Raw genomic sequence first — 72,089 nt, forward strand, 5'->3', positions numbered from 1 at the left:
AGTTGTCCTGTTTGTCTCACACTTTACCGATTGTATCACTAGGTGTTCTCAACAAGTACCAGAAAATATTATGTATCGGAGTTTTCGTGATAGAAAATAGGCGGCAATCTACCCTGGGCTTCACTTTATTGGACACAATGTGGACCCGTGGATCGTTTTGTTATTATGTTGTTCTTGTTCGTAGTACAACAACAACATAATAACAAAACGATCTATATGTACATTTCGTGTCGAATAAATTTGGCACTGCCAAATCTTGAAGGTGAAATGATTTTTTTATGATGTCATAAAACATCATTATTATATTTCGCGCTGTAGATTTTTATTAATGAACAACAGACTCATAAACCGCAAATACGTGCTCGGTGAATTTTGATTTCTACTTTGTCCATTTTTTTATCATAAACACGTTAATCATAAAAAAAATAATAAATAACATCTCGTAATATGATGACATGAAATTACTTACACTGAGCACGCAAACAACGCAATCTTTCGTAATTTCCGGTGCGTCGTATCGTTGCTTGGACACGATCTGCAGCTTGCGGCATCGCCTCTGAAGTTTTGCACTTGCTTGCAGAGGCCTGTTGTTCCGGTAATCTTGTTCACTCAAAGGGTGGTTAACGACTTTACCGAAATGGAGAGGTGAGTGGCTTTCAAGTTTGACTTTTTATTCCATTGAGTGAATAGTTGCTAAATCTGTAAATTGACTGCAGTTCAGCGATGAAAAGCGTACGGATTCTGCAGACATGAATTTTAATGGGGGTGGTCGAAAATATGGTCTAACTTACTTTCCTGCTTTCTGACTTTAGTCAGACTGGGGTGACGAAGTACAGATGTAGTTCATGTCATATTTTTTCGTAGATTCCTAAAACATGATACCAGTAAATGTCTGAATGTGCAGAAGGTTCAGCATTATTTTGGTGGGCAGGCACCTGATATTTCTCATGTTTTAAACTTCTTTAAATGTTTTTCTTGCTTTTCAGAATTCTCCATTTTTAATTTAATTCTTAAAAATAAATGATTGATTGATTTGTGTGTATTATGGAGTTTTCAAAATAAACTATCACTCTATTACTGTATTATTCATTGTCATATATCTATTTTATGTAAAAATGGAATTACGGTATTTTATTTATCTCCTCATCCCAAGCAGCTTTGGAACAATATGCTGATGTAAAATATCATGTTTCTTGTATTTATCTATTCTGTTAATGTTTATCAAGTGCTCATGTGCATGCAAACATATGTTTATACAAAGTTTCAATGTTTTTGTTTCTACTGTTCTAATGATTCGTATTAATTTTTTTTTCCCAGAGCAACTAAATGTATTCCAATTCCAACTGCAAAACGGTTTGTTAAGCAATGTATTGTTGCTGGTGGTGCAAAAGAAGTTCATGCACAAGCAATGGCAGATACATTGATAGCCGCAGATCATAGAGGGCATTTCAGTCATGGCTTGAACAGACTGGGTACACAGTGTTATACATCTTACTTTGGGTCTTGTTTAGATATATTATAGTATATACAATATCGATTGAGTTATAGAGGTGCATTTGGCAGTTTGGTATCATAATAGCAATAAGAAATATATCCTTTTATTAGCAATAGAAATTTGATAAATTAAATATTGAGTCAAATAAACTAGATTACCTGCAAGATCGTTGTACTGCTTTAAATTTGAAGAATAAATTTTATATTGGCTTATATACTTTATGGAAGCATAAATTTAATAGTATTAATATGACGATGTGCTTAATATTATTAGATGGATCATCTGAGTATCCATAGAGTGTGTCAGTCAAATGCTATTTACCGTAATTAATTATAATCCTCATTTTGATCTATCATTCATGAGTAATATTTTTATGTTCAAAATGTCAAGATAATGATAATGGTGTTAAATCTTTCTAGAGATGTATGTCAAAGATATACAAACTGGAAGTACGGTTGGAGATGGGGAACCAGTTACCTTGAAGGAGTCTGCTGCTACTGCACATGTTGATGGCAAAAATAATCTTGGTCCTGTTGTTGGAAATTATTGCATGAAACTCGCTATTAAGGTATACTGGTATAGTAATTTATGATCTTCCTACTTTGTCAAGCAGGTGAAATGATTAGGATTGATTACCGAATAAGAGGCAAATGATGGCATATTTTTGGTAGTATTTGGGTACTCACGTGGTGTCATTTTATTCAGATTTTCCTTATTTTGGTTTTATTACGAGCTTGGAGACTGTTTGTGTTAGCCAAGTGAATATACCCCCTGCCCATAGGCTTCCATCTCTTTACACAACTTCATGTAAAGGAGGCGAAAAAATTAGTTACCTCCATATTGGTACACACACTCCTGGAGCACCGTATTTCCAATATATGTGCCAGTAGTTTTTATCCAAGGTTCTGCAGCACCCTAGGGTTCCATCAGTATAATCCTGGCCCTGGGGTTCTGCTAGTTTACATTCTAATCCAAGCTCTATTTTGTTTTATGCATATTGTTCAAATATAATCAAATATCTTTAGCAACTTAGGATTGCTGATGTTATCAAACTTGCTGCACTTTATAAGGATCATTTGGTTTTGCCAGTATTAGGTTTGCTTTTATGTAATCATAGTTTATACAATTCAGACAATAAAAGACAAAACTATCGCACAGTGGTTCCTCGAGACTCCCGAATATTTCATTTGGGTTTGGCTTCACCAAGAAGGTTGAAAACCACTGGTTTATACAACAATTCAAAGCAATAAGTAGATAATATTGAAAAATTAATATGCAACCGATTGTATCAGTTTGTATGTGCTAGAAAAGCCTCGTCTGTTCGTTGTAATCCTGTGGCAGATGTGTATATATTTGTGGGATGAATATACTGAGGATAATTTCTTGATGTTTAATCAATTTGTATAGATTTTATCTGTGTTAGGAAAAAAATCGCTTCATTGGCTGCGGTGTGTTCTGCCTGAAGTTTGTGGGTTTTAATCCTGTGGGACATGAACATACATTTCTGGACTGAGATTTACATCACCACTCTCATACCAGTTTTACAGGCCCTCAAGTGGATTACAAATGGAATATTTCAAAATTTCATAGTTGTTGAAAAAATCCAGTTTTCATGTTATTATGGTTGTTTCAGAAAGCAAAAGAATGTGGTGTTGGTTGGGTCGTTGCAAAGGGATCAAATCACTATGGAATAGCTGGATTTTATGCCTTACAAGCAGTAGAAGAAGGACTTGTGGTAAGATGCTGTTGCGTTTATATTCAATGAAATTCTGTCTTCTATAACAAGCTTGGAACTTGGAAAAATCCAATTTTTTGCACTTGTTCAGTTCAACAAACTTCACCATGGAAAATCACAACATAGCCAATTCTACTGTTTTTTTTTATAAAAAATATATACATTTCAACTATAACTGTGTTACAGGTCCAATAAAATTTTCAATGTGAAAATTATAAAATAAAAAAAAATGAGGGACAGATCCAACATAACGTGTTACATGGTAAATAAAGTAGTCCTATGTAAAAAATCTGATGTAAAATTAAAACTATGATTAATATTGTCTGCAGCAACACTTAACATAATAAAAGGTAGAAAATTATGTCATGTTTATTGCTACTGTTCACGCATGTATGTTTTTGTTTTTTGCAGTATTATAAGCTTATTTTATGCCGACAGTTTTGTGCCTGCGGGGTAGTATTATAGGCCTACTTCTAGCTCATGATAATTAATAGCTTTAGGCCGAATAAGTCACTATTTCGAATACATGCAAAATTATTTTTTTTCGAATATGAATATGAAAAAAGAATAATTTGCACTAGCTCAGGATTAAACCTGAATGAATGTGTTTCAATGCAAGCAAGACTCGGGTTGGTAAATAGTCATAAAACAGCACCTCAACTACGACAAATAAAAACGATATTTTCGACATTGTGAATCGTCAAAATTTTGTTTGTCTTCAGCACACAACAGGCTATGTTGAAAAATTTGAAAATATATTTAATAGTGAATAAAGTTGAAACAGTCAATCGTTGTGCTCGCAATGTACCCCCTTATCTATTCATTAGCGTTGGGCCGCTTCCGACCTTTTACCCTCGATTATGATGGATTTTAGCTATTGGCAACCGATGTTAAGCAATTTATTGTTGTACTAAAATAAATAGATTTTCTTGCGATTCTATCGCGAATCTTTTCCATTTGTTTACCGGCGATAACGGCTTCGCGAGATCCAAAAAATTAGAGTCAAAATTAATTATAATGGGGCAGTTCACTACACGTCTTTGTGTCAGCAGGTTGCCGCAATATTTTAGAGTACCACCAATGCTTTTATTTCTTGGTAAGTCGACGCAACCTTGAGTTACAATGACCAGAATTAAATTTATATGGAGAGACAATTTGATTTAAATGCTAGTATCGGTGATGGATTGCATATTTTGCACAGCAGAAATCTTTCTTTGAAAAAGTTGATTCTTTCAACTATTATCTACTTGATTATTTGCCAAAAAGCGGGAAAAAGTAGAATTATCTTTTCCTAAAACAATTTATTGGGTAGCCTATTGTAATAAAGTGCATGGACACAGCTTTCTTCATATCTGACCTTGGTTGGATCTATGCCCGTCGCGTGAACCGAAACCATGTTCAATATCACTCCCCATTATATTGCACAATCGTTTTACCGGTAAATTTTAATTTCACTTTCGTTCACTAAGTGCAGGAGCGATAGTGTTACACGATTGGCTGGAGAAACGCTTTGCCGCCCACTTAATTCTGGCTGTATGAAATTCTCAAATTTTCCAACTTAACTGGAAATGAAGATTTTTCTCAAACGAAACACCCAAAATTAGTCGAAAAAGTATTCCAATATATTCGATTCGTTTTGGACAAACCTGGTCATTGTGTATGATTAATTCATTAGGCTATCCATTTGTCTGTTTTCACATGTGTTGTTGCTTTCATCAAAAGGATGGTATAATCTAATTTTGCTTCTCATTATGTCTGTATTGTATGGTTTACCGTGTTTGTCTAAATAGGGAATGTCCATGACTAATACATCACCGCTGGTTATGGCAAGCAGGGCGAGAACATGCACCTTAGGGACCAATCCAATTGCTTGTGCAGCACCGGCCAAATCGGGTGACAGTCTGGTAGTTGACATGGCAACATCAGCTGTTGCTATTGGAAAAGTTGAATTACATAAAAGGTTAGTCATTATGAATGGCCATTCATTTCAATTAAGCAAGTAAAAAGTGAGAATGCTGGTTTTGAATAATAATAGCATAATATTCTGAAATAAAGTAACTTTTTGTGGTACATAAATTTTTTGCTGTATTGAATTAGACACCAGTAATATCGTGTTAAATTTGCACCTGCTGACCCAAGTTTATTCTAAAATAGACATCTGATTATAGAAAAATTCAAATTTCTAATTTGCATACGAAAGCAGTATCCATTTTTCATATTCTGCATGATCATCAAGTCTCTGCATGACATGGTTCAATTCAGAATAAAATACGAATGTCACAAATCTTATGCACCATATGTTCTCCGTGGTTGTTCGAGTTAACCAGCATGCTTCTTTCTAATTTCTGACGATTTCAAATCCTTTTTGGGTAATATTCATCATCAAAATTATTCACTCAAATTTCTTCAGCTTGATGTGCATTGGTGTTCTATGAGTCTGCAGAATATTCTATTCATTATCTAAATCATAGGTTCTCAAAGTGCTCCGTACGGAGCCCCAGGGCTCCGTGGGAGAAACCTAGGGGCTCCGCGTGCTATTTTATTATATTTCAAAATACTGACTTTGCTAATTTTGTAATTGTTCAAAGAAGCAATAACAGCTTTCGCGATTAAAAAAAAAAATTTCAGTGGATAACGAGGTTTCTGTTGCGTAAAATATTCAATCCATGACTATTGAGAGCAACTTTTAAAATGTCTTGTCATAATAATTTAATTGTGCTTATCGTTACTCACGTTTGATTCGAGATTACTATTAGAATTACTAAAATAAAAGATTACTATTCTAAAATAATATAAAATACGTGATAAACTGCCAACAATGAATAAATTGGAATCGTATTTTTGCGATCCTGGGAATTGTCAAACTTGATTTGTTCTTTCGCACTCGAGATTATTTTTAGGCAAGATATCAGCGTTACAAAAAGCCCTAGGTTGATGTTAAAGCTCAAAAAGTACAATTTACAATCTATGACCGATGCGGGCATATTTAAAATGACTTGTTCATTGGGTTAATTGTATTCAATGTAATAAATCATTACTTATCAAATTACCCCGGCAATCCACGGACATGAAATGAGAAACAAAGTTAAGTGAACGAAGTTCTTGTGGACTACCGTATATTCTGAACAACACTGTTATCATAGGATATTAGAAACAAAGTCATGCTTCCCAAAAAGATAATACCTACTACCGGTGCCTGTAGTTTGAGAAGATATTTGTGCCCTTCCCGAATGATTCATAATCGTAATCCTGGCTGATTGAGTGGCAGTGTGGTAGATTTAGCGAATTTGACAAATTTGAGCCGTTCTTGCAACACTAACTCCCACCGCGCAGGTCTGCCACTCAGATTCTTTGCAAGATATCGCGTTTAAAAAATCACAAGGTCTGGGAAAAATACGAACGATTGAAATTTATGTTATTGCATGCGGCTCCGTCGGTAGTCTCAGAATGGATAAAAGGTACATCGCGCGCATAATTGACTGTGTTTCGATTTCAGTTACTACGATGAATAAGCAAAGAAAATCCAACATAACACCAAATTTTGGGATTTACAATGTCTAAAAAAACTTTAATCTGTCGTGAGTTGTTGAAACAAAACTTAGTGTTTTAAAACCGTTTTAAGTTTTAGTTTTAATCATCCATAATGCCGCTTTTCAATCAAGGAATTTGAGTTGCGGATTTACCTCTTTATTAAATGTTTTAGCCCTCCTCGCCGATCAAGCAATTACTATAATATGGTAACGATGCTTTCACATTGAACTCATAGTTCCCCACGAGAACAAAAGAGCAATTATCGTTATTAGCGAAGTCTTTTAAAAATATCAAAAGGGACAAGATTCGAGTTCGACCCCTAATTTATTAATACGTTTGTCAAATGTCTCAAATTTACAGCCTTTATATATATAATTTATCTGTGAATTTAGATTTATTTATGGCTTGTATTAACCGGTATGTTAGTCGTTGTATTAACCCCATTAAAAAAGGTTTAGCTTTTATATTCGTAAAGTACCTTTAACTTACTCAGGAATATTTATCGGAAAGTAACAATTTTTAAATTTATTCTGGGGCTCCGTGAATAATAGTCAACCTTTTCACGGGCTCCGCAAGACCAAAAGTTTGAGAAACCCTGATCTAAATCATAGAATCAAATCAGTCTCTTCAAATATTAATAATAACATAAAATTCAACCAGCGTCACTAAAATCAAACACACCAAGACCTTCAAATAAATAATTTGCAAACATTTTTTTTTATTTTTTTTCAATACAGTGGGTGTTACGGTTGCCATGTCAATACCAAAATGACAACGATGAGACCCCCAAAGTTAGAAAGAACGCTTGCCTATAATTCAACTGATTTTTAATATGCTGAATTATTTTATAAACTTCAGATCTTGATATTTACCTATATTTTTCTATTTTCTAAAATCCATTATAAAATTATGGCTTCATGTCGAGGCGGGTGGTTTTTGCAGAGAAAGACTTAATTATTAAAACATTTTTTTCTAATACAGGGTGTCTGAAAAGTAAGTATACACTTTGAATTTTGATTTGCTTTTCAGACACTCTTCATAGAGCGTTCATTTCTTTAGAGAACATATTATGGGTAATTGCTGTTTGGCAAGAAGCATATAAATCAGTAAGTTTGCCGTACTGATTTATATACTTCTTGCCAAACAGCAATCTTGCACCTCATTTCTTGGGTTCATCTCCTTGTCATTCTGTGGGTTGATGAAAAATGCAAACAATACCTGAATTTTACTAGTTATCCACACTATGTTTTCTAAAGAAATGAACTCTGTATGATGAGTACGTGAAAAGCAAATCAAAATTAAAAGTGTATACTTACCTTTGAGACACCCTGTATATTCATTCTGGGATAGAATTAAAGTCATCATATAATAAAAGCAAGTCAACACTTTTTCATTTTATCTTCGTACCAGTTCAAAGAATTACTAATTACACTTCACCACAAGATCTTGATTGATCTAATAGAGAAATTTGTTAAACAGGGTTTTTCATTTACAAATTCAACTCCATGCTTGAGAGCTAATCGGTCCAGCAGTTATACATTAGGCTCAAATCCAATATCATGCGCCGCCCCTGCAGTAGCTGATGACGCATTTGTTTTGGATATGGCAACTAGTACTGCAGCGTACGGAAGAGTTGAAATTAATCACAGGTTAGAAGCCATGGCAAATCTTAATCTCTTGGCAAATATTGACTATTCATTCGAAGGATTTATAATTTTCACGCTGTCACTAGGGCTGGGCATTTTCGAATACCTTGTGATTTCAGAATCGAATCGAATAATTTTTTTCGAATCGAATCTCGAATACTTGAAAATATATAATTGTAAGCGACTTTAATATAGTAATTGGTCCTCTCAACAAATGAATTACTGAAGACAGAATAAATCACTCAGATAGATTACTGAGCGTTCACACAGAATAACAAACACGTTTTATCAATACCTCACTACAGAAAATAGTCATATGTTAGAATTTCGTTAAAAAAATATGACTCCAATGAAAAAAAAATTGGGGAATTCACCTCGACCATTAAGCGGAAAGATAAAACAAGATGGCGGCGATTCGAAATTTAGCTCTGAACCGATTCGAATAATTTACTATTCGATTCGATTCGAATATTCGATTCGAAATTCCCAGCCCTAGCTGTCACACAATTTCAGTTCAAATTTGAAGATTTTATAAAATAAGAACTCCATCATTAGGTTAATCATTACACAAAGTAATGCATACAGTTGCAGGCAATTCCAATATTTATATTCCAATAACGCTGGATACTAGTGTGTGCAAATGATTAATAAATGACTGAATTTATTGAAATTATGGTACTCCCATAGTACGTGTACCAGGTTAGGGTTAGGCCATAATTTTATTCAGTTTTTCCTTATTTTAGTCGATTTAGAGTTCAGGGACTCTCTGTGTTATCCAAGTGAATATCCCCCTGCCCATAAATTTCAGTCCCTTCACATAACTTGATGTAAAATAGACTAGCAAAATATTGGTACACATACTTCTGGAACGCCGAATATATTATGCTCATAGTCATCTTATACTGGCAGATGCAGCGCAACAGTGTTGTATCTCTGACCTTTGATCGCAACAAAATGAATTCTATTTAGAATGCTATAATATGTTTATGCATGAAAAATATTTATCATTACATATGTAATCTTGTAACGATAATCAAACAGCCTATTGGAAACACCAAATAATTGCATTTTGAACAAATAATTGTTGATGTGATATAGTAGCAAAATATCAATTTGTAATATTCGTTTGTGAAAAATCAGTGGTGAAATGTATCTAATGAACATTTAATTCAAGTCATAATGCTAGTGCATACATTACATCAATGAAGGATAATTGACCTTTCAGTGATGTGTATACAGTATATCTGTATTGCGTAACACAATTTTTGCTTCTGGCTTTAAATTATTCACACCAAAAAATTAAAGAATACCGACATTAATTTTGGTTTTGTGAACGGATTTCCCGAAAATCTTTGAACAGCATAAAACTTATTTTAAAATAGTCTAGTGCTATTATGTAGTGTTTTTGATATTCCAGACTCAGAGATTCCTTATTTATATTCTATGTTCGAAGTCTTGAAGAAATTAATACAAAACATTTTAGGTTTTTTTGGTTGCCAAAAAGTTATTTAATATGTCTTACAAATGTAACTATGTGATGAAAAATTTTTATGGTGTTTCGTGTCGCCAATTTCTTTCATTCATTGGACAAGGCAGATTTATACGCAGATTTTGATCGCTTCAACTAGCTAGTAAATAACTTACCATCCCATAATTTTTCATCTCAATCATGCAACTTTGTTCAATCTATTTCAGTTTGGAGAAATAAAAGTCCCATTAATCATTTTAATGAATATTGCAATACGATGCATTCATGTCCAACTCCCACTTTACAGTACAAATTTTTGATCAGGGATTTTCATTCACAAACACCACACCATGCGTGAAAGCCAACCGATCATATGACTTTACTCTTGGCACAAATCCTATTGCTTGTGCCGCTCCTGCAATTGATAAAGATGCTTTTGTTTTGGATATGGCAACTAGTACCGTATCATCCGGAAAAGTAGAAATGAATGGAAGGTCAGAGAATATAAATGGTGGTAAAATGGATAAACCATCGGTGCATTTAAAATCTATGGCTACATATTAATAGTTTTAGACTTCCCATGCTTGCACACCATATGTGTATGTATCATACCACTTAGTTAAAGTAAACAACTTTTATGCGCATGCCTGATAACTAATCACTGCCGACTTCTAAAATTTCTGGCTCGATTAGTTTCTTGCTTCCCAAAAACTAGCATACTTTCAAAGTCAAGTTGTCAAATTTTCTCCTGCTGTTGCTTATGAAACTTTTAATCAAAAATGGCCACATATTAAATCATGCATAGCTGCATGTAATATATAAAATTGTATAGAGGTCAAAATGGAAAAATAACCAAACCCTGGTAATGACCACATAATTACTCGTTCAATATTCTTCGTGTTATTACAGTAAATTGTTGGATAAACTTCTATATACTAGAATTATCTTAAGTCAAGTGAAATGAGTTCTATCTTGGAATAGAACTTCTTTAACTGTAAAATTAATGATGAATGGTATGAATAATTCAATAAAATAAATTTACTCATAACACTGTCATTGATGAGCTCCATGGTGACTCCACTAAATAAATCTGGTGGCATATGACAAGCTGCTGACAAATAGATTCGGCCAGTTCGCGTTTATCCTGCGCATTCCGGACAAAGGCATGAATATGTATAATATATTTTCAATTTTGCTTTCATTCATTCGTACCTGTTTGCCTGAATAGGTAATAAAAAAATAGTTTGTTTGATTGCTTTAGTAATTTGCATGATTGAATGTGGGATGCAACAATTTTCACAATATGAACTTAATTTACAAATAATTTCAATAAACAAAATTTAGCCTGGTCTGCAATGCACTGATTTCTAAATTAGGTTAATGCTTGTTAATTTATGAGTGCATTAAAAGTAAAATAGGATGTTCCACAATTGCTTTTTTGTTATTCAAGAAAAGGAATACCGATCCCGAATGGGTGGGGAGCGGATCCAAATGGAAGAGAAACAAATGAGCCCAGTGAAGTGTTGAATGGTGGAGGATTGTTGCCACTAGGAGGAGCAGAGGAGTCTGGAGGATATAAAGGTAATTACTTGCACTAGATTTGAAGTTGAATGTTGACTTTTTTTTGTGAAACTAAGGGATCAAACGATTTGATTTTGTAACACTGAATGGACATTTGTTTCGTTAGGAGCATGATAGCTTATTGTTTTATGGCATTGCTCTTTATATATTGGGACAAAAATTTATCGCTTCTCAGTTCATCATATCGGCTGTGCTTGCCAAATCCACCAGAATATAACAGAATTGTAAATTGTGCTCAGCCACTGAAATTGGTATTCTAATACTAAGTAGATTCTGGAGTATTATTTAAGTATATTGGAAGATGTCGTAATGTCACCAGTCTTAAAATAGTATTGGCTTCTAGTTTGTTGGTTAGACTAAATATTATCAATGATATTTATTCAGGCTACGGATTAGCAATGATGGTGGAAATGTTGTGCGGAATACTTGGAGGTGGAGCATATGGTCCAAATGTTAGGAAATGGGGAACTACTTCAAGAGAAGCTAATTTGGTATTGAAATTTGTGCATTATCATTCTTACTCTTTTTTCTGTCTAATGGTTACATATACTAATTTTTTTAAAATACATTTAATTTATAATAAGACTTTTGAATTGATTAGATTTGTAGCAATGAAAATGATTTTCTATCAATTGTTCCATGTTCATTCTGAAGTATGATACTGTCTCTTGTCTGTCCTGACTACAAAGTTATTTTTTAACATATTTTTTAGGGTCAGTGCTTCATTGCTTTAAATCCTGATATGTTTTGTGACGGTTTTGGAGAAAGAATGCAGGATTTGATGGATTCACAACGTAATTTAACTCCATCAGAAAAGGACAAACCTGTTTTGGTTGCTGGAGATCCTGAAAGAATGCATATTAAAAAATGTGAAGAATTAGGCGGAATTCCTTATCCAACTAATGTGGTTGATCATATGGTGGGTCTTTGATTGGCATGGAATCACAGGAAATTAAAAATGTATTTATAGCCAAAGCATATTAATTTCACTAATCAAGTTTATAAGTGAGATTGAACAGTAATTTGTTTGTTTTATATATTTAGGTAACATGTATATATATACCCTTGAGGCATATTATTTCACTAATCTAATAAACTTGTATACAAAGCTATTCACTATTCAAACTAATAAAAAAAGTGAGACCCAAACTGATCCGGAAAAAGTGCTTGATTGCTCAAATTTTTAATTTCTATTTTCCCACAAAAGGCTAATAAACTGATTTGACTTTTTCATATTTTCTAACAATTTGAAAATAATTGAAACAAGGGAATGTAAATTATAATACCATGTTACATCATACCATGCACACAGGTAGGCGGGCACTCAGTAAATGGCCCCTATATCTTGGTACATCTATTGATTTTGTGTGCTTGTGTTTTTGAAAATGTTGAAATATGCAAACAAAACGATTTGAAGATTTAATTGATGTTTACAATTAAGATATTTGTAACATGCATTAAATCAATTTCTGTTAATTAAAAGGATTGCACTAAAGTGCTGTAATTCTGCCAAACTCCAAAATAGGCTATAAATTTTAGATTTCTGCATAAATGATTTTTTGTTTCAGAATGGACTTGCCAAAGAACTTGGTGTAAAACCTATGTAATCAAAAACATCACATATATGAGCAGGTGCAATATGAATACGAACAAGGTTCAGCATTATGCTTTGTGGAGACAATGACGATAGTTCCTGACATTTTGAATTTTTCAACTAATCATCAATGCATTAAAGTTGCCCTCTTGCTGGCTAATCGCACTTAATATTCTGACTTCTTTTTCTTGTCGCTTTGACCGAAGTCTTATCAGACAATTAGAAATTCTGAAAGGTGATTTGTGGGAAACAGTAAAAATGTATGATTATATACTATTGTAGATCATATCAGGCCTGTCAGTAGTTTTTCAAGACTATCTTAGGCTGAAGAAATATGCAGGGAGTAGGAATACCGAAGGTTTTATTGGGTATGTGACTTTGATGAGGTTTGAATCTGGGTTTGTAGATGTTTTCGATTTGTTTTGAAATGATAGTGTCACTTTCACCAATGATTGGCACGCCTCTGCTTTTCGCGTCAGTTAAAACAGGGGTGCACTCAAATGGGGATACATGTTGAAGTTTTTAAAATAAGTCTTGTCATGTGCCATGCTATGTTCAAATAATTATTTGATCGATAAATAGAAACTACGGTGTTTCGGTTACTACCTTCTGAAAACTGCCACGAGCTAGCGATGTGTGAATAAACGTGGGGATTTAAGTTTATTTTGATATGGACGTGAGTTATTAGGATTTGTTATAAACACAAGAATACCTTTTTAGCATACTGTTCGATTGCCACGTTCAAGCTTATGACGTTCCAAAGTTGGCTCGCGTGCCCTTTGTTGTGAACCTATGAGTGTATATAAACCAACATATATATATATATATATAAGAAAATAGAAATAGCACTTTATTGCAGGCATGTACAAGCATCGACGCCTGTGCAATTAAATTGCAATATTAATATATATGAACCACCCAAGTTTATACTGAGTGGTTCGTTCATCACATCACACATGAACCATTCAATATAGTCGTTTTGTTACATTGTCCTTGGAGTCGGGTTCCTACTAACATCTAGGGCTATAGGCAGGGAGAAAGAAGCAATAGTTCGGATTCGTTTAGACATAGAAAATTAATTAATTGCTCAAATCAGTTAAACAATCCAACCACATGGTAATTCAATCTAATCAGTTTGAAAAGGAATGACAGATTTATTTATTCACATAGCCTATTTGCTATATATATATTATATACCGTAAAAGCAGGTAACTTCGGATGATTTCACTATATTATGAACAATTTCTCCGCCGTTTATTGTTCAATTGAAGCCAAACTTGGAATATAATACATTGAAGCCTTTCTCTTCACGATAAACTCGGTTTCATATCAGTCAATACCTTTTTTCATTCAAATTATTGACTTTATTTGTCTGCAGATCTGTATTCCAAATGTTTCTAACTTCGGATGGCCACTTTTCGCTTTGCGTCACTTCGTCGTGAGAGAGAAACGTCTGCGTGATCAGTGACGCGTTATAACGTCGCTGCGTAGAACTTACGACGCCGTGATCCGTTTTGCGTGTCGCACACTGACGTTCATCTATGACGGCCGTTTCATTTTTTTCCGATTGTTAATTCTTTCGGGTCGGCGGACATTGAAGTTTTATATATCTGGTCAATGACATTAGCAGCATGCTTAATGTCATTGATCTGGTATACCCGTGCGTTTACGTCGGCAACAGCTCTTGAAGACAAGAAGGACTGATTTCATTATCTTATGTGTTGGCTTTGATCTTATCACTGTTTGTATATTATTAATCGTTCGAGTTTAAAGCGACACCGGGATGGAGATATTTATGAAGACGATGATTGACGTTCTTATGCTTTGCACCTGCGATTGCACGAATCCTGAATTTTTATTTATAATAATAATTGAATAAATCGGCCGTTATGCATTTATACTTGTCATAAGGCTTTTGGTCCTAATTATATATAACTATTCCCCTCAAGTTTTAACGTTTTTTTTTTGGACAAAACAATAACCGGACGGTTATTATAGCTAAAATCGTTACCGACCAACTCACAATTTTATCTACGGAATTTGCGAACACAGCACTTTACTCGACGATTTTGACAATGTCACGCCATAATTATTACCGCTAAAATGCTTCAAAATACAAGGCATGTAATAATTTATGATAATTTTGCCCAGCGCTATTTCTGACATTTCGCAAAACTAAACCATTTACTTCTGACTATTCTTAATTTCATGAAAGTGCTAGATGTTGCTAATATGATCGTTTTAATACAAAACAAAAATGAGACAACGTGGGACAAATGAAAATAAAAAAAAACAGACGAATAAACTAAGTCGTAAAAATGGAAGTGGAAAACCAATTTTAATACGAAGCAAAAATGAAACGAATGAAAATAATAATAAAACGAATGATGAATTACGATAGGTAGTAAAAATGGCAGTGGAAATGGAAAACAATATGGAACGGTGTAGCTTGTGGCTCGTGTTCATAATTCAGATATAATGTATTCACAGGCAGATAGACAAAGTCAAATGACATGAAACGGATAAAAACGCCAAATAGAAACTTTGATACTCTTTTCTTCATTTTGCGACCTGCTACTGAGTGCACCTGAGTTTCATGCTCACCTGTGCAACATTCTATTTCTACGCTTAAGATATTATCATCGTAAACATACATACCTTATCATTGTGATAGTATAGATACGCGTAACTGGCTGTTCATTAGCCTTACGTATCAACAACATCTATACGTTCGGAGAATGAATGCAAAAATATTAACGCACAAATTTGATGTGCAATAAACGGATTCACAATGAATAAACAGCATATGACTGGGGCTATGATGAAGTTTTTGTAGGATTTGGTGACTAGGATCAGGTAGGAGCTTTCACTTTATATTTAACTACACGTGGCGCCACATAGTCTGGCGTTCAAATGTCGCAGCGAGCTACGCAATGTGACGTCGGCGTTAAATGGAGCGAAATTGAATCACGTTGTTGACGTCACGTTCAGCGTAAGCCTCGTAACGTCGATATTTTGACGAAATTTTTAAATCAAAATAATATATTTTACTTGAATCGCACACGACATCTCGTGATCACTGTAATTTTCCTTGTACATTGTGTATGCCCTCTAGCGATTGACGGTCTTTTAGAGAAGTTAGCGTCGACAGAATTCGCTATGTTAGCCGCTTAAAAACAAGGTGTCAATTTTTGGATAAAATGTGATTTTTTGTGTCAAAAAATAAATAAGATTAGGCGATTGAATATGATAACAGATTTAGATATATAAGGACTCTCTATAGAAACTGCCAGAAGCAAAATATGACGTAATTTAGTCAAGATATAAACGATTGAAAATTTCATCCGAAGTTACAAACCATCCGAAGTTACCTGCGTTTACGGTACCCTTTCGTTTAACATCTCCTGACTATACTTGTGTACAGAATTCAGCCAAATCTATTACAACCCTCCCACCTAGAATACACGAATTCCGCTTATTGTTGGAGTTCTCCATGTCTAAGTCTACGAATTTCAAAGACATATTAGGCTATTACACTCTTGGATATTGGGCGATAGTTGAACCTCATCAATGATGAATTTGAAAAAACGACACTCTGACACAACCAATCTACTAATAAGACCGTTTCAGTAGTTTTATTCGTAGCGGATAATAATCAAAAGCTTCTGATAGCATGCTTTGGATGAAACGTAAATAGATACGAAAATAATAACATTTTCTTACCTTGATTAATTACGGAAACAAGTTGGGTTTGGGAATGCGAGACATGCTAAAAATCCAACATCGGGAGCACACCGGAATTCTGTCGCATCCTGTTGTCCATGGAGTTAAATTGACATTTTTATCCAACTATTTATGGAATTAAGCTAGAATTGACCCTGAAACAGCGACACCCAAGGTCCAATATCTGATCGAATTTATTATATATATGAACGGCAATTTAGGTTTGGCAGCTAAGCAACAAACTACGTCTAATCAAATTTTATGAGACCACCGTCAAGGGTTTTATTATAATATGCAATGGTGGTACGTTTATGGAAAGGTTGATAACAAAGGACCCAGATAGCACGCATGAATTACTCCGGTTTCCATTTAAAGAACTGCAGAAAGATAAGTGTCAACTTCTACATATTGAAGTCTGCCCTGCAAGTCATCTTTAGAAGGGTATGTACGCCACTTTGAAATTCATAGTAACAAAGTTTGCGCAGGAGTATGCTATGACTATTAGTATTAAAAAGGCCCCTTTAAATCTAAAAAGACGTGTTGAAAAGTGACCTTGTTCATTTGAAAACTTTTGTCGCTTGAGTTTGTTTTCTATCACCTCTATTTTTTTTATTTGTGATAAATAATAAGTTTGCTTTGACTTTTTACGTATGTAAACTGCGATGTTATGGCAATTTTTGTAATGTGCACGTTGATTTAATTAGAGTGTCATGTGATTGATATTCTTCATGCATATATATATATTACTTTTCCCTCTGATGGATGTATGAATACCATTAGTAACCCAGGGTTTAACTCCAGATAGCAATTTCGTTTATACGAGAGCATGTTGTAAGATTTTCAACACCTCGTTGAAGTTTATAGTTGATAATTTTGTCGTCAAAAATCAATTAGGCTCAAGTGCACTGTGGGCGTCACTTCTAAATGTTTCTTCATGTAAATTAGACATGTTTCTTTTTATGCAAAGTTTTACCATGTGGTTAGTTTCATTCAAAAAGGAAAATGATGATTAAACACGAAAATGATCCGATATGTCATGTTGTATAGATATGTATTTTAAAATGAATAACAGTGATTAATTGCGTTTGCGTAAATATGATCAATCGGTGTATGTAATGTTAAGGTTGTTCTTATTTTGTGCCTGAAACCAACGTTCGTTTTCGGCATTAGTGATTTCAACCATCTCACCACCGACATAAGAAATTGCTGCCGTAAAAGTTTCCGGCTTTCCATTGATTTCCATAACCTTCTTTCTTTTAGGTTCTAGCCATATTGTGACGTCAACCATCTCACCTCTCGGCGCTAGAAACATCATAATTATTCTTCTTCTTTTCAGCTTTCAGGCGTCTAGTCATTTTTGAGAAATGGAGTTGGTTCAGCTTTCGATTGGTCTAGACATGGTGCCAAGTCTTTCTCAGAAACAGTTGTTTGTCTCCCATCTGAGTGGCGCACCAGTGCCTATTTGGAATTGGCATTCAGAAGATCAACCACATCGCAAGAGAGGCTCAGTCTTTTTCCGAACCCATTTTCGAAGTAATACTCTACCTCTTGAAATCAGCCAATTAGGGAGCGACTGTCATCGATCGTCGTTGAAAACCAAATAACTACATAGTAGAAGTTATGCAGCGGGTAAAGTCAAAATTAGAATTACCAAAAATGAAACGTATTCGAGACATTGTTTCAGGGGTTACATTATTAATTCCGTCTCGATGAACAACAGAATAACTGTAGCAACTAAGTTCCAATTCCCTCACTGACAATTTAGTATTTTTTAATCTTGCTTTTATGATTCTTTTGGAAAATGAGAGACAGGGCCCGTTGGTCTTTAATAAAGCGAAACTTTATACCGTGTAGGAAATAACTCCATTTTCACACTGCTCCTATAATAAAAGAAGCTTCTTTCCCATTTGACGGGTACTTTATTTCAATTTAAGATAGGGTGCGAGAAGTAAAAGCTACCGGACAGCCACATTGGTTTAAAATAGCAGCTATTGCGTTATTAGACGCATCACATTTAATGGTTAAAAGTCTTGCTGTCATTTACACAGACAGGCATTTAGAAGATCGCTCTTCAAAATTTCAAAACATCTCCTAGCATTGTTTGAAAATGGGGACCCAGAATTTCAGGTTAAAGCATATATTGTTATCAGAAAGTTTAGGAATCTATTTGGAATAGTAAGAAAACATTCAGAGGCAACACTTTAAACTGAACTCTTCGAATCACGATGTGTCTTCATGTCGAGCAATGGTTTGAAATGCTGAGGATCAGGTTTAGTAGAGTTATGTGATATACAGGCCTACTAATAGATGACTCAGTAGTGAAATTTCAGTAGCGGAATAAATGGATTTATCCTGGTTTAAAGTCAACTTACAATCTTTGGAAGCAGAGAGGAATGATTGCAGTCGTCAATCATGTTCTTCCGGCTCGTACCATTAATAGTGACATTGTCCAAGTAAGCCAAAGTTGCATTCAAGTCGTATTTGGCAATAATCGAGTAAATATATCGCTGGAATGCAGCTACACCATAAGTAACACCAAATGGAAGCCCGCCAAATTGATGTATCGAGCCAAAAGCTTCAAATGCGGTTAAAGGTCAATCACTTATTTCTAATACCACTTGACGTCCTTACACGTCCTTCTAGCTACCTCATTTGCGATTTCGTTTATCTTAGGCAATGGGTTAGGCAAACGCATCTAAATAAGTGTATCGGATTATCGTTTGAGAATAATCAAATATACGAGTAGTTTCTTATGCCTGGCATCTTTGGTCACAATAACCTGTTCTCCCCACGGGGATCTTGAAGGCTCTATTATACCTTCCTCAAGGGGACGAGATATTTCGATTTTAATAAATCGCCGATCATCTGAATAATAATTTTTAGAAGGAGATGCTATCGGTTTGCAGTTAGGTTCAATGAACTGAAAAATCTGAATAGGTTCACTAACCTTAGCAGCAGTTAGAACTTTGTATGTTCGAGAATTGATCATCATATCGTCAGTCACAGATCTCAATATAAGAGCTTCGTACTTCTTTGATGCTAGAGAAATTTTAGACATCGGCCCTTCGAGTGAGCCCAAGAGTAGACGGAAATTACTTTCCATGTAAGAGTCCGAGTCGAGAAGGACATCAACTTTTCCTCCAGAGATTACTGCAGAAACAGTAGCGAGTTTTAGAATGCTAGGAACAACAGCGGCTCCCCAAGTTTGGCCATAGCTGTGTCATATGTTGTTAGTTCTTCAATACATATAAACAAACTCATGTAGCCAATAATAATTACAATTTGTCAATCGCAGGCTCTGTTGTTACTGTCGGAGACGAAGATGAGGCTGTAGCTGTTTCTGCGGAATTAAAAAAGCTCTCTAACTTGCAATTACCCTGATTATGTTCTCCAGACTGGTGCCACTTTGGCCACATTAGATACCGCTAAATTCAATTTTATTACAATAAATGTTCAAGCTAGGTTTTTTAAATACAGAGAATATGAATTTTAGTCTTAGTATAAAAAATACTTGGACCTCCTGAAGTATGCGCACCAAGATGGCGCACAACCTGAACTCACGTTGTGTACCAGGTTAAGGTATCGCACAAATTCCACTTCATCCTTCACATTGATGACAATTGAATATAAATAATGCATATTTTTGATATTTAATAAGAAACGTTCATATACATGTCTCATTGTAACAGGCATAAAACACCGGAATAAGAATCGCGGGTGCGTCATTAAGTTAATACAGCCATTGTTTATAGGAAAAAATTAGGGCAGACCGCATGCTACTGGAAAAGTGCATATTTGGCCCCGTAGTGCATAAAGTTAGCCTACCAATGGCCTAGCTAGAACGATCAACGTTTAGCGATATAGGATTATTAGCCTACATTATTTTGATTGTTTTGATGGCACTGGCAGTATCCGGCACCTACGCACCTATCCACAAGTACCGCCGCTCGCTTGTTTATAATGATCAGTATTCGTGATTAAATATTTTTTGTTATATATCAAGTGTAAGAACGCGTAATATAAATATTTTTTATTTAATATTCATACAATTTATTATTTTTTAGCGGAGGCAGCCCATTCGCCAGTGATTTGCGACTCACTTCTCTAGTTCAGTGAGAGAGGGGGAACTATATCTTATGTCATAATTCTTATAGGAATAATACGTCAATTTAGTAATTGGTAACGTCAGCTGTTGTTATAGTTCTTCGTGTTGTTGAAAAATAAAGTTAATATTATTGAGGCACCTAGACAGATATTCAAGCATGGATGTACCTTAATCATAATCAATCAGAATTCAGAAATAAGTCAACAATGACATACCAATTGCAGTTTCCGCAGCCGCCCAGACCAGGGTTTCTCAACCTGGGGTTCGCGAACCCGGGGTGTTCACTGGATTTTCAGGAGTAATTGAATGGCCGTTGAGTTTTCAAGTTTTGTCTGATTCTGGTCAGACGAAACGTTACAGAAATACATTTGTGTTAGTGTGCAGCAGGACTCTTGAATTGTATAGTATGGTAGGTGTTTTATTCATGACACAGCATCCTTGCGTTATATACATACGGACCCACTAGCGCAAATGCATTGAGGGCGGATCCTGAGTGAGTCTCGCACAACCTCTACCGAGAGTTTTCGTGTGTTGCTACTTGTAATATCTTTTACTACCAGAGGAAAATGGAGGCGCAGTTCTTACCACTTCATGGCAGCTCCTGCCACGAACGTACCGCGGCGTCTCTTATCATGGTTTCATCGCGCTATAACCAGTATATATATTTACAAAGTCATGTACAATATTTTAGTTTATCATGCGGAATTATATCTACTCAAACCTAAACCTAATTTCAAACACATCAAAACTGTATTCATAAGAAAAGCGTTCCAACTTACCCAATATTTATCACCATCAGGGGCAGCCCTGCTATTACAGCCGACATGCCGTGGTTACGGCAGCAAAATTGGTTCTTGGTTTGTGGCAGCTAAAAAGTCAGTCGCCGTGGGTTCGGTCATAGCCATTGAGGTTGTATACACTTCAATGGTCATAGCGGCCATGGTTTGGGAATCCCGCCATGGTTTTGCGGCAGCTCTAGACGCCACAAAGTACTTGAAACTGCACTTGGGAAAATGCGGGGACGGACTTAATGTAGGCACTTGCAAATTAGGCACTTAGATAATGAATTAATTGAAAATAGCCAAATTAAATGTTAAACACGCAACGTGCTGCAGATAAACCCAATAACAATATTTAAAACATAGTATTAAAGGGAGTCGCACGCGCTCGGTCACCACATCTGCTAGGCACATATTTAGGCCCTTCGAAAAAAGAAGAAAATGGCAATTATCAATCAATAAAATACCAAGAAATAAAAATATTAGTCACACTAATTAGCCTGGGTAAATATCCAATAGATGCATTTGAGTCTAGTAGTGGTATTTAGGAATAATAAATTGTTACCGGTAGGCACTTTTTAGGCACTTAAAAAAAGATGAAATGGTCGTAGTAACTTCTAAAAAGATAATGAATTAGTTGAAAATAGTCAAAATAAATGTTGAACACGCAAAGTGCAACAGGTAAACCTAATAACAATATTTAAAACGTAGCATTGAAGAGAGTCGCACGCGCTCTGTCACCACATATGTCATGCACATATTTAGGCACAAGTGAAAGGTAATTATCACTAACAAAAAACACAGAAAATAAAAAAATAAGTCAAAATGCTTATTCTAGGTGAATATCCAATAAATGCACTTGAGTCTAGTAGTGGTATTTGAGAGTAATAAATTGTTACCGGTAGGCACTATTTTAGGCACTTTTTAAGCACCTTGGAAAAAAAAGTAAAATAGGTGTAATAACTTCAGGAAACATAATAAATTAGTTAAATTCACTGAATTAGTTAAATCGTAAATATATACTACTACGGTTTAATGCATTACAAAATTCGAATGTTGATCATCTGAAGTACAATGAGTAAACAACCAAGTGAGGTTTGAAATGTAGTATCAGACGCAGTCGCGCTTGATATCCTTAGAAGAAAATGGGATTTATCACCAATAAAATGCCATGAAATAAATATATATTGGTCATAATAGGTATCTGGGGCCACATTTAATGCTGTTTTTTTATGCTGATTGATTATTGTCGGATTAGCCGATTACGAAGACAATATGCATCCATATTCTATGTACACAATTGATTCTAGTAGTTTCAAATAAAAATGTTGAATTGGTACCCGACCTAGTCGCTGACTCTTTTGGAAATAGGGCATACCGTAAACATGAATATATATATAGTTTATAATGTATTTTCCCTCAAAAAATTTAAAAAAAAGTGAGAAACACCTGTGAATCGGATAACTTTAATAATAATGACTGACAAAGAATCAGGCAAATATTTTTGATTGAACATTTTGAAAAAATGAAACCGTCATAAAAACACACTGACACTTTGACTCAGCGTTGCCAATAAAACTATTATATATGACATTAAGTATTTTAATCATAGCATTTATCGAACTCTCATAGCAAACGAACATCTAATAAAGTTTTGTTGTCTGGAAGGTACTTTATTTGGTAAAATAAAGTAGGCTATTTTACCTCTATTGTTTAATATTGATGTCGCTCTATTATATTTTCACTACGATATATCGGCGAAACCTAAGAGCTGTGAAGCACCCGTAATCATACTTTCAGATTCATTTTATAAACTGCAGGATTCAAGAATGAGCGTTAATCAATATTTGTTTTTTGGTTTTATTTTAATGAAATTTTGTATGTAGAAAAAATAGAGATAGATAGAGAAGTTTACTGTCATTTGCATCTAAATCGAATAAGATATTCTAATTTGTGGAACTGAAATTCAACGTTTGCACAATAAGGAAAATTTGGCTTAACCACAATGGGAAGCAAGTATCTATAGAATACTTCTATTAACGTATATCAGTGATATTCGAGGCCAAGATTAATTGATATAGTCAGGGCATCGTGATTGGGGAGACTGTATAATATTTTACAAAACAAACGTACTGTGCTGTCAATGATAAATTTAAAATTATCGTAATTTTGAACATTTAGAGCCGGAATTCATCTGTAAACAAGAGAGCTACGCACAAATATATGGACACGTCAGACCAGAGCGAATCAGTCCTTACCGGTACCTTTGACGCTACCGGTACCCTCAAAAAAGTTCAAAACGTACAGCCAGTCATGACACTGACTAAAATCCGTGTTCCCATGGATAAAAAATAATACAGCAAAATTTTAGACGAAATATCAAATTTCATAGAATTCACGCGAAATTTTGAAATAAATAAAAGTAATAGCCTTCTAGCAAAGAAATTAATCTTCAACCACTGACAATTTCAAAGCAATTGGTCCAGTATTCGAAGAGAAAAGCGACTTTTTAAAAACGTGTCAAAGTACAAGAACAAGAACAACAACAACATAATATTGAAACGATCGTTATGTCCACTACGTGTCCAATAAGCTGCAGTCAAACTTGATGTCGATGTTGATATGTGATGTAAATATACAGTCGAAGGTGAATAATTTTATAACAGCCTAAAATCCAAAAATAACAGAAATTGTAAAGAGGTCCACAATCTCACATTTGTAACAGATAATGAAATACGGTTGTAAAATACTACTCAATGGTTTACATTGCAAATTTGTTACGAATTTAATGAAGTTCAATTATCCGAAGAGGATGAAAAATGATCAGTGTTTTCCAGCAAGGAGAAATTCCTCCTTAGTAATAAATTTTGTTGTTTTATAGTAGAAAAAAATTACTTTGTATTTGCACGTAGTATTAATAATATCGTTTAGTCACTGCTGGTTTAATACATATATATATATATATATATATGGAACAATTTCGAACTATAGCAAAATTGTTTATCACTCAATAATGATTCAAGAAGACACAACAAATGATAAAAAATGGAGTTGTACGCAAATTGAGGTATACAGTGTTTCAAAATGGAAAAAGAGCAGAAAAGGTTGAAAACCACTAAGTTAATTGAAACTTTGTAAAATACAGTTTTATTGCTTAAACCTATTGCATATTCTACCGAATATGTTTTTAATTCCAAATTATTTTGGCATTGATTGTGGTAATATTTACGGCACCAGCAGGATTTGGCTTGAAGTAACTCACTCACGACCATTGCCAGGACAGGTGATGCTCTCCCAGATTGACCAGTTCGAATTATCCATCAAATATACAGCAGAAGCAGAATCGATTATTGAATCGCTTGTTTTTCCAAGCATTTAGGCTTGAGAAAGATATTTGTTTATTTCCAACTTCAATAATTAATTTGAATATATTTAAACTGATTCATTATCTTATTAACAGTTATTACGCTATTGTACCTTTTTTTTAAAATAAGTGCCTAACGGTAAACAATTTATTATTCTCAAATACCCTTAGTAGACTCAAGTGCATGCATTGGATATTCACCTAGGCTAATCATTGTGACATATATTAGGATTTTCCGTCTTTTTTATTGGTGATAATTCCCATTTTCTATATTTTTCGAAGTGCCTAGCATATGTGGTGATCGGGCGTGTGCGCCTCCTTATAATAGCCTACTACGTTTTAAATATTACCAGTGCCTACCGGTGACAATTTATTATTCTCAAATACTACTACTAGACTCAAGGGCTTAGGGCATGCATTGGATATTCACCTAGGCTAATCATTGTGACTAATATTTTGATTTTCTTATTTTCTATATTTTTCGAAGTGTCTAAATAAATGCATAGCATATGTGGTGATCGAGCGCGTGCGCCAACTATCATACTACGTTTTAAATATTACCAATGAGTTTACTTGTTGCAATTTTCATGTTCAATATTTAATATTTTCAACTAATTTATCATGTTTTTAAAAGTTATTACGCCCATTTTACACTTTTTCCAGAGTGCCTAAGTAAGTGTCTGAAAAAGTGCCTTCTAAGTTAGTCCGTCCCGAAAATGCGTGCCGATTGAAACTATTTCCCTGATCTTGCATTGTTGATACGCAACAGTCTGACTCCCTGGTCTGACTCAACGGCCGGCAACCAACTTGCATAATGTTAAGCAAGTTCATGGACTTGTTCAAGTTCTTGTGCCATATTTGGGAAACGCGAAACAATGGAGTCTTATGAGAAATTTTCGTCGTGTTGTTGTACCGAATCGAATAAGTCCGCTGGTACAAGTGATAGAATGAAACTGAAGGGTGGATTTTGAACTTTAAGATATATGCTATCTTAATATATAACGAAATTTAGGAAAAAAAACTAACCAATGCGCTAAATTTGACCCCAAACACAGCGTAGAACCATTTTTGGTCATATTTCCAAAGATTTTATAGTGATACGCTAATTTGAGGCTGTAAAATGTCTCCGCAACAATCCTACAATGTCATTTGTTCTTTTAGCGCAGCTTTGAGCTGAGCAGTAGGGCATTATGGAAATTGACGACCGAAAAATGTCAACCAGAAAATAGAAACGGCCATTGAAGCAAAGTTGGGTCGGCCGGTAATTTCGAAGAAAAAATACAACTTTTCATCTGTGACGTCATACGGAACGCCATTGTCAAATGGTTAATTATGACGATTAGAATGGCCAATTTACTTCGGAAGCAACTCGGAACCGGTATACTTGTCTTCAAAGACAATTTAATGTACTATAAATGTAATTTGGCCAACATGAAAGGATATAAGCATGTACGGCTAAGATTCTACTTCAAAACGCGACCTTCAAAATTTTTCTACTCAAAATATTAGTGAAATAATAGGTATGTTTCAATAATTGTGTTGAAACTTCTCATAAGGCGCCGTGTTAAATTGCCGAGAACAATAGGCACAAGATGGCGTCCATTGTCTGAGCGCTGTCTCGCTTATATTATATATACGCTTTGGTCTGACTGTGCGAAATCCACGACTTTGCAGCCATTGCAGGTAGTTATATCCTCAATGAAACTTAGGAGAGATTTTAAGAGTTCATTAGTCTGTTAGTTCAGTACCGGTAGTTAGGCGGAGCGCGGAGGACAAGGGCGATATCATCGGCTGACGGACAACTCTCTGTAGTCGAGTTGTCTCTGGTGGTGAGTTGTACGTGTAGTCGAGTTGTCCGCCTCCCATAACATCAGCCTGACAGCAGGAAGATTGAATTTAGTTACAGCAGTTACCGTACCGCAGTTGTTGTTGCAGCTAATTCAGTAATTGCATAATTGTGAGGTTATATATTACAACTTTGTTTGGTGTCTGATTACTGGGGGTTCGGGTTGATTGTTTCACCACTCGGGGTACTTACGGTAACAGGAAAATGGTCAAGAACCCCTGGGGGTCTCCCTAAAACCAGGCACTTGCGAATTCAGGCACCATTTCAGGCACTTCAGCACTTTGAAATTTTTTATTTTCACCGTACGTCATTGGGGTTTCCAATTTACCTGACAAGATAATTAGACTTTAAATAAATTTTTGCATCCCTATATTGCAATAAAACAATATTATTTCCAATTTTTCAATAGTACGGTAAAATGTGGCAACATTGATTACAAAATAAAGAAATCAGGCACTTGTGAAATTTCAGGAGCTTGGTCAAAACCTATTTTACAATGTATCTGATTACTCTAAAACAGAAAATTAAATATAGGCCTATACACTTTGTATGATTGAATTTACAACATTTTGGTAAAATACAATACCGGTACCGGTACCGTTTGTGACTGATGGAGACGTATCATATTTCGCAAGTGCCTGATTATTCATTTTTCTCTGTGACAGTTGCCATATTTTTTCGCAATTATTTTCTTAAATTATTTGCGTCATAACTTACTATTCTTTGCTTTCTAACGCAAATTCATTGTTCCACAACAATTTGAGCGTATTTAATAGAGTAGAGTTATTGATTACATACTAAAATAGCTATCCTATCTGAAAGTCGTTAAGTGAGAAATATGAAAGAAGAAGAGATAGCATCAGAACATACTGGATTCAGATTATGGAGAGAATTGGGAAGACCCAAAATGATAGTTGCACCCATGGTGGATCAAAGTGAACTGGCATGGAGAATGCTTTCAAGAAAATATGGAGCGCAGCTGTGCTACACTCCTATGCTACACGCGTCAGTATTTATTCGAAATGAGCAATACAGAAAAGATGCATTAACATCATGCAATGAGGATAGACCATTGATTGTTCAATTTTGTGCAAACGATCCAGAAATTTTACTCAAGGCAAGCGTTTTGGCTCAAGATCACTGTGATGCAGTAGATTTAAATTTAGGATGTCCTCAGGCAATTGCAAGACGTGGTCATTATGGAGCATTTCTGCAAGATGATTGGGATCTTATAAGCAAAATGGTATCACTTTGTCACAAAAACTTATCGATACCGATAACTTGCAAAATTCGAATTTTTCTGACAGTTGAAAAGACTGTTCGTTATGCGAAAATGTTAGAAAACGCAGGATGCCAAATTTTAACAGTTCATGGCCGAGCAAGAGAACAAAAAGGACCGCGAACTGGATTGGCTGACTGGAAATATGTAAAGGCTATAAAAAATGCAATAAAAATTCCTGTCTTTTCCAATGGAAATATACAATATTTTGACGATGTAGAGAGATGTATAAAAGAAACTGGCGTTGAAGGCGTCATGGTGGCTGAGGGTAATTTGCATAACCCTGCACTTTTTGATAATAAAATTCCAAATGTTTGTGACATATCATTAGAATATTTGGATTTTGTTGATAAGTATCCCCCATGTCCACTGTCATATGCTAGGGGACATATTTTCAAAATTTGTGTTCATAGTTTGCAAAAGCATACTGAAATACGAGACAAACTTGGTAATAGCAAAAGCATATATGACATAAGAACAGCTATTTTGGAACTGCAAGATATTTGCAAAGAAAAGTGTCAAAAAGGAGATTCGTCTAATGACATGCTACCTCTTCCGCATTGGGTATGCCAGCCTTATGTGCGGCCAGCAATTCGGCATGAAACTGAAAAAGCACAAAAACGATCTTTCGAGTCAAGTGATGCCCTAAAAAACGTAACTGAAATTTCTAAGAAGAAGTTGAAAAAATTGTTTAAAAAACATGGACAATTAGTGAATGGAATGACTCCAACACAAGAGCAAATTGAAAGTGTTTTAAAAATGGAAAAGGCAAGGACTAAACTAGTTTATGAGAAATGTTCAAAATGTGGGAATCCTCGTGGTGAACGATGTGTGTTTTTGTATTGTAAATCGTGCTGCAAAAAGAGGACAAAAGAGATTTCATTATCTTGTCCTAGACATCAGAACAATAAAACAACTGCAACTGAGTTCATTCTCCAGAAAGAATAGATCTCAAATTATGCCACTATTTTGACAGCGAGTTGAAATATTTGCTTGTTTAATACTTGACCTGCTATTGACTCAAATTATTTTAATTTAATCACAGAGGGGTATTTTGCTAAATTTACGAGAATAAAAATAAATTGATATTTTAGTTTTTAAGAGTATTTAATACCATTCAGTGGCGATCACTGTCACTGACCAGTAATGTAATTTAGGTTTTATAAATTAATTTAAACGCTACACAAGGCGCATTCGTAACTGTTTATTTTTTGTAGTAATTTAGTATTGAACTTTTTATCCCGTGCAAAAATAGTTACGATAAGGAGTACCATGCTTAAATATAATGTAACTTATAACTTTAGCATGGAGTTTTTTTAGGCCTTTGCGAAAATAAAATCATCTAGTTTTGTTCTAAATGCAATGTCATATCCTTAGTTTAGTGATTGTGGCTTGATGAATTTTATTTGATGCATTTGACTTCATGCACTATTGAGAAAATTATTAAAATGTCATTATTTGTGCATATTTTCAGATTTTATTTAAACATATTTTTAGAATTTTTTATTTTTTTTTTATTATTATTATTTTCTTCAGTGATATTGCACATCAGAATGAAGATTTAAGTGAGCTTTCACAGGTACTATGTATGGTTCATAAAATTTAGTTCAGCTTCAATATTCAATTATATAATAAATCTATAATTTCATATATAGTAGAGGGCTTTTCAAATAATCTTTATTTTCAGAACAAAACAATTCTTCAATATGACTGCACTTATCGCATATTGTATATCCCTATTGGCAAGGCGATTGAGCACCGCAACATCAGCTCAGAAACTTGGACAATTGGAGCCAGCTGTTAAGCATAGGACTCTTTCGTATTTGGATTTCAAAGGCCGTGACCTTTTCATAGTTGGTGATGTTCACGGATGCTTTGATGAAGCGATGGAATTAATAGATATTGTGAAAAAAAAGAATAACAAAAAATTTGTTACAATATTTGTTGGTGACATGGTCAATAAAGGACCCAAAAATATTGAAATGTTGGATTTCATCATGAAGAACAAAGATATCCACTGCATACGAGGAAATCATGAACAAGCTGTGCTTCGATCTGCTCTTAAATATCGGAGTGGAGAGAAGGAATCAAATCCAAAGTGGGCAAATTCATGGGCTAAGCATCTATCAAACGGGCAATTTGAATTTTTGAGAAACTTACCGTACACAATATCAATTCCAATACTTAATATTATTATTGTTCATGGAGGTCTCCACCCACATTATCCTTTGAATCTACAAGATGAGCATAACATGCTGCATATGAGATCCTTATCGTGGGTTAAAGATGATTTTCATGGGCAGAAGCTTGTAGCAACATCGAGACATGAAGGAACGTTATGGGCACAATGCTGGCAAGGTACAGAGCATGTTTACTTTGGACATGATGCGGTAAAAAAATTGCAAATAGAGTCAAATTGTACAGGACTTGATACCGGTTGTCTCTATGGAGGCAAGTTGACCGGAGTTTTGTTGAAAATCCCTGAAAATATAACTGCTCCTTTACGTCATTTTGATTTACCTCGAGAATTTTATTCAGTTGATGCGAAAGAAGCATATATACCTGTTGATTAACGAATGTCTATTCTATTTTCTTCAAAGAAATGTAGTAAACTATTTTTGTACTTATCCAATTTAGATTTTAGATGAATCTTCTTCTCTTTTCTTCAAATATCTGTTTTAGAATTGGAAATAGAAATTTTAAAATTTGTGTATGTTAGGTCAAGAATGCTAAATAATAAAATTTTATAATGCATGTGAAGTCGGAAAAGATATAGGCCTACTGTTAGAGTGTATCAGCATGGCCAATTTTGACAATGTCTTGATCTGCCTTAGAAGCTTATGCATATCATTGGCTGAGGCTATTTAACATTATCAATGCGATAGCTGTTGAAGAAATGTGCTGACGTCTATACGTTTATAAATTTCTATCCCAGATCTTAATCTGTTAACGGAACAGTGTTCTTCATGTTTTAAATAAATAATTTTATTGTTTTATCATGCATGTGAGGCCGCACAATAGTTACTCTGCTATTTGTATTAGTTGGTGATTGATACTATTAAATATATATTTCATTCAGATTTGAATGCCTAATAATTGTTGTTTTATATGTGGTGTGAATGTACAAGACTAGAGACAAGAAGTGTTGATTAATCTGGAGAGAAGTACCGTATACCGTTTGTTTAACCATGAAAAGGTAATTGTCACTTTAGAAAGCCAGCTGTTAAGATTGTTGAGCAATATCTTTGATATTTTGATCTGTCACATACAAGCCTAGTTAGTGTTACAAATATTCGTAATTGTGTTCCTTGTTAAGATAAAATTGCCTTCTATCAGTAAAATAAATTAAACTTTTAGTATCGTGCAATTGTGCGATTAAAGAGACCATTCCTGGTAAAGATTTATAGATTTACTCAAATTTATTTTGTTATATAAACTGTTTCTCATAGTAACTCTTGCTCTTTCTATCTTACGTTGATGGCTTCTGAGTCACGACCATGTTTCTAAAATTCAAAGTTACATATACCTTTGTGTAGAAGCCACTCGTTCTTGCATTAAACGAGAGTAATGTTCGTGTTTCTGAACCTGTCATTTTTAATATCTTATATCATACAAGTTATCAGACACGTCCAGAATATATTGAGTGAATAAAATAAAGGAACATCACACGCACACCTCTTACTTAGTCCTCTATACTTAGTTTATATTTCTTTATTATCGAACTGTTAGATTCTAACACTCCCAGGCAGTTTGTGTTTTATCTTTATGACCTTAATCATTTTAGTTTTTACAGTACCCTATGGAAACTTATGGAGTGAAAACCTTTCCACACGGTTTTGAAAAAAGAATGTTTGGGTTTAGATTTTTTGACCTAGGCTGCAATGTATAATTGCGTATATGTCGTTCAATATTGCCATTTTTCTTTGAATTAAGATCTTTTTTAGAAATGCTTTTCATGCAATCAATCGTATTTATTCAGCTTGGGCCCTATTTAGTTTGGCTATCACTGTACACATCTTGTCATAATCATAAATTAGATCGCTGGTTTTCGCGTTTCTATGCTGTAACAATATTTTACTCCAGGCATCGACCCTCGGGTGGAGAAGAATGCGATCATAAGGCAGAGCCGGTTCTGGGATTCAAACGGATCAGCAGTTTTCGTTCAGAGATAGGGTCGACCTTTTATGTATTCTACAATTCACATTACTTCTCGCACAATTCCACGCCCTTCATCGACTCGCGACTCGCGTGCCGAGTGATCCACCGTTAAGAATTGTCCTGACGACTAAAAACGCCAAAGAGGAGCGTAGATCGGCGGCAAATCGAACGCGGTCCCCCAACGTCGATCCAATTAAGCCTCAGGCCCTCCACAGATTGCCTCTCAATGGTTCCACTTACTTCTAGGGCACTATGTAGGCGAACAGAACTCGCTCCTAGCTGTTTGCTTGAGCAAACAACTTCTTCCAAATCTTCGATCCATGCCAATCAAACATAAGCATGTATCCCAACAGCAGATAAATTGGGGCTCCGGCCCATTTAGCATTCGCTTACCCGCTGTTTTTATTACGCAGATTCTGTTCTCCCAAAACATCTGTCTAATTCCCTTTTTTCTTTTATTTTACTTGACCTGTTTGGTTGTATTGAAATTCTATACCTTATATATACCTTTATCACAACGAAACACTTTTTAGTTTTCGGAAATTTTATAACAAATTTTCACGCGTTTTTTCGCACATTTATCTCCATTTCTCATTTACATTACAGGCTACAGACATTTTAACATAATTATAACATAAGAATTCTTTACACGAACATTGCACCTGATTGCAGTAGGCCTACTTATATTGCGTAGCTGCCATTGAAACCAAACCTCCTGTCAAATTGCAACCCGATATGGTTCTTACGAATGAGTCGATTCGAATGGCAATTGGGACCATATAGCCATCCCTACATCTAATAAGTTACGCCGAATTCAGTTGTTTCAATTTAACAAGTTCAACGTAGTTTCTCTTTCAAACAGAACGAGTTGTGATTTGTGAACGCAATTTCAATGTATATGTGCAAGAAGATTTGAAACCATATCTCAATACAAAATAATCTATCTATGTGAGTCGACGATCCTGTTAGCTACGATTCTCTGGCCCTTTAAAATACATTGTTTTGTGTTTTGCGCCTGTTTTGTGAAATAGAAATAGGTCAATAAGATACATTACATCATCTTGAAATCGTTTATTTAACTCTGAAACCTCGATATTGAACCGTATACCAATCCATCACATAAATTGATATTAGACGCTTAGAATAAAGACTCCTTTTTACCGCGATTATAACCAGACCGTTCTAATCGAGAAAATCATATTTCACAGAAAAGTTAGTACAACGCCAATTTCAAATGATCGAACCGCATCTGGAAAGAGCGTTTCACTGTTATGATGTTCGACAACCTCTTTATAAAATATGGAGAGGGTAGCATTTCTAGAACGTTTATCAAGTTTAAAATTTGTCGGGGAATGAACGTGTACTCATATAGTGGCCCCTATTGATGAATGATTCCGAAAAGAGATTTGCAATAAATTCACAATACATTCTCGTCGCATCGGCAAAGTGTATCTCATATCTGTATCACACTGTCAACTGTCTGTTTTAGGGATTTAAGAATTCGAATGATTAGTTAAATTTAAATGATAAATTGAAACACTAGACCCAGAGGCATTTTGTCTTGTAGTTTTGTTAGGTTTTACAGTAAAAATCCCAATTTTTTACATGTTGAATAGAAGTTGTACTGAACTCAAACAAATGACTCTTCTCTGAAGTCAGCCGTTGTTAATCCCTTATATATATATACTGATTTTATATGAGAGCAGGGGTCACTGAGATCAGTTTGTTGATAGTTCATACGTACTTGTATGAGTGGCTGATGCATCAAAGCGCGTTTAAGCGTTTAATTAAATTATTAAAACATGTTGATTAAATAGAAAACTTGAAAGCATAACAGTGAAAAATGAGGTAAAATGCTTAGAAAAAATATAACACGCACGACTAGGTAAATGTCCAGTGATGGTTACCCAATTACAAGAGAGCTATGCTCAAAATATATGGACACGTAGATTCACATAATTTTGATGACGTCATAGCAAAAAAAAAAGTAATAGCCTTCTGGAGAAAATTTTTATCTTCAACCACTGAAAATTTCAAAGCAATTGGTCCAGTATTCGAAGAGAAAAGCGACTTTTTAAAAACGTGTCAAAGAACAACAACAACAACATAATATTGAAACGATCGTTATGTCCACTACGTGTCCAACAAGCCGAGTCTTGCCAATCATTCCAGGTAAGTCTAGTCAAACCTCATTTTGCTGAAATAAGTAAGACGATTTACCAATCCCAGACATTGGCAAATTGTGAATTCGATCTAATCCAAGTTGGACGCCTTCTGATGTTACAGTTTGAGACTCCGGTGAAGTCAAGCTGTTTCACATTAGAGTTCAAGTCAAGTCGAATAATTTTAAAATATACATATATAACAGGAAATACCATGCCCTTCAAAACCTCATAGCTGATAGTCGCTTCCTATATCTAACATTCTTGTAGTTTTGAATGATTTAAAACGTTGCACACAACCATCTACCATTTTCACGATGAATGTGAGGTGGATTTTTTTACCACTTTCCGTATGTCTCATTTTCGGGCCAATTACAGCAACGGCAAAATGGGGTGCTATTTCACATCATGTCACTATACATTGGACAGCGCAGTAAGAGCAGAAGAAAGTCGCCTTTAAATCAAACAGCAATCCTATTTTACGAGACCAGTGTTTGGTTGAAGCTATTTTTGTAAATCAACATTTTTTGCCATGAACTTTACCAGGAACTAAACACGGAACACGCCTCACAGATGAAAATGTGCAAGACTCGCTCAGAGTTACGGTGTCAAGTTGCACGCCGGAGTACACACCAGTGGAGAGCATCAGACCAAATTCGTTCGATTTTGGTTTTCTCCTTGTTGAAAACAAGATATTCATAATTATCTAAATGTAACACTTGACAGTACAACAGCCAAGTTCATTTTATTTTAGGCTTATGCAGCGTGTTCGTAAAAAAGAAGACTTACATTGTGGACTTATGTTTCCGAGGATATCATTGTAATTGTTGATTATCTGAAGAATCCTAAAGTTTATCAGTGGGTTTACTTGACTAAATCTAGACTCTAGACTAGAGCAAGTTGGGTTGTTTCACGTGCCACACACTTTTATCGCTTGTCTCCTGTATCTATTGCCCCACTTTTATTACCCGCTCTTGCAGTACACTTGTACCATTTGTATATATCATTGCATTTGTACTGTGCCACCATACTCTCTATGTGCGTGTCCCATTTGCACCGTTTGTACCACATGTACTTTTCTCCCGTTTCTTTTTTTCACCTTGACCCATTCAACATGTACATAGGAAAAATATCGTGATGATTGACACTTGGCAGAAAGTGCACAAAAACATCTGATGAATGAGGTGTACGTGGATAAATCTATTTATAAATGAGACGTAGGTATGAAAAAGCACTAGTTCAATGAAATGTATGTGGTAAAACAAGTGATAAATGAGACGGGACACGTCATTTTTGGGACACCACTCATCTGATACAAAACATTTACAATCTAAATGAAATTTTGCGATCTGTCATCGAACTTCGTCGTTTCTTGAAAGAAAAGCGTTGGATTTCAATTTCTCAGTTGGTATGGCTCAAAATATATGGTGTGAATTTGTTTCTTATATTTATACCCAAAAACCTAACCAAATATATATATATGTAACCCTAACGAATCCCATAGCCGACATGTACTAGTAACCGGACGAGATAACGTGGTTCGCCATACGAATGAGCCGTCTTAAATACCGCTGGGTCTTAGATTTAAATTAGATGAAACTTATGATATCTTAAAAATATAGTTCCTAATCACTTATACAAGTTCCATCTCTGAACTGTGAAACGTTTGAGAATTTTTCCTGGTTACCTAACCACCGTGATTGAGCCATCAGAAAAATAATTCGACCGGATATTGACTTTTAAAACCGTGTCGAACTGTTGTGTCTTGTTGATTCCTTTCTCTTCTTGAAGTGAGATCTTTCAAGTTTTCCCAATTTACAAACGAGAATATCGGTCGGAGACCGAAGACTTATCGATCGAAAGTTTGGGGATCCCCCAAACAGCGCTCTTAATCTATAGTGACAACTTGTGTCCCATCACTAATTAATTTATAACTCGCTAAATATACGACATAATTCGCCCAAAATCAATAGGCTTCTGGTCCGAGATAAGATGAATGCACATGCAAAATCTGGAGCAGATTCAATCTCGCTTTCGTGAGACATCGCGTGCATCTAACAGACAGATACCTATCAACATACTTACCGATTAAAATCGATAAGTAATAATTCGGAGCTCCGATTAATTGCCCGGGTGATTTCGTATAGTAAGATAATTTTTTCTCGTATTAATAATTACATTACCTTTCAAGACTTGTTTAATTTGATTTTTTAGAGTGATAGAATTTTAATAAAACTACTATTTCATTTGGATAGTTGTGACTATGGCCGAGTTAAATCTAATTGTATCCATTGCAGGCTACTAGACTTCTTCAGGCTTTAGTAAGAAGAAACGGGACAGAGAGTCTCTCAAGTCTAAAATCTAACAAATGCTAATTTGATTGACTACCTGAAGATACTAATTGATGATTTTACAGAATATGGAACCACTGTATGGCTTTGGACTCTTCCTACACTAGTTAGTTTTTACCGAAACATGAAGAGGAGGCTGTGGCACATCACATTAATTTCATAACCCTGGCCTGTCATCGCATTATCGACTAAGCCCAACTCGACTCTACCCAATGTGGAATAGGAAAAATACGATTATATGAAAACAAAGTCCCTAAGGTTAATAGCATAATATATCAGAAATTTGTAAATATATATTTTATAAAATATAATAATATGCATAATAATCAAAGTATACAATGAACTGCTATTTCCTATTTTCTTAGTATATGTTCCAGACAGTCAACTTCAATCTGCTTTTCGTCATTTAGCAAAAAGAACCCAACCTTTTGGTGTTAGACAACTACAAGGTACAAAAAATACCACAGAGCTGTCAGCATGTGACACCTTGAACAATATATTTGTATAAGTTCTTATCATAAACAGCAAGTTAATTAAATAAGGGTATTCAAAAAATTCAATTGGTGAAAATTATACTCTGCATACATTCAGCCACTTTTGCTATCAGACTCAAAACTAGAAGATGAATAGTGATCATGGTCACGATCTGAACCTGCTGTCTGTGGTCGATCACGATTTTCACTATGTTCTGATTGGGGTGTCAGTTTCATTCCATCATCCACAGTATGTGTGGTTAATTTCAACTTTCGTGACGGTCGATCTCCTGTTGGCATATCAGATGTCGTCCTAATTTGTGCAGGTTTGGCCACATTTTCCAATTCAATGTCTTGGATTTTTTGTTGTTTTTCAATGAAATCGAGGCGCTCCCATATTTGAGATATACCGCGCTCACCAGAATCCTGCAGCATGCTTCCTCCTGAGAAAGGAATATTTTGTAACAAAACCTTTCTTCCCATATAATATACACAGTGAATTAGATTATTTAATACCTGATATGGACTAATCATAACGTATATGTCATGTGGATAACCAGTGCACTTTGTGTATTATCCTGCTTTAAAAGACATACTACGTGCTAAGACATTATTTACATAGACAGAAAAAAAAAGGCTAATTACTGTACGGAGAACTAATCAACCAGCACCTTTATTTCCATTTTGTGTTGATGACAGTGGCATAACAACAGTGTTATAATGTGCTGAGGTAGAGTTATGAAATACCATCTTATCAAATTCTGACAATCCCAGTGTTCTCGCAAATTCATTGTGCTTCCTTTGATAATCATTCAAACGTCGCCTAAAATGAAGGTTACAGACTGTTTAAAGTAATCACACACAAGATGGAGTGGTGATATATCTTAATAATAATATAGCCAATCATATTCTCATAACAAAACAACGGTTCTTGGAAAATTCGCTGTAAATTAGGAAAATTTTGCAGTGGGATTTTTTTTCATCAAAATTTCTATTTCATCAGCATTTGTTAGTTGAAAATTTAGTGGTCATCAATAGTTAGTTTCATAATAAATCAATTCAAAATATCCAATTGTATATAATTATAGTCACCTCATTCTGTTATATTCTTCAAGAGGAACCCCGTGTTTCCCGGCTTTCATTTCAATTTCAAGATGTTCTTTTTCTGCCTCAAGTAGTTGGGAACGATTTTTCAAACTCTTAATTTTATTGATGAGCAACTGCTGTGTTTTTTTGAGGCGTTTTGTTGATTTTTCACTGGATTCACTCAATCTAGATAGTTTGTGTTCAAGCTGATCTATCCTTCCTTGCAATCTGAAATTCAAATATAAAGGTTTATATAGGAATTATGAAAAATCTAATTCAATGGAAACAGCGAATATCTAATGATATATAATTCATGTTTTCAGTTAGCGGACCTTACCATATACAATGTAATCTTCACATTAAACACTTTTCTTTCAAAGATTAGTTTCTGAATTTAATTGTAGTGACAGGGAAAACACTTTATTTTGGCAAATTCAATTTAGTTTGAAAATGTTACTCAACCTGTGTCTTTCCTCCATCCCAGCGAGCCTCTGATCTTCAACAACTCGTTCTCCATTTTGTTGAGCCTTCTCAGTTTGTAATCTTGCATCTTCTACCATTTTTCTACAATTTTTCGATTCTTCTTTCAGTCTTTGCATTTCTGATAACAATTGCTGACGACCAGACAGTGCAGTTTGAAGTTCTAATTCCTTGATGATGATAATATGATTGAGTCAGATAAAAAATGTTATTATCATAAATTCATAAGGTACCGGAACATACTGGGAAAATGTTACAAAATAAAGAGCATTCTGTTCTTTTAATACATATTTCAGCATAACTCTTGAGGGAATGTTTATGGATGTGCTTTGAATAAAGATTCATAAAAATGATCATTTCATACACACATCAACTGCATAATTACCTGAGTAAAGATAATGCTTGTGAATAAACATCTTATCACAAAGCATTGTTTTGACTTTAAGCGGGGTTCTAGTAAATGCCGAAAACATTTACCACATATCATGAATGCATCAATATAAAACAATGCTGGAAATTTGATTGTGACCAATCTACACACAGCAAATCGTTAGCTACTTGAAAGTGATGGAAAAAGAACAAAATGGGAAATATTATTACTATTCGGAATTGGTGCACAACCTGCACATAGTATGTGTACCAGGTTAGGGTTTAGGTTGTGCGCCATCTTGGTGCAGTTTGGAGCACCCAGAATAATTCTTTTCGGTAGACACTATTGAATTTAAAAGTATTAAAGTCTTTGTATAGAATTTCCTCTTCACCATCTATTCCAATACAAATAAAAAAACACCTTATCATGTAGCCTCTGTCTCATGGTGGCGTTGCTCTCGCGCTCCTTTTCCAGTTCAGCAGACGCTTTAGACAATGAATCTATCTTTGAACGTAAAACAGCAGCTTCTGATTGTGCTGATGCCTCATTCGCTTCCAGAATTTTCAATCGTTCCTCAGCTTGTTCTCGTTCATTCTGTTTAGATGATTGTTCATCAGAAACCCTTCTTTCTAATTCTCTAACTCTCTCTTCCAGTGCAATTTTTTCTGTCTGAAATGAAAAAATGAATGACAATGAATGACCGTAAATAAAAGTCACCTCAAAGCTCTTGTAAAACAATGATTTCATGGTAGACAAGTATTATTAGAAAATCAGGTAGTGTATTTTGATTAACAGAAATATAAAAATAGTAACTTGAGCTTTTCACTCCCAGATCGAAAGTCAACACACATAAATGAAAGCTGTACTTGTGCTGGAATAAATCATTTTTTACTTGAAATTCACTACATTCAATAACACAGACTAAATCTGCGATAAAGAGTGGTGCCCAACCTTTCATAGCTTGTGGTCGCCTTCCAGAGGCCTTTTAGTGTTCATGGCCCCCATTGTTCAGTATTTCAAAAAACTCTATGGAATTGTGTTTTATGAGATCATTTTGCAATAATTTGTTGACCGATTCAAGTGGATGAATCATTTCAAAACGGATTAACACCAACCTGGTTGACAATTTTTATCAAATGAAATATAAACCTGTAATGCATGGTTTTTATTCCATTCCTCCTGCTTTGCTTCTTGTACTCTTCTTACTGCATCTCTTTCCAATTCTTCAGTATGTTTATTATGTTCTCCCTCCATATGTCTTGCAACATCTAACTCTGTTTCCAGAGTTCGGACCTGATATAAAAGTTAATATCGATGGTCTTAGGTGTTGGAAAAATATCTTACATTATCTATTTTCTGGTTAGGATTTCAGATCCAGAGGTTTGAAAAATAAAACTGCATAAAAAAAATTTAAATTGCCAACGAACCATTCAACATACAGTAACAAGCCTGTAGGTGCCCAGTATGGATCTTCACCGATGCTCCATGACAACGTCATTTTAGGGTACTAATGGGGAAAGGAGCTGTCAGTTAATTTTGAGCGATGTGCGTTTGTATTCTCGCACCTACGATGTCCTGCAGCTAATAATTAGAATATGTGCACTAAAGTTTCTAAGGCTTCCCTAGTTCATGGACTATCTAGATCAGGAGTTCTCAACCTGGGGTTCACGAGAAGATTTCCAGGGGTACTTGGACGGCAGTCGAGTTTTTGTATGTTGCTGTTTTTTAATATCCTTCATAACTACCAGAGGGAAATGCGTGTCAATTAAAACTAGATGCCATTTAAAACGTAGATTTTCCATGATGCTGCGTTGTAGTGATTGTGACGCAGCAAGGTGAAATTCACAGCTTTGCAGGCAAACTGTGAAATCTCGAAAAACAGCATGCTGCGAGCATTGGAGAAAGTGATTATGCTCATTGAAACGTTGGAGAGATTTTTAAAATTCATTAATTAGGTGGAGGACAAGGGTAATAATATCAACACGAAGATTTAATTTGGTTACATCTGGTCAATAAATTGTTGTTTCAACAAATCGTTAGTCAATATATCACACCTTAGTTCGGTGTCTGATTACTGGGGGTTCGCGTTGATTGTTTCGGGACTCGAAGGATACTTGACAGAGAAAAGGTTGAGAACCCCTAAAGATGAAGGATGGTGTATTTCCATCCGTGGAAGGTAGCTAGCGTTCTCGAAATTTCAATATTCGACGTAGTTGACCATAAAATGGCAATAAATTGAAGAGAAGTGGAAATTTTTTACTGATTGGCGTGTTTTTTTACTACTGCCATGGAAACAAAACATCAATCCTGAACTTGGGTGAAACGCATAATACTAGGGTGACTCGATGACCCACTCAGACAGAACGAGTGAGAATGAGGCTCCTCTCCTAGAGCGGAGATCCAATAGTAACTTAACTGTCAGTATTGTCATGAAATCAAGTACTATAAAGAATCAAAAGGAATTCAAAATGCTATATATTCAATAATGTTACCATTACCATCATGTCTTCAGGTTGTGATATTGTAAATACTTTTATTAAGCTCTCACCCATGATCCAGTTTTACGTACAATATCAATGGATCTACACCTACAGTGTTACTCAGGTTTTTGAAATTTGGAACTACATTAATTATAGACTGCAGGTACAGCCACACTAGAATTACTCACCCTATTGTTTAAAGCATCCTTTTCTCGTTCAAGATCACCTTGTATTTTCATTTCTTTTAATTTTATATTTGATAATTCAACTTTATGTTTGTGGCTTTCTTCGTCCATCATATTTTTGAAAGCTGAGCATTCTTTTTCTTTCTCCTAATAGTGACATGTAGAACATAAGGTAGGAGTAGGAAACAAAAACAGAGAAGTATTTGGCGTAAAATAGAAAAGAAACCTTTTTTTTACGGAAGAATCCCCCTCAGTTTCCATATTATCGTTTCCAATTTTTTTCAGACTTGAAAATATAGATGTTTTATATAACATAAAAATTTTAATTGAGACCCATTCCTACTTGAAAGTCAAACGTAATACATATTATTATGAAGCAAAACATCATTTCAGAAAAAAATAATTTCGTACATAATGAAAGATATAATAAATGATGTTAAAATATCCCGCACATTAAATACCCGTACAAGGTAAAGCTTACTTGACCTGATCATAAGAATGCATATGACAAGTGCATATGCAAATGCGACTGCCACATTTTGAAAATTATCCAATATTGTAAACAAAATCATATATTTTATTCATTTCTGAATTTTGAAAAATACAAAATTTAATCACATTTAATTGAATATTACCTGTAACTGTTGCGTTAACCTGGTATTATGTTCAGAATTGCTTTGTAATTCACGTTGTAGTCTCTCACATTTTGATTCAATAGATCTCCGTTCGCTTTCAACTGATTTCAAATTACCTTGAAGTTGAGCAATATCTTGTGCCTGTGACCTACACAACAAAATATTCAAAATTTGGAATTCACTACAATAAAACTGCAATCAACAATGAGAACGATCAGACAAATGAGTGCACTTATTTCCTGAACCAATTTATGTAGCACAAACACAATTCCTCGATTTCTAAAATGATAAGCAAGACACCTAAACCAAATTGCAAATTTTATGAAGAAAAATTTGATACAAACTTTAATTTCACAAATAAAATGATGTAAAACAGTTGAATTATTTATTTAACAACTATCTTACCTTTGAATTTTATCAGATTCAGTTGCAGAGTATTCTTTCTGTTTTTGAATTTCATTTATTTCATCAAGCAAATTTTTAACTCTAAGTTCAATCTGTGTTTTTGTTCGTTGTAAAGTTTGAATTTTACGGGTGTCATTCACATCAGGCATAGGACGATCCTGTAAAACCAAAATCTCAAAATTATGCAATCCACAAAAATTTTGAGGAGTTAAAAAATATTGTCAACAAAAAGAAAAGGTGTTTACAACCTTCATGGTAAAATCAAAACTCTTACATCATATGCTTTTCTAGCTTCATCCCTTTCTTCTTGCAATGCAGAAATTTGAGCTTGATGTCTTAGTGATAATTCCTCAAGTATCCTCTTGTGATCAACTTTAAGGTGATCATATTCAGATTTTAGAAATGCATGCTCATATCGTAGTTTGTTATATTCTCCCCTGTATTTTTCAACCTGTATGAAAGGAAGGATATATTTGTTTAGTACAAACCCTCTCTTTGCAGTGAAGCAGTGAATGAACAAAGTGAAAAAATGAAAATTCATTGTGAAATGTTTTCCTTTTTCAAGATAAACAGTAAATGCAGATAATAACACAATGAAACAAAGTGCAAACTTCATCCAAACCTCCTTGTCCATTGCTTCAACATGATCTTTCAAAGGACCTTCCAATTCCTTAGTAATTTCAGCTTTAATAACTTCTAATCTCTGTGGATTGAGTGCTTGTCCACGAACAGTTTCAAGCTCTCTCTCTTTTGATGCCAGTTGACCTTTAGAGTACGATAATTCAGTATCAATTTTTTGCTTAATAATGAAAAGGAGCAATGCGGTGACTTTCACTATATAAGATAATATGAGATAGTAAATAATTATAGTATACATGGAGCATCTCCACTAAGAATATAAATAGAATTGTTCTCTTGGTCTGCTGTGCTGTAATAATATTTTAAGTTGAAAGAATGTAATCAGAAGAACTTGTAGTATTATGAACACCTCTGCTCTGGGGAATCATATAAGATGTTTTATACATTAAAATCACCTCTCAAATCATTGATGATAGATTGTAATCCTTCAGCTGATTCTGCACCAGTTGTTTTATATCTTGTTACTTGTTGTTGCAGTTTGACATTTTCTTCTTGTAATAATTTATGTTGCTCTTTCAAAACCTAAAAATAAGGAAAAATTATAACCAGATTGCGTACATTCAAGAATGTGCATTTACTTTTTTCATATCTGCATATAGATAGTCGTCACTACAAAGTTATATCTAATTATTGTTTTTTTATTCAAACCACATTTAAAAAATTTTTTGTAGGTTAATATAATATGGCAACATTGCATAACTTACCTGATAATTTGTTTTATGTGTGTCACATCGTATTCGTTCATCAATCAACATTTTTTGTAAATCCATTTTGTTTCGATCTTGTGGAGGTGGAACTTGAAGAGGATTTGTAACATCCATGACTCTGTTTGCGAACTCACTGATACAATATTCAGATATTAAAGACTATAAGCTTGGGTATATTCTGGTATTATATTTTAGCATACACAGAAATATTGATATTCAATATTCTGATATACTGATAGTCTATATGAATATGGATACTGATGCTAAAATAGTAATAACTGAATAAGGTGAGCTTCAGAATAGTCTACCTGCTGCAACTGTAAAAAAAAGAATCAAGTATGAGAAAAATTGAGGCATCTAATTTCACTGCTTGAAGAAACATCTTACCGATTTAAGACCAGAAGATTATAAAAAAAACATGAAACCTCGCCGGTGGCGGTACTGCCTTACCTAATCTACTGATCTATTACGGCACCCTTATCCTATATTCAGCAATCATAGTCATGTTATTTTTTTACTGGATGCTGGGATGGAAAAAATAAACTTCACTTCACGAATGCACTGCACAATGTTATACGTTTTGTACGCCATATAACAGTATAACTTAACTGTGGAACACGGTACGATAACTTTAGGCTTCGATGATAAATGATACGATATAATAAAATAAAGCCTACCTTATTACCGGTATAAATAATACAGGTAAAAACGTACCGGTACGTATGATATTCAACAGTTTTTACTTCAAGCTTTTTTTTCAATTTGTCTGATTCCTGCACTACAATATTTTCATACATCGCATGACTGCACATGAAGCAATTTAAATAAAGCGGTTCATCATAGTTGTGCTGTTCTTGTAATATTTTAAATAAAAATGTTATACCTAAAAGTTGCAGTTTTCCATTACCTAGCAACCATGTTTTTATAATGCGACTGTAAAAAAAATTCAATTTCGATGCACCTGCACAAGCTCCTGTCCATACTGCTCATATTTGTTCACATTTTACATCTCACCGGTATTTTATATTTTTTCTTTCTAGGATTAAAGGAGCGTACAATATACTGATATACACTCCAGCTGCGGAGCTACTAGCCATGTAATAATCCGCAAATAAATACTTCACGGAAATAATAGTATGATTATATCAATTTAGTACGGCATGTGCGTATGTACGTCAAACTCCGCTTGTACAACGGATGTTTCCTCGACCCCTGGTCGCATAACAATTCGCACAAAATTTTGATGCTCATTTTATTGGACCCCGAGTGGACCTATGGATTATTTTAGGTGGTTATTAGGTTGTTGTTGTTGCTCTTTTCCAATTCCCCTGTCAGTATTTTGTTTTACATGAAAACATCGACCTTCTCTCCAACTACCGGACCAATTGCTTTAAATTTTCAATGATTAAAGAATGTTGTTGTCGCTGAGAGGCTGTTACTTTTATTTAGTACGGAAATTTCTAGCATCCTATGAGATCTGATATTTCATCTAAAATTTCGCTGTTTTATTCAATTAATTCGTGGGAATTCGTAATTCATGTAATCGCTGCCAACTAATCCCATGCCCGACATGGCCGTCGTTTGCCATGTTCGGCTTTCCTGCGGGGTAAATATGTAAATCCTATTCTTGGTTGTGATGACGTCATCAATATTAAAAGTTGCGCACTTTGTGGCGATGTCGCGTTTGTCTTGGAAATCTCTGCGATTCGGTGTTTCGGGCTTGTAAACGTGTATTCGCTATATACTAAATATATTAAAACTTACCATACGTCCCGTTTTGGCGTTCAGCCAGGTAATATTCAATTAAATGTGATTAAATGTATTTTTTAAGAGTAAGAAATGAATAAAATATATGATTACAGCACGATGCACGACCATTACCAATTAGCACGTTCTCGCTACTGTTGTGGCTGTGTCACTGTGTGGCGTCCGGCAGCCTATTACTGAAGGCGATTGCGTGATTTTATTTGATGATTGGTACAACTGGTTACGTGTAAGCCCTGATGTCAAGAGGGTGTTGGTCAGCCACGTTTGCAGTAGCCTGGTAGTTGCACAGTATAAGGTAATCTAACATCGGATTAGGCTTGCGGTGCTGTAGGCTTGAGTCACTGGTTTATTGAATTGTCTTACTGCATAGGGAGTAAAGTATAGGGAGACTTTTTCTTGGGTCAAAGGTCGGGTAAACATACATTGACAACACTGCCCAACAAGCAGAAATATGATCTGCAGAACCATATTTACGGTAGAACCTCTAACTCTATAATCCCAGCCTTTTCGAAACCATTTTTGTTTACCTCTACTAAACAGAACCTCTCCCGAATACAAAATGAGTTATTTGATACAAATTATATGTATAATTACAAGTTGACAAATCGAAGTCGAAGCAATGAATGAATAATAAATAAATTGAGAAAACAACCGCTAAAATTACAAGTTTTACAACCTTTATGTACCAACTGACTTGGCATTGTTACGGACTTAACAAGGAAGGAAGCTGTATGTCGTGGGAACATTCATCGCTGCAACCTATCAATATTCAATACTTACCATACGCCCCGTTTTAGGCGGGACAGTCCCTCTCCCGGTCATCCAAATGTCCCGCTTTGGCTTTCAGCCAGTCAGCATAATACACGAATATTACCAATTAGCATGTTATCGTTACTGTTGTTGCTGTGTAGCGTACCGGTAGCCTAGCCTACTCTCTAAAGATGAATTCGTGATTTTGCTTGTTTCGTTGTTTTTTGTTATAGCTAATATTTGTTACGTGTAGGCTAAGTCCCGTACATCAGAGGGGTGCTTAACGTTAACGTAAATTCATTTCTATTTTTCGAAGTGAAAGCGATATTCAGACAGAGGGTATGCTGCGCATGAACTCTCGACAACAATATGGTCAATGAAGACGGCTGGGATGGTTTTAAAAGTAAGCCCCTGATGTAAAATCGGTAAATTTAAAGTTGATAAAATCTAAACTATGGTCTTTGGAGGCGTCCCGCTTCGAGGTCACGAAAATATGGTAACCCTATCATTTCTGCTTTTTTGGTTAACCCTTTCCGTGCGGTGGGCACGTATACGTACCCACGACAAAACTCGCTAGATTGCGGCGGGTACGTTGATGTACTCCACTGTTTTATTTAGCAATCGTTCGTTAAACTGTTGGTCTAGTTTTTCCGGGTTTTAGTTTATTGATAAGAAGTCTTCTTCGAGATTAACATAAGCGACGGTAAATCTCGCTTTCGTTTACCATGGGAATTTTATTTGCGGCGGAACGAGGGAGTGCTTTTGAATTTATGCAAATTTCGGTGTTTTTTGGGTGGTAATAGAAGACATATTATCCCTTCCATTAACCAAAGTATTTTGAGTTAGATAACGAAATTGCTACAGCAATATTATGCTATTGTTTGCCAACCAAGAAGCGGTAACAGTAAAGGATTTAGCGAATATTTCTATTTTTTATCACGGTTTGAACACCCCAAAAAAAAATGCCTCTTTTCTATCCGGTTTGTGACTCAGACCACCCCATTTTAAAAAAAAAAATTTTTCAATCGCCAATTGCAAGCTCTTTAAATAAGCTTTCCATTGAGCCGTCAGTGGGTAGCAGAGGATCATTACTTTTCCGTTAGTCGATCGATTAGTTGGGGGGGTACAAATGCATAAAGTCGGCGTAGCAAATACGATCATTTAATAAAAAATAAAAATCGCATGGAAAGGGTTAAGTGCGTTTCCTGCTTTATTCTTAACAGGGAATATCCGACAATACTGAGAAACAGTCGTTCATAATATCCTTAATTATCGTCTTAAAATCTCGAAAGTCGCATTTCCGGCTTTGCATAGAGACAGCAAATCTAAAACAGTATCTCAGAGTGAGCGGCGGTAATCAGACACCACATGTTATAAATAGGCTACAGTCAAACTTCGATACTATGCCACTTCGCTACTATTGCACCCTCTTTACTATACCACTTTTGATCGTCATCAACTAAATTCAATATAAAATATATTTACTATGCCACCCCTTACCCTCGCTAATATGCCACATGAGGTACATATTGCTGTATTAACGAAACAATAAACACTACGAACGAAACGATTAAAAGGCTGTGAAACGGCAGAAGTATATATATGTATGTGCTTGTAATGTGTTCTCTCAAGAGGAATCGTCAGCTGGCGCATGTTCTTTCTGCCGATTTCATGCACCTCGTCGTCTAGACGATCGCATGACACTGGGCTTCCCGCTTCTCTGCTGCATGAACTTCTGGACAGTGCTCCATGCCCGCTGGGCTTCCTCGAACAAAAGGTTTTCCTGCTCAACATTTATTTCATCATCTTCGCTTTCAAGCGGCCCCTCGCTGCGCAACATCTCCTCCGCAATCTCATCCAGTGTGAAAAACCCACCAGTCCCGAGGCGCTCATCAGCTTCAAGAAAGTCGGACAGCTCGATCTCCTCGTTCTCTTGCATCTTTTCCTCGGCAGGCAGCGCTTCCCAGATCTGTCTGCGGACTGCGGAGAACTGCCCGAGTAAAGGCTGGAGAACCTGTTGTTGCCACTCAAGAAGGGATTGCGAATCAACGTGGCCTTACATTGTCACGTCGCATGGCTGTTTACAAACCCTTGTTACCATGTCACCCTCGCTTCCATGCCACTTTCTCTCGGTCCCAAAGGGTGGCGTAGTATCGAAGTTTGACTGTATATATATATAAAAGATCATTCGTTCACTACCTATAATTCTAGTTTTCGATAAAAATTTATACCTGGTTCCTGTGAAAAAGAGTCGGTGAAATTTTCAAAAAAGACGGGAACCAATTATATATACACCTAAATATTCAAATTTTCCTTATTTTAGTCCTATTATCAGTTCGAAGACTAGCCAAGAGCCTCCCGTAGTATTTATACCTAAAATTATGGCCTAACCCTAACCTATTACACATATTACATTCCGATGTCCGCCATCTTGGTTCGCATACTTCTGGAGCCCCCAAATTTCAAATGCTGGTATTGGAAATTCCTCGACCCAAATTATACTTTGTAGCGCCAACTATTATCAATTTTTTAGGTTAATAAAATAAAGTGACATATATCAAATACCGATTTCCAGTAGAACACTGTTCTAAAATATGTATATATATATAATACAAAATACATTATGCATAACCAAATCCTGAATTACGTTGCACATACTGATGTTCTCCGTCAACATTTCATTCATTCATTCAGCTATGACTACGAATATGTTAGTTTACAAAATTACCAACGAATTCGAAAAAAATGACTTCAAAGTGGCATATGTCGTGGTATTTCAAAGCCAAACTACACCAATAACTAATTCTGCCAAGTAAAACTATCAGCCGACGCCAACTAAAACTATTTCGAAAGTGGGAGAGTCTCACAGCAAATTTATTTTTCTGATGTCATGTATGTTTTACCGAGCATTAATTTTCGTGTTTATTTCAGTAGCAATGACCAATCATCAATAAGTTAACGATGACGTAACAAGGGAAATTTGTTCAGTCGCTCACTTCCAACTGATGTTATCATCAAATCGTATATCCTGCGTCTTAAAATCAACAACAATATTTTGTTTATGGAAGTATTCGAAGTTTCGAAGCCTTCGTTTTGCAGGTGTTGTATTTTTTAGTTTCTGCTTTCGTGCAACACAAAACAAACGATGTCAGGGTTACGATCGGTGAATATTGTGATAAGTCAAATCAATGTTATGCAAGGGAAAAAATAACCTGCACGTTATTTTCGAGTTTTTATCTATTTGGTAAGTTGATAGTTTTGATGATCAGCCCACATTTCTCCATTCCCCGTATGGCACGGAACTGTGGTTAACTAGCATTATACTATTTAAACTAAACATGATGATATATAACATGATATCGAAGGACGGGAGTTTGTGTCAGTAAGCCACTGAGGCGGCCATCTCCAGAAATTGTAGGTTTTCAAATACCCGGACTTAACTCCAGTTCATTATATCAATAACACACGTTACAGCGTTAGCCGCAAAAATCGATCGTTCCGGAATGTTTTTTACTCGCTCATTCTTGAACGCCGATGGATTTTCGAGGTATTCATTTTACGTCTGACGTCGTCACGCAATTCGTGCTTCAAAACATCTGGGGTTCACGTCATTTCAGAACAATTCATACATAATTTATTAGCGGCAAATCAAGAGGGAATTTGCGATTCTACGTCTGTCGATCTTTCATAATCATCGGGTCATAGCATTTGCTAAATAGAAATACTTTATACCAAAATTTTCAGAGGCCTTCATTTTGAAAACTTCAATGAAGTACCAATTTTAATACTATAAATACATAAATGGAATTAGGGAACGCACGGATATCCAACGTTAATTTGAAAGAGTTGCGTCGGCATGTAATTTTTTCATCCGGACTTCCAGCAATTTCCCGTTTTGTGATGTTGTGGTCAGTCACAACTTAGACTACACTACCCTAACAAGTTCATTTGAACTATAGTTCGATGATCAACTAATTTCATAGCGGTCTAAACAACACAATTGTATCTATCAGAGAATAAAATGAAACACAGTACATCAGCTAATGGCAATGATATATTGTATCAATCGATATGATATTATTCTACGCTGTACAAGTTACATATTATTGGAATTTGTAAACAAACAAAGTGTACAGTAAAACTTACATTATGTTAAATGTTAAATAGCAACATTGCTGATAACATCAAACTAGATTACCAATAAAAATTATAATTCTCACAAGAATTTTGTAACAACCAGACCCATGAATCAATAAGTTTGATTGAAATCTTGTTATTGGTATGTTTTAAAATAGATTAAATTGATTACTAAACTAGCTCAAGCTGGGAGCTAATAGAACGCTTTAAAATGAAATATCTCACCAACAATATAAAATCAAGAAAAACAATAAAAAGTTAGCTCCATTATATCATAACATAGTTGCCAAGCACCGATTCTACAGCGAAATGTGTATTCAAAATTGTCTGCATATTTTTTCGATAAAGTATATTGCCAAGTATTGATTAATCAATGTTAGTCATTAGTAAAGTAAGTAGCAACCATATGACAGTGTCTATAATGAGCCGATTCAAAGCTAGCAAAATGAGTCAGTTCGGTCCCAGTGGATACATGATGGCACACTTGATTGTACACAACTGAAAACATTCTCACAATATCTGTGAATTGACAGTTAGAATGATAACTTTTTACAGTATAGTTATGAAAGAATAAATTTGCGATTTTTCATACATAAATGGGTCCAAGTCAATATGTTAAGTAAATAAAACTACAAAAATGCGAAATGAATATAAACACGAGAGTACCAGATATTTACCAAGAAAATAAATGCATTTGGCAAACCAATGTAGGTACTGACTGATGTGAGTTCTCAATGGTACATTCATTTTAAACCCCACATTATCAAATAATGAAAGATATGTTGATATATGTAAAATCAATAATATTAAAAACATTAGGAATTATTTGTGTACCGTACTGCATACAGAACTGTGCAAATATAGGTTTGATGTTTAAATCTCAACAGGAAAAAAACTTAAATCTTCAGACACAAATATAGGTTAGAAGTAAAATTGAAACAAACTTATTTTATTAAAACTATGAGATCATAAACCCTGTTGCAAATGCAACTGACGAATGTCAAATTTTGAATTCCGTTGTCTGTTATTAGCCATCAAAAAATTATAAACATAGATATCCAAACAGTTTGAAATCAGTCTTCAATCATTATCATTATATAATTTTACAAGAATTACAATGCTTCATATTTAGTTAAACTGGAAAATTCATGTACACAAGGTATAGAAATTGCAGCAAGAAAATAACTAATCCGTTATTCCTGAAAAATAAACTAACATACATAAAGAAAATGAGAGTACAGATATATAAATTGCAACAGCCCACATCATAAAGGAATGAACAAAGAAAAAAAGAGGATTAAGTTGCCATATTGCACCTTGAACCCCTCAGAAACTACAGATTCACTACTTAATATAAATTAAATCTGAAAATTTCTTTATCAAATTGGTTTCAACCTCCCAAAAATTGCAGAAAATCATGAGTAACTGCACATCAGTGAAGAAAATACCTGATTGATAAATTTATCCCCTCAAAAAAATTTTCAATTCATTCCCAATCATAATATCCATTATAAACCACCCAAGACAGAATTATATTATGGAAAATTGATAAACATTTTCATCACAAAATAAGTATAAAAACAGCAACCATTAAGAATTGATAATTAAAATAAGCAGAACAATATTTAGCACCATAAGAATTTTAAGGAACTCATACAAGAGCATGCTAATAATATATGATAGAGATGGGAATAAAAGAAGACAAAGTGAAAGTGTTCTTTAACATCGATGCTTAATGTTAAAAGTGTAATGTCTAAAACATGTTGTACTACATAATAAAGGAACTTGTATTATAACTGCATTATCAGTTGACTATCAGCATATGCGAAGTGCAAGTATATTCGAGTTGCTAACATTTTTTAAAAATTTCAACCAAATCCAATTCTTCAAGGATATATGATTTATATATATATGAATAAGTTACCAAACAGATAATTAAACAATATTCAACTTAAAAGTGGAATCATCAAAAACGATACAATTCAGTGTTTACAAACAATTCATCAACAAAGTTTGAACTATCCTTGTTTGATCTTTAGTGACATGTTACATAGCCAAATTTTCTACCTGCCAGTATTCCATGTGAACAACAACAAATCATTGATAAAAATAGTTTTCATTCTGAATAATTTAAATAGACTCATATTTCAACATGTAATAATGGATAATTTGATGAATATTTTTTAAAACCGTTTAAAAATTTGTTCAACCCAAATGTTCTAATCATTTTCAGTCACTGTTGGGGAGATTATACCTATGACATACATTTCGTCAGAAGAACCACAAAAGTAATGAATTATTGATTTCTTGTTAGAGCTATTCAAGACTATTACAAGAAACTGAAACTAAAGTCTATATATCTCTTCTACCTCTAACTTATGCTAGAACTAGTTCATATTATAGTCATGCGTTTCCACTTCACTGTCTTAATTCTGTTCTTCGATTTGCTGTAGAGTGTGCCATTGTGCAATCGGTCTTCTAGGTGATGCAAGCATGTCAGACCAATGTCTCAGCTCTGAACCAGTTGCATTGCATCCAAGTTGAAGTCTCCCAATTGCTTCATTCTTGCCCATACGATCATAATCCAGAACAGTGATCATCAGAGAGACTTTCTGTTAGTTAGATTGTAGAACATTTTTGTATACCATAAAATGCATGTTGATATTTATTACTATTATTGTATGTATATTCAAGGTAGTGAAATGTGGAGAGAAAGAAATTGTGATTAGTATATGCTATCTCAATACACTTGTAGTAAATAAAGTTAATTTAATCACAATAAAAAAGCAAAATGTTTAGATTATGAAATAATATAAAATAAATATTGAATAAGACTGTACCTGAATCTGTTCAAATGGAACCTCAAAACTGAACGATTCATTGAAATATGGATTCAGTGTGTTCTTCTTTATCGTTGTCTTTTTCTTTTTCAGTCTTTTGCCTCCCTAAAAAATAAGGTTAAATTAATGGAAAACTAAAGAATGTCGAGACTTTTAAAACAGGTAAAATATCCCAGTTGATCCATATTTTACATTATTCTCAGAAATTCGATACAATTTTAAAACATATATGTGTTTATAACATATCTAAATCCTATCTTATATTTACTATAAAATACATACTATCACAGCATAATGTTCACCTCCAATAATAAAGCAGTCATTTTGTATGTCCGAATGCCTAATTAACACTTGTTTAATTATACTAATTTAATTCATTATTCCACATTTCCACCCAACAATATTTATTATGGAAAGCTTATACGATACACGACTACGCAAATACCTGCATCAATGTAATCTTCACATAAGGATCTGATAATCCACCAACATCCATCTTTTTCAGATTTTTAGATTCCAAAATAACGACAGTCAGTTTTCCAGCAGTCGGAACGTACCTCAGAGAGAAGCAAATGTCTCCTAGTTTCTCCTGAAAATTATATACTGATTTTAATAATGAGCAATAACTAGGAAATGAGAAACAGAAATATAGTTGTGACACATTGATCCAAAAGAACAATAATATAAAAAATCATCCACAATCATTGAAAATTCTATTCATTCTCTAATTAACTAGCGAAAGGTATAAATAATGTCCTTTATTTTATTCAACATTAATGTGAACACATCAACCACTGTAGTCTGGGAGGTCTGTATTTCAATTTCTGTTTGGAAAACATGAATGAATTCGAACTTACATTTTCTTTATCATTTTCTGCACTAACAAGATCTCTCCATTCCTCCACAACACTTCCCAAATCAACCTGGTTCATTGGAACACGAACTTCGCCAATGATATCATGGCGTGAGAATCTATCAAAATCATATATTGCAAAGATGAGGATCTTTTCGCCTATTTCATTGTAGTTCACCTGCAAAAAAATACGAAAAATTATGATTTTGTTTTCCACAATTTAGCAAACAAAAGGCTTATTTTGATAATACTTTTGTCAGGATTTCCAGAGTATCCAACGCTGAACAAAAATATAGGTAATTGAAATACCGGGAGATTTGGATTTGCTTCTATATGATATATTATGTCATGAATCATGATATTAGCAAAAATATTATATTTTGACCTGTTGAAAACAGTACAACCTGTATTTTAAATGTATGAAATTGACAATCTAGTACATGATAGTATATAGCCTTGAAGGCTTAAGGTAAGCAGATATATATATACATTACACAGGAATGAAAAGCATGATCTCATGACTCATTTTTACATATCACATGTTGCGTAATAGGTCAGATGTAAATTGCAATGTTCTCACTCAACACATTTTCGCAAAAAAATGAACACTGCAGAAATATCTTATAGCAATATCCCATCAAGAAATACACGACCTAATTTGCATGGTGAAAAACAAATTTTTCTGGTCTAGTGATGCCAATATCATAATCAAATTCTCCATAATCTATATCAGTGGTTCCCAAACTTTTTAGAGTTATGGCGGCCCATTTAACTTTATTAAATTATTAAAACATTGATGGGAGGAAACAAATTTATTTTCCCAAATTAAATTTTTAGTGAAGCTAGTGAGAAGGATGAGCTTGTTTCCTGCTACTTTCCATAATAGACTTGACATTTATTTCAATTTCAGATAGTTTTAGACGAAAGAAGTCGAAAGTTGCAGTTTATTCCGAAATTTGCTTTTAATCCCAACCATTGCTGAAAATCCAGATTCACATTTATTTGCTTTCTACATCTTTTCACGACCCACTAAGATTCCTTCTGACCCATAGTTTGGGAACCGCTGATCTATATTATTAATAATATAGTCAAATGGAATTTATTCAAATCTATAATTGAGATTTTCAAATTACCGTAGTATTTTTCTGCATATTTTAGAGTAAGTGCTACATGAATAAGATATTGTTATGATCTTACCTGATCACCTCTTAATCACATATAATAATAATAATAAAAGTAACTAAGATAACACATATTAGTATGTATATATATAACCTTAAAATTGAATGTTTCATTGAAGACGGGATTCAAAGTCTTTCTGTGAACCTTTGTTTCATGCTTCTTCTTTTTGTCAGGAAGTAGATAAACCTGATTGAAAAACATAAATACATTGTTGAGTCACTTAGAATTAATATTTTATTATGTGCTTGTCGCTAATGTCAGCGTCATTCATCAATATAACAGATTAGCCGAGATTTGAAAACCCAATATGAGGTGTCATATGTAGAAAGCAAAGTTAAACTAGCATTTTAAACGGAGCTATAAAATGCAAAAGATGGAGCAAAACTGCATGGACTCAATATCCATATTGGAATGTCAAAGTGTTATTCCGGATTAAACAAAATAGCAAAAGATAATCAAGAATTAATAAGATATATACCATAGGGGCAATATATAAGAAAATGATTTTCTCATATTAAAAGAGAAATTTTGAATTCGAGCCTAATGTATTAACAAATTTCATAAATATTAAAAATGCAAAAGAAGATCAAAAAAGGCTAATGATTTAGGGCAAAATCACAGCACCAAATACAAATCAGCAATTGATAAATTCTCTTTTTTAGATTTTCCAAATTACCTTGACATACGGATCAGATGTTCCAGACATATCCATTCCTGGTAGATCTGCTGCCTGTATCACTCCAACTGCCAGCTGGAATGAGGAACATACAATTTTATATTCAAGAAATAATTTCAGATGTAGAAATCAGGAGAAAAATATATAGAAAAATATGAATATTATTAATAAAATAACTGCAGGAACAGTACAAACTTCAAAAATAAACATAGTAAATATACAAAGGTGATTGTACTGGTCACTCATTAACCAATGAGATAATATTCTCACATTGTTCTGTTGAAAATCATAATCGAGAGAGAATTGTAATTTTCCCAATTTCTTTTCCTCTTCCTCTTTTTCTTGACCATTGTCTAAATCTTCAACATCAGGCTGAACCTAAAGAAACAGATATTTATAAAGGTAAAACAATGGCATTTTAAAGAAACGATCAAATCGAATCTATGAAATCTATTTTGTGAACCAAATGTATGAAATATGATGATTTCGCTTAATGGTTCTCTATTAAAAGATTAACGAGAATTTCAAATTTCAAAACGTCTGTTGAAATTCGCTTGAATCATCTTTTAGCATAGTTTATAAAATAATAAATTTTGTCTTTGAACATATTTTGTTAACACTGTAACAATCTTAATCTCAGAAAGGCCAAAAATTGAACACACTTCGCATTTCATAGATGTGTATGTTATTTCATTATGAAAACAAAACCAATTATGCATGTGCCAAGTATGTATAAAAATATCTCTTTAGTTAGAAGAAGTAATGCATGCAAAAATAAATATTATCATTTCAGAAATGCGGAATAAACATAGTTTATAGAAAAAACCTAATCAGATATTAATGCTGTGTTACCTTCTCTTTATAACTGTTTCCTAAGCTTTTCACTGCTTGTAAATCAATTGCATTCTTCAATCCTTTCTTTTCATTCTTCTTCTTCTTTTTCTTGCAGCAACATCTTTTGCAACAGCAGTACAAAATACAAAGTAGAATGAGACCAGCGCCTATAGCGATCATAATCCATGCCCATTGTGGTACTGCAGAAAATATATAAAGGAGACAATAAACAAAGATGTAACACTTTCAGAAGAAACAAGTAAAAAATGCAAATAATTCACATACATTTACTGAACAGATTGTCCACAATTTCTTCAACCTTGTTTTCAGGAGCTCCAGTTCCAACACCTCCACCAGTATCAGATTTTGTAGAGTCCGAGCCTGCAGCATCAGCCACTGGAGGGTCTGTAGGACTGGATGAGGCGGATGTGCTGTCGTCTCCTGCGGCTCTTTTGACCAAGAATCTAGCAAACGCTGACATTATGCTACAACAAGTGAACCACCTCACGCACCCAGGGAATCGGAGTACTTATCGGCTTCTAAGCTAGAGCTTACTTTTTTTTTAGCCTAGCACCACTATAAAATAAATAGAAGATCTGAATGCATTACATCATTTGATTATTTCAGCTCATGATATCCTTTGAAAATGTAAATTTTCACATAAACAAGCCCATTATACAACTTAATTTATCATATTACAAAATGAATTAACATGAGAGGGGTAGGGGTATCTATCATTTCTGCTTACTGCTTTGCCTTCTGCACTATTTTAATAATTCAAATTTCTTTTAAATTTTATGAATTGCTGGAAAGTCTGATATTAATATTAAATGAAGACAAAATGAGATACATTGCTCATAATTAGGGCAGAGGATTTCGGTGAAAATACTTTAAACGTTAACCGGCTAAAATTAACCCAGTGAAATTGATGTAAAAAGGTAAAAATTTCGGATTGATATGTCACAATGATTCCAGAGCAGTTTCTCAGTTCTGACCTACTGGGGACTGGAGCAGTGAAAAGTTAATACCGTAGATCCAAATTTTAATATGTAGCGGGAATGGCACAAAATATATGCGGTCACTACTTCCCTAAAATGTCGATATGCTAATACCCCTTGCAAAAAAACGTGAACATTATATTCAGAGAGAAAACAGATTCTGAACTTATCATTGTCAAATTTTTATAAAAAGCCATAATCAGCAATATTAGTACTTCAATTGTTTCCTTACATTTTTACCAATTAAATTAGTGATATCCTTTTGAATTAAACGCAACAGGAGGTAAATTTCTGATAAACCAATCCTTTTCGAGGAAATTGTACACTATAAAGGTGATTGTTACGAGATGTCAGATATCGGTCAAAAAAATCGTAACGGTTAACCATCTAAAATTGGTTTACCCAATATTCGGTTAACCATTCCCAACCCTACTCATAAGATATGTTATATTTGACATCATATTTGGCAAGCAAGAAGATTGTAGTTTGAAGAAGATTACACATATCAAAAAAGTAGGCAACACAATAAAAAGGTCTGAAACATGTTAGATTAACATATAACTAGGATATAAATTTATCCATCACTAATTTTGCAATGATCATAAGCCCAACAACAGAATAATACAGGGTTCATATCCAGTCAAGACAGAGAACAATATTTTATTCCACTGATCAAACAATAGCCCACATCCTGAAGCAACCAATATTATTTCGAGCTCAAATAACTAAGTACCTTTATAATGGAACAAAGGCTCACATTAAATCCTATTGATAAGAAAACAGACTTTAAGTAGGAGTCTTACTATAATATATTACAAGGAAAAGTGAAATAGTACTTTCTCACATAAAATAAATAGCAATGTTAATCTTATTCTTCCAAAATTAGAAGGCATTGTTATATAAGCATGGAATAAATGTATTCTTAAATATTCGAATTTTAAGATTGTATAAGTCATAATTCACTAGGCTAATTAAATTTTTTTTGAACAAATTGATTTATACAGAAACAGAGAATTGATGATAGTCAATTTTAACCTCAAGCATCTAACAGACTGATAATTTTGATAAACTGATCATGTCTCCTATAAATAACTGAATTCTTGCATGTACGCAAAGACGCAATCTAATTGGTTTAAACTGAAGGTCTCCCACATCCGACTCGATAACAAATTTTATTTTGTACCATTTCACCTGACCAAAGTCAGACTTTCTGACGCACGCATGTTTAAGGCAATTTTATTGTATCCACATAATATAGCCTATCAGTTTTTCTCCTAAAATATCGTTGTAGTCGGTGGATATGAATCCACATTATCACAATGCCAGAGATAAAGGTCAGTACACGCTACAAATCAACGATCCGTAAATATGTCATGTCTTTACAGATGAACTCACTTTTAGAATGTCAACGTTGAAATATAAATCCCCAGTTATCACAACACACAAGACAGGTCGAAACCGAGCCTTCGTCCTACGATATGAACAAAAACGGTTACGGAGTATATTTTGTGAAAGATAATCAATCTATAACCTCGTGTTCTGTGCTCGCTCGATAAAGGTCGATCGATACTGGCCTTTCCAATCTCGCAAATAAATCTCCGGGTCAATACTATTCCTCAATATTAACCCTTGACTAATCAACATATCGCTATGTACGCCAGGTTGAGTTTGGATTAAAATTTACACACGACCGAGCATGCATGACCTGTAGGCGGCTGAATATTATTACCTGAAAAAAAAGCGCCGTTCTTTCCTAGTTCATTTATTATTCTTCCTTGGTGGTTAATTAGCTACGATTTAAATATTTACCGCTGTCTTGCTGACAGTTTACGTAACGTTTGATGTGCCAACAGGCAACAATTTCTATTTTTTCTAAGGTAAAATAGTCGACAACATATTCACGGTTTCTCGAAGTAAATCAATGATATTACTGTGTAAAAAGTTTTTCGACGTAATCTGAAATTATCTATGCGAGATGCATGCACAACTTTACAAATTAAACTTTTTGAGTACGTGTTAGTGAATTATATGCAATACACAGTCTGTTCCAAATATATTCCTTATTACGCTCAAAAGATCAAACTTTCAACTACATCCGCCATGATTGCGAATTTCAGATATGAGATCATCAATTTTTGAAGGCCTATATCGATCGCACACGCTGTTTCAAAATTGTTTTCTCAAATTATGTCCGCGATCGATGTTTGTGATCGATTTCATGACAACATATGGCCACTGGGAATATAATGAACTGAAACTCGTCTATGAATCCAACCAATATTATAAACCTACTTTTCAAAATTAATTCGTGAAACTAAATATAAAGAAAAGTGATTTTTAACGTTTTTTCAGCTGTGGAACAGTTTTTATACGAATGATTGTTTGCCGAATGAGAAATAAAAATTTCAAATTTTTCGAAAATAAACGACCAAATTGACTACAAATCGCCTGTATTCTTATCTCGATTAGTTTCGCCACAGAAACGAATTAGCAAAAAAGGAAACAATAGCTCATAGACTTGAGTAGCAAAAAGACCTAACAAATTCAAATTTGCAGCTACTAGGAGCTGAATTACAAGTAAACGTTTTCGAAACTCGAGCTTAAACAAACGACAAAATACCATTGGGAGTTATCTTAAACGAGCTTGCTTCGCCGAGCTCGAATATCCTATTTTAAAGATAATACCTCAAAATAAGATTCTAAGATCGCACTGTTGATTCGTATTGTCACGCAACAGCCTAAAACCAAAATCGTTCTCATTGAATGTTGATCTCTAGTGAATTATATTTGTTAATATGCCAATCGGAAAAAACTGTCAAATAACAATTTGATACGGAACACCCGAAGGTCTGTCATGGGTCACGACTAAAAAACGACAAAGAAGACTATCGGATAATCGTATTATCCGTTGAGCATTTCCCATCCAAACATGGAATCAAAGGTCAAACTTTTTCGTGTTAAAAGTTTAGATATGACCTGACCTGACTATCATCAGAGAATGTTTTGAAATTACTTCTGATCGTTCTAAACTTTGCTACGATAATTTGTGATGAAATAATAATAATGAGCTAAACAATAAATAAAAACTACATTCAAAGAATGCATCTTATTCTATTAAATATCTTATCAAATGCCTATTAATCTATGAGAGAGACAAATTTATGACATTAAATTTCGTTTTGCAAAAATAACGGCGCATGACTGTATGGTGATAAGTTCTTTCTAAAATTTAATTTTATTATTTGTCGGAATGCTCTTACGATGCGCTGATCAAATGCGTCTCAGTACCGTTTGCTGTGATTCTAAAGAATGCAAGGACTTCGAGGAAAATATCGCAAATTCATGTTTATTTGGAATAATGCAACGATATCGATGTATTACCATATTACATTGGTACATCAAAATGGCGCTAATGCCATATTTGTAAAACTTGAGCGAAACTATCTGGATTAATATATTTTTTATATCGGATCAAACTGTGTTTTCTGAAATTGCTTGGAATCGATTCGGGATTCCAAAACGTACACCCTATTCTAGTTTGTGCAAAATATTTTTGCCTTGTTCGTATCTGAATCACCTCAAAAGCAGGACAAAACATCGAACCATCTAATAACACATTGCGTCTATTACTAACACGTTTCGTGTTCCACCCATTAATTATCCAAACGCTCACAAAAGAATTGCTTATTTAGGGTTGATATGCCATTAACGATCAATTCACGCTCGCTGGGGTATTAAATGCGGCAAAACGTAAAGGCAAAAGCCAAATGCGTGACGTGAAATCCAAGGCATGTTTCGAGGATAGATATTAAAAATGACACGAGGCACGATAAAATACGAATGACAAAAGGCTAGAATCATACAGTGATTTGAAAAGTTAGGAATAAAAAAATACCAATAGTCAATGTCAAGCATATTTACAAGGGAAAATTCGCACAACAAAACATCGCTAAGCAATAGTGAAGTGTTAAACTTAATTATCCATGGAGTAATGGGCCTTTTCAATTTGATTCAATATAGCGAAACCCCAATTAATGTACCTACGAAATTATACCGTATTATTACAATTCTTGAACCGTCGCCAAACCCAGTGGTATATTATAAAGCTAGCTGCTATTAATAACAATAATTAGTCCATTGTTGTTATTATAATTCCATTAGGAATACTGCTTAATTTTGTACATGGACATAAACATTTAAGGCCAGGGATAAAGTGACGATGGCGGAATAATAACATAGTGCTAAATAATATGCTACTACCAAATTGTTACGGCTATTCCAAAATCGAATCAACTTTTGCTCGCGAGAAACTGCTTTATCTAAGCCTTACCCAGAGGGTATCACAAGAGATAATTTCAGGCAGGAATTTATATTTTTGAAATGTATTGCTGTTAATGGTTATACCAAATAACAGACTACTAGCGACATTACATTTTACAACTATTAACAGTCAACACAAATCTCCAACTATCTGAATCAGACATCAATCTTGTCACTATTCGCCTAAAATAAGCTGTTACTTTCAAATTTATTTATTTATTTAACAACTCCCGTAGAAATAGTCAAAGAAGTAATATTATCAAACGCATTTTCAATCCACTCCAATATTGGTCAATTGCTATCGATCGTGGTGACGGTACGGGCATAGGCATTGATTTTTACTCCGTAATCAAGACACAGTAGGCTTTTCTCACGATTATCCGCGATATAAAGCAGAATTCAATAAAACAGCCGCTTACAAATGAGCCAACTGTTAAGATTGAATTAGCTTTCAACAACAATAATATATAAAAGACGGCTAAATTTGATCAATGAGCGTTAAAGGCATCCGTTCTATAATCTCGAGAAAAAAACGAAAATTCCGTATAAATCATTGTCCCATATGTCGACTGAGCTTGAATAACTTCATTTTGGACTGAAAATGTCGATCCCAACTTTCTTCTACTTTATCTTCAAAGGATAGGTAAAATGCGCTACAAACCACAGACTCAATCATGTATAATATACCGTTACCTTATTTTGCTTCAAAGTAACTATAATCGAGAAAAGACAATAGCCAATTCTTTACAAATTTTACGCAACTCCATACAACTCTGAGTCGTACTCTCTGCTTATACACCGGGCGAACGAAAATTCACTGTGGAAGCGTGCATACTTGAATAATTCATGCATTACTGTCGGACGAGCAAGCACATCGATGGGAAATCCTAACCCGTTGCTGCCACAGACTGCTCGACAGTCACATATGCTGCAAGTTACTTCCGATATACTCTCCTGCGTTAACCGAACAAAGACAAAGAATACATTGCTCAGTTTAGAGCTTATATCGATCCACTTTTTTATGATAATAGTAAAACCCATTAGCCGGATTTGTTGAGCCGCACCTGTGCATCCGGATATTTTCGAGGTGATGTTCTGGAACTTTTTGGCGTTGAATGTATACTATATGATAAACGCCCTACAAAAAAAGGTCGTGTGAATAATATATGTATAGTAACACTAAGGTTATGTTGGTAAATGAGCGCTACATAGAAGAAATTAAGCAATGGGGCATATAACCTAGTCCTGTATTCAAATTTAAACATGGCATTTCGTTAATAGATAAACCAATTTTGTTATAGTGTGAATAATTAGTTTTCCAACATTTGTCATTTTCGACAAGCTCGATAGAATCGATCTGTATTCGTATTTGCGGATTGGTAAAGTCCATTCGTAAATGGATAGTATAGCCTGATTCATCGTTTCTCCCAATACACATGCATCTGTCATAATAATGTAGATTATCAATATTCCAGATCGAGAAACTGTGTCGGTCGATCGCCACAGAATCAGCAATTGATCCAGAAATGTGACGTATATCGATCTACGGTGCATCCTTCTTTAAATAAATATTTGAAAAATGTTTAAAGAACAAACATTCCAGAAAATAAGATGACAAATTTGCCGCCCGATAAACCAAATTAATTGATATATATGTAACGCATGGTTGTCAGAATCACTGCTACTAACTCTCCGAATGTAAAGATAACCACAAATAGTTCAATGTTAAAAAGTAGCATATAATCAAGCAAATCAGAATTTGTTCATAAATATATAAATGACAAACACATATGAACCATGTTCCAATATAACGTCAGGGATACCACATGATTAACATTGTCTAAAATGAATGATTGAATGAAATGAAAGAAACCTCTCGCACAATTGGAAGCCCACCGGTCTCGAGTTCAAGGGAAAATATATATCGCATTAGTAGGAAAAGTAAGCAATAAAGAAACGACTTGGAAATTTGACTCCGACAACGAGTTTAACCAGGACTTCAACAGGATGGGTATTTAGACTTTTTCACTTTAAACTAACGAAGAATTTTGATAAGAAAAAGACGGGCGTACGCAAGCCTTCTCTTATAAAACAGTTAATAAGAAAGGTTAGTCTTAGTATCTGTGAACAAATTTGACAAGTCTGAAAATAGCACTCTGCTCCGACTCCCATGAAAAAATGCCAAAGCCCTGAAAAAAAAAAAAAAAAAAAAAGCTGAATAGCGCCTATCCAACGTACACCATTTCTCGCAACGGCTGAACTTATATCATTCTTCAGACAAAGATGTAAAATATTGAATGGTGGATGGAATGGCAGTTTGAAAGAAATGTTACCTTTTAGATTTTTTTCCAGGCGCATCACACAACCGGGAATTCATCACGAGAAGAATAAAATATTTAAAAGCTAATACGTGAGCTAATTCACGAAATATAATTTTATATTGGCAGACTATGTTTTAACTCAAGGGCTTAAAGGAAATATGCTTCTAATAGAATGTTAGCAGCAGACACAAAATCAATCTTGTTAAAGAAACTCGAGCCACCAGGTTTATTTTTGGAAATTTTACGCTGTTAGTCGTCTTCTACTGTTTTTTCACACAGGCTTAGTTGAATTGTGTTTCAAGTCTAACAAATTCCTTGTCATTTTCTTTACGCATCGTAGAACTTCAAAATGTTATAAAATATGAATCTGACCCAGTACCCGGATACCTCGCATAATAAGTCGAGATTTGGCGGGGCAATTTACAAAAAGGTTTACTTGCGTATGTATCGCATACAAATAGAGGATTCGAAATAAATGAAGTTAGGAACTGTTAAACAGCTGTTAGGTGTTATAATAATTTGTAAATGCATTGTCCCAGAAAGCCGTATTACTCCGAGATGACCTAAAAGATACGTTCATATGTGACAAGTACAGTATAATAAATATTGTGTATACAGTTCGATATCGCATTACGCACGCACGGGCGCATTCCATACGAAGTTGAAACGGATCTACCGTAAGTCACACACGACAGTGGATGGAAATATTAAAATCTTAAAACTTTCTTGACTTCAAAACGTTTGCGCCCTCTTTGTAAACAAATCACGTAACAACGTCAAACATTAAAATCTATCACGCTTATCGAAGTTATCCGATCGACTGTTGCGTACACATGCTTTTATGACTGCGTCACACCCTTTGCCAACGGCCATAGAGACAGCGCCACACAGCATAGACTTCTGTATTTTGCAATTAACCACAAACAACTCAGCCGTCCCTTTTGGTGAAACTCGTATCTACGAAAACCAGCAGCCGTGAGCGACGAGGTTTGTGCGGTAATGAAATTGGCACAGTGAAGGCATTTCACATCGATCGTACAAATGATAAAGATTAAATATCAAACAACTTATTAACAACATTCTCTAATCAAATATAGGCACAGGTGAAACAAAGTATGACGGCAACATTGCAACTTGGACAATAAAAAAAAACCTCAAGCAAAACAGTAACCATTGACAACAATCACAGATGTAAATTTTAGTTTGTATATTGTATGCCATGGTATCAGTAATGAGGCTCAAAGTACATTGTATTGTTATATTACAATTCATAAATGTAACACTTAACATTTTCTTATTAAAGCTAACAAATTCATGATGATTAATCCCACATATCCGTTCCTACTCCTTACTGTTATAAATTTACAGGTGAAGAATACAGTGAAACAAGTTTGCACAGTTGACACAACAATAGAGATGAAAATGAAACTTAATAAAATGAATAATAAATAAATGAACTACATTGTATTCACCAAATGATTGTTCGTTGAAACAGTTCTTTCTCCGGATAAAAGGAATCTTTATCCAAACTCAACTCAAGTCTTTCCATCGACCTTTACAAATTTCAATATTAAAACTATTAATATGCTACCAATACTACACCACCGAACATTTGAATCTAGAATGAAAAGAAAAATTGAGTCGGTTTTACTGAGATTTAAAAATTCTTCTTTCAAACAATTTTTATTTAAAGAGCATAGAATTTTTCTGTATAAAAAGCAATAATCCCCATATTATACTTAGATGTATAGGAAAGGTGTTTTCAATGAATCCAAATATCCATTGAAAAATGAATTCATCTTGGAAATTGACAAGTCCATCTTAAGAATTGGCTGTCCAATCATAGCAATGGGACCCGGAACTACTTGGTGCATAAGCGTAAAGTGAGTGTGGTTTCAAACATACCCAGTAGTCTGCTAGACCAGTGAGCCAAAAACCATTAAACGATACTTCCATTTGCTAATAATCATGACCAATACACTACTGCACTAACTCGACTTCTGGTCATAAGTGCACTACATGTGATTTTTTTCCGTGATATCGATAATGTTATTGGAAATTAGAAATAAAAATAAACATAAAATACAATAATTGGGGCACTGGGACCTAAGTCTTACATTTTTCAGAAAGGTACAAGGAAACTTGCTCAAAGCAATGTCACACCTACTCACTACGAAATTGATCATCACATCACTATAAATCATCATAGTGTAGCGAAGGACTAAGCTTCAGTAAATACTGATTGACACAAGACCTAAATCAGTTCATGTCAATACAACCAGAGAGAATCCCAAATAACTGAATTTTTTGAAAATTTTTTTTGACAAAAATGTTTTTTTTTGTCTGTTAGTGTTAGGTAGGCTATATGTACACTAAAAGGAAAAAGAGAATTAGGAGTGAGGGAGTGGCACCCAATTTTCAAATATATTTTATAATTCCATGTCAGTAGAACTAGAAAAAAAAACTCAAAGCTGTTTTCTAAAGTAATGAAATCTCTTAATGATAAAGTTATACATAGACTAGGATATTTATTGTCATGTAAAGATTACTCACATTCAAACAAGCAATATTGACCATAGAAAGTTTTCACCAACACAATATTGAAGCCATCAATAATGAAGTATATTTTTGTCTGTTATATTTACAACTGAGAATACTTAGATCCAACCTTCATTCTTATTTTCTACATAATATGATGCTTATCCGTGTCTTTCTCTCTGAACAAGCTATATTATACAAGCGGCCACTGATATTTAATGATATGTAAAAAGATAATAATGAAACTACAGGAATCTGATGGTTCTGCATTGACCATTCAAGTTATTACACTCTTTAATTAAAGAAAGCCATTAGTTTCGGTAATTATGTATTATGTGTACCAGGTTAGGGTTAGGCTATAATTACAAGTTCAGGAATTGTCTGTGTCAGCTAAGTGAATATACCCCCTGCCCATAGGCATCAGTCCCTTTACACAACTTGATGTAAAGTAGGCGAACAAAATCAGTTACCTCCATATTGGTACACATACTTCTGGAGCACCTTTGTTTTATTTAAAGAGGAATATTATTATAATTTCGTAATGTTTACTTATAAAATAAACAGGCACTTGAAATTGTCTATGACTATTTCATATTCAAATACAAGGTTATTTCATTTTACAGTCCAACACGATTCTCATGATGTGTTACAAAAATCCATCATCAGTTATAACACTAGACGGACTAGAAATTACAATGTGTTCATTAACAAGTAATATCAATATGACCTTGGGCTTCCCACTTCATTTATATTCAATTACCACATAATACTGTAATACAGTAATAACTTTTCTCACATAATTTTATGACGCAGGTATAGGCTACAGGTATATGTGATTGTATGTTATAATTTGATAGCTATCCCACCATACTGCCATAGCTCAGAGATAGTTTTTGAAATTCACATTGGATCACATTGCGTTGCGCTGGCTCCAGGGCTCATTTTGTGTATTCACTTCGATGAAAATAGAAATTGTAACCGGTGTTCACCATTCATTATTTCAGGTAAAAGAGATAACATAATATACCTTTATGCACAAGAGAGCATTCACAGAAGTAGCATATACCGGTACCGTACCGTACTGATAGTACAGTATAGTACCGTACCGATACTGATTAATATAGGCTAAGCATACCGTACGGTATTGGTATCAATTATCTGGGGGCATAATATCAAATGAATCACATTTTGTGATGTGCCATATTTTTGGTACAGCCCACAAATATATAAGTTACTTATTAGACAGCTTAATCATAATTCAGTATTTGTCAATGCATATACCGGTACAGATTTAGTAAACCGCAACCTCTTACTGTCTCACAGTTACACTCTTCAGCTCTTTCACAGTTGCCAATCTCTTAATCCTGGTAAGAACAGAATAGGCCTACTTGACCTATCGTACCGGTAAGGCGGTAACAGTGTACCCTACAGGTGTAGACTAACGTTTCATACTCAGCTGTCAGAGCCATTATCAACCATTGCTTATGTCGGGTAGTTATAAAATGGCTATGTCCCATATGTCCCTACTAAAATGGCTATGTCCCATCTAAAATTGCGACTCCGATATTTTCCTACTAAAATGACTATGTCCGCTATGTCCCGACTAAAATGACTATGTCCGCTATGTCCCTACTAAAATGGCTATGTCCGCTATATCCCTACTAAAATGGCTATGTCCGCTATATCCCTACTAAAATGGCTATGTCCGCTATGTCCCTACTAAAATGGCAATGTCCCATCTAAAATTGCGACTCCGATATTTTCCTACTAAAATGACTATGTCCGCTATGTCCCTACTAAAATGGCTATGTCCGCTATGTTCCTACTAAAATGGCTATGTCCGATATGTCGCTACTAAAATGGCTATGTCCGCTATATCCCTACTAAAATGGCTATGTCCCATCTAAAATTGCGACTCCGATATTTCCCTACTAAAATGACTATGTCCGCTATGTCCCTACTAAAACGGCTATGTCCCATCTAAAATTGCGACTCCGATATTTTCCTACTAAAAAGACTATGTCCGCTATGTCCCTACTAAAATGGCTATGTCCGCTATGTTCCTACTAAAATGGCTATGTCCGCTACGTCCCTACTAAAATGGCTATGTCCCATCTCAAATTGCGACTCTGATATTTTCCTACTAAAATGACTATGTCCGCTATGTCCCTACTAAAATGACTATGTCCGCTATGTCCCTACTAAAATGGCTATGTCCCATCTAAAATTGCGACTCCGATATTTTCCTACTAAAATGATTATGTCCGCTATGTCCCTACTAAAATGGCTATGTCCCATCTAAAATTGCGACTCCGATATTTTCCTACTAAAATGACTATGTCCGCTATGTCCCTACTAAAATGGCTATGTCCGCTATATCCCTACTGAAATGGCTATGTCTCTACTAAAATGGCTATGTCCCTACTTAAATGGCAAAGTCCTAAATGGCTATGTTCTAAAATTGCGATTCTGATTAGTTTCAACTAAAATAGCTATGTCTGGAATATCGGATCAAAATTGATAGATTTATATCGAACATGATCATCACCACAAAATCAATTGTGACGTAGCGTTAAGAAAAGAGACTTTGAAATTAACATCAAATCAACTGTTACTTTGTATCTAGATTCTAGAGTCTAGACTATATATGCAATTTTTCAAGTTCTAATTTTGATTTAAAATTTGCACATTTTTAAAATCAACTAGTCTAGAATGTCAAAATAAATTGAATGGTAGAAGTTAATATTTTGTTTAAAACTTACCTATAAGCTAGATATCAAGGTGATCCAAACCCAGGCACGCAAGCGACATGTGGCCCGCCGCTTCATTATCTGTGGCCCGCGTCACATTAGGAGAGTAATCAAAAAATCGCATTTCGTGTTTTTTCGTAATAAAATTAAATAGAAAAAACTTTTGACATATCGTTACATTAATAATGTCACTGAATTGACTAGTGTTAGGGCTAGCTGAGGCAACTAGCGAAGTTGAATGATGTGCTTGGCAGTCTGAATCATTATCTGGCTTTCTATCTTTTTGTTCGGGAATATATGCTAACAATATACCGTGTTTCGCCGAAAATAAGACCTACCCTAAAAATAAGACCTAGCCTAAATTTTAGGATTGATTTTAATATAAGTGCGCCCCAATAAGACCTAGTCAATAACGCGATTTTTTTTTTTACCTGGTCGATAGCAAGAAATCTCTCCCATACGTTATAAATGATTACCTAATCTAAAACGTGTGGGAGAGGAAAACGTGTCATTTAAGTAAATGGATATCGGTTTCAATATTTTTTTTTATTTGAAAATCTCCTAATTCTGTACTTTCTAATTTTGTTTTTGATAAATAAAATTATAAGACATTCCCCGAAAATAAGCTCTAGTGATATTTTTCGAAAGAAAATTGAAATAAGACACTGTCTTATTTTCGGGGAAACACGGTAGGCATCATAGAAAATTAAAAATCGAATGCGGATTCTATTAGCCTGGGATGGCTATGTCTGATAACTATGTATTTGCACAATAAAAGTGTTTGTTTTGTATTGCACTGTTTACCTATTCTTGGCACTATTGTGGCCCGCGAACAATGCAAAAGTAATTTTGTGGCCCGCGAGGCAACAACCTTGGACCACCCTGTAAATATATATTTCGTATTAGTGACGTCACAAAGGATATTTCCAAGCTAGTTTTCCCAACGTTGCCACATAGTATGGCCATACCGTAAAGAAGAAAGAGACAAGGAAATTATCAAAAATTAAGATAGCATTTTTAAAGTGCTTGTTGGACTGCGTATAATTTAGAATTTATTTAGCAAAACATATTTATTGTTTATGCTGGGAAAATTCATGAGTGTGGTATCTTTTTATTGCGAGTTGGCACCATGTTGTATTTGTCGACGCTGGCACAACGATTTTTTTCATTTCTGCCGAATCGAGGTATGTATCAGTCATCATACAAATGCTTGTTTTGCGGTTTGGATTGTTCAACTGGTTGCATTGAATGTTCTGGTTGTGAACGCTGGTGCCATTTCGATTGTGCCCGGATAGAAACCGAATTACGGCAACAATGGGGAGAAAAACATCTATCTTACTATTGTAAATCTTTTGTGTTTCTTGACGATGGCCATGATTTCGGAGTGTCGATGAGAAGAGTTATGAACAAAATTGATCGTGTGAGTTTTGATACCAAAAATGTATATAAATGCCTGAAAGAAATAGCTGAGCAGGAGCAAATGCTGATGGATGCACATAAAGTAAAGCTTCCTGAGGTTCCAGAATCGAGGAATTTTCAGGGTGAATTATATGAACCGTCCAATACTCTGTTACAACAATTGTCGCCACCGGTTTTAGATGAATATGAATCGATATATACGATAGGTGTGGGCAATTGCCTGTATCGGGCAGTTTCTTTTGCTTTGTTTGGTACACAGGATCATTTCCTTCATCTTAGCTTCTTAACTATTATTGAAATTCTGTCTTATCCCCAGTTTTACGACATCGAGAGTACAAATTTACATCCAGTCCTTAAAGACTTTAGGATCGTTACTCTGGATCTGAAAAACGTACTACACTGTGCAGCGACAATTGGCAGCCATTGT

At 34.6% G+C, this 72,089-nt stretch overlaps 5 protein-coding genes across 7 annotated transcripts; 3 read left to right on the top strand and 2 right to left on the bottom strand.

Moving 5' to 3' along the window:
* Positions 1-441: 441 nt before the first annotated feature.
* Positions 442-13,220, top strand: LOC120331003 (putative oxidoreductase YjmC). Of its 3 annotated transcripts, none has more exons than XM_039398018.2 (9): positions 442-645; positions 1,318-1,472; positions 1,915-2,063; positions 3,129-3,230; positions 8,241-8,410; positions 11,326-11,456; positions 11,841-11,947; positions 12,169-12,375; positions 13,025-13,220. In XM_039398018.2, exons 1-9 carry the CDS (start codon positions 638-640, stop codon positions 13,061-13,063), a joined length of 1,068 nt encoding a protein of 355 aa, XP_039253952.2. In that variant the 5' UTR covers positions 442-637; the 3' UTR covers positions 13,064-13,220. The 3 variants fall into 3 exon arrangements, with proteins under 3 accessions (XP_039253952.2, XP_039253953.2, XP_039253951.2); XM_039398019.2 differs by lacking the exon at positions 8,241-8,410 and adding an exon at positions 10,200-10,369; XM_039398017.2 differs by lacking the exon at positions 8,241-8,410 and adding an exon at positions 5,021-5,190 and having other exon boundaries at positions 452-645.
* Positions 13,221-27,294: 14,074 nt separating this feature from the next.
* On the top strand, positions 27,295-29,621 carry LOC120330867 (tRNA-dihydrouridine(16/17) synthase [NAD(P)(+)]-like). Its single transcript, XM_039397833.2, has one exon. The coding sequence runs from the start codon at positions 27,706-27,708 to the stop codon at positions 29,092-29,094; it is 1,389 nt and encodes a 462-aa protein (XP_039253767.2). The 5' UTR covers positions 27,295-27,705; the 3' UTR covers positions 29,095-29,621.
* LOC120330868 (bis(5'-nucleosyl)-tetraphosphatase PrpE [asymmetrical]-like) lies at positions 29,593-31,242 on the top strand. The gene is made up of 2 exons (XM_039397834.2): positions 29,593-29,725; positions 29,834-31,242. The coding sequence occupies exon 2, from the start codon at positions 29,853-29,855 to the stop codon at positions 30,717-30,719; it is 867 nt and encodes a 288-aa protein (XP_039253768.2). The 5' UTR covers positions 29,593-29,725; positions 29,834-29,852; the 3' UTR covers positions 30,720-31,242.
* A 5,848-nt stretch (positions 31,243-37,090) lies between these two features.
* On the bottom strand, positions 37,091-44,580 carry LOC120331141 (uncharacterized). The gene is made up of 13 exons (XM_078114008.1): positions 44,275-44,580; positions 43,966-44,092; positions 43,554-43,696; positions 43,206-43,382; positions 42,932-43,089; positions 42,527-42,674; positions 41,895-42,038; positions 40,376-40,519; positions 39,647-39,895; positions 38,839-39,026; positions 38,383-38,604; positions 37,962-38,113; positions 37,091-37,733 (listed from the first exon to the last, which is right to left on the bottom strand). The coding sequence occupies exons 1-13, from the start codon at positions 44,389-44,391 to the stop codon at positions 37,405-37,407; spliced, it is 2,298 nt and encodes a 765-aa protein (XP_077970134.1). The 5' UTR covers positions 44,392-44,580; the 3' UTR covers positions 37,091-37,404.
* Positions 44,581-50,830: 6,250 nt separating this feature from the next.
* Positions 50,831-57,921, bottom strand: LOC120330801 (synaptotagmin-1-like). The gene is made up of 9 exons (XM_039397739.2): positions 57,602-57,921; positions 57,335-57,516; positions 56,753-56,860; positions 56,483-56,557; positions 55,900-55,992; positions 54,629-54,802; positions 54,217-54,360; positions 53,772-53,876; positions 50,831-53,543 (listed from the first exon to the last, which is right to left on the bottom strand). The coding sequence occupies exons 1-9, from the start codon at positions 57,795-57,797 to the stop codon at positions 53,358-53,360; spliced, it is 1,263 nt and encodes a 420-aa protein (XP_039253673.1). The 5' UTR covers positions 57,798-57,921; the 3' UTR covers positions 50,831-53,357.
* Positions 57,922-72,089: the final 14,168 nt, after the last annotated feature.

The sequence above is a fragment of the Styela clava genome, chromosome 6, assembly GCF_964204865.1.
Source record: "Styela clava chromosome 6, kaStyClav1.hap1.2, whole genome shotgun sequence".
In the NCBI taxonomy this organism is placed as follows: Eukaryota; Metazoa; Chordata; class Ascidiacea; order Stolidobranchia; family Styelidae; genus Styela; species Styela clava.

Coding starts and splice junctions, on each gene's coding strand:
- LOC120331141 (XM_078114008.1), bottom strand. CDS start 44,391: ATGGATGTTACAAATCCTCTTCAAGTTCCACCTCCACAAGATCGAAAC. Junction 43,697..43,965: donor TATCATCAATGATTTGAGAG/GTGATTTTAATG, acceptor CGTACTCTAAAG/GTCAACTGGCATCAAAAGAG. Junction 42,675..42,931: donor GAATCTGATAAAATTCAAAG/GTAAGATAGTTG, acceptor TTTGTTGTGTAG/GTCACAGGCACAAGATATTG.
- LOC120330867 (XM_039397833.2), top strand. CDS start 27,706: ATGAAAGAAGAAGAGATAGCATCAGAACATACTGGATTCAGATTATGG.
- LOC120330801 (XM_039397739.2), bottom strand. CDS start 57,797: ATGTCAGCGTTTGCTAGATTCTTGGTCAAAAGAGCCGCAGGAGACGAC. Junction 54,803..55,899: donor ATGAAACATTCAATTTTAAG/GTTATATATATA, acceptor ATTTTTTTGCAG/GTGAACTACAATGAAATAGG. Junction 54,361..54,628: donor CAGAAAATGATAAAGAAAAT/GTAAGTTCGAAT, acceptor TATAATTTTCAG/GAGAAACTAGGAGACATTTG.
- LOC120330868 (XM_039397834.2), top strand. CDS start 29,853: ATGACTGCACTTATCGCATATTGTATATCCCTATTGGCAAGGCGATTG.
- LOC120331003 (XM_039398018.2), top strand. Junction 11,457..11,840: donor GGAGTCTGGAGGATATAAAG/GTAATTACTTGC, acceptor ATATTTATTCAG/GCTACGGATTAGCAATGATG. Junction 12,376..13,024: donor CTAATGTGGTTGATCATATG/GTGGGTCTTTGA, acceptor TTTTTGTTTCAG/AATGGACTTGCCAAAGAACT.